The sequence below is a fragment of the Simochromis diagramma genome, unplaced genomic scaffold (assembly GCF_900408965.1).
Source record: "Simochromis diagramma unplaced genomic scaffold, fSimDia1.1 OVJJ01000656.1, whole genome shotgun sequence".
Taxonomy (NCBI): Eukaryota; Metazoa; Chordata; class Actinopteri; order Cichliformes; family Cichlidae; genus Simochromis; species Simochromis diagramma.
In genome coordinates this window covers 577,751-639,988 of record NW_024387038.1, presented here as the reverse complement: position 1 = coordinate 639,988, position 62,238 = coordinate 577,751, and the positions used below count along the sequence as shown (strand labels likewise).

General features: G+C 41.9%; 5 protein-coding genes across 8 annotated transcripts in view; 4 read left to right on the top strand and 1 right to left on the bottom strand.

The window, feature by feature from the left end:
• The first annotated feature begins 3,334 nt into the window (after window positions 1-3,334).
• LOC120741024 lies at window positions 3,335-7,062 on the top strand. Of its 2 annotated transcripts, XM_040043620.1 has the most exons (5): window positions 3,335-4,045; window positions 4,148-4,283; window positions 4,429-4,620; window positions 4,716-4,985; window positions 5,651-7,062. In XM_040043620.1, the coding sequence occupies exons 1-5, from the start codon at window positions 4,043-4,045 to the stop codon at window positions 6,691-6,693; spliced, it is 1,644 nt and encodes a 547-aa protein (XP_039899554.1). In that variant the 5' UTR covers window positions 3,335-4,042; the 3' UTR covers window positions 6,694-7,062. The 2 variants fall into 2 exon arrangements, with proteins under 2 accessions (XP_039899554.1, XP_039899553.1); XM_040043619.1 differs by having other exon boundaries at window positions 3,335-4,283.
• Window positions 7,063-22,097: 15,035 nt separating this feature from the next.
• per1b (period circadian clock 1b) lies at window positions 22,098-42,788 on the top strand. 3 transcript variants are annotated; one of them, XM_040043418.1, is made up of 20 exons: window positions 22,099-22,296; window positions 30,698-31,637; window positions 32,589-32,842; window positions 32,972-33,093; window positions 33,656-33,857; window positions 33,943-34,137; window positions 34,805-34,883; window positions 35,104-35,210; window positions 35,762-35,915; window positions 36,134-36,404; window positions 37,085-37,193; window positions 37,384-37,543; window positions 37,624-37,739; window positions 37,870-38,016; window positions 38,526-38,918; window positions 39,122-39,951; window positions 40,044-40,230; window positions 40,551-40,764; window positions 40,980-41,130; window positions 41,229-42,788. In XM_040043418.1, exons 2-20 carry the CDS (start codon window positions 31,225-31,227, stop codon window positions 41,499-41,501), a joined length of 4,377 nt encoding a protein of 1,458 aa, XP_039899352.1. In that variant the 5' UTR covers window positions 22,099-22,296; window positions 30,698-31,224; the 3' UTR covers window positions 41,502-42,788. The 3 variants fall into 3 exon arrangements, with proteins under 3 accessions (XP_039899354.1, XP_039899352.1, XP_039899353.1); XM_040043419.1 differs by lacking the exon at window positions 22,099-22,296 and adding an exon at window positions 24,758-26,904; XM_040043420.1 differs by lacking the exon at window positions 37,870-38,016 and having other exon boundaries at window positions 22,098-22,296.
• A 1,481-nt stretch (window positions 42,789-44,269) lies between these two features.
• Window positions 44,270-54,843, top strand: pcolceb (procollagen C-endopeptidase enhancer b). The gene is made up of 9 exons (XM_040043428.1): window positions 44,270-44,413; window positions 45,570-45,678; window positions 47,205-47,463; window positions 47,641-47,765; window positions 50,420-50,556; window positions 50,718-51,550; window positions 51,661-51,741; window positions 52,218-52,388; window positions 52,874-54,843. Exons 1-9 carry the CDS (start codon window positions 44,325-44,327, stop codon window positions 53,002-53,004), a joined length of 1,935 nt encoding a protein of 644 aa, XP_039899362.1. The 5' UTR covers window positions 44,270-44,324; the 3' UTR covers window positions 53,005-54,843.
• Window positions 54,844-57,322: 2,479 nt separating this feature from the next.
• LOC120740918 (transmembrane protein 272-like) lies at window positions 57,323-61,108 on the bottom strand. The gene is made up of 5 exons (XM_040043456.1): window positions 60,992-61,108; window positions 59,472-59,531; window positions 59,334-59,384; window positions 59,041-59,205; window positions 57,323-57,606 (listed from the first exon to the last, which is right to left on the bottom strand). Exons 2-5 carry the CDS (start codon window positions 59,524-59,526, stop codon window positions 57,398-57,400), a joined length of 480 nt encoding a protein of 159 aa, XP_039899390.1. The 5' UTR covers window positions 59,527-59,531; window positions 60,992-61,108; the 3' UTR covers window positions 57,323-57,397.
• A 30-nt stretch (window positions 61,109-61,138) lies between these two features.
• LOC120740927 (cornifelin homolog B-like) overlaps window positions 61,139-62,238 on the top strand; it is a 5,103-nt gene continuing 4,003 nt past the window's right edge. Inside the window, exon 1 of the mRNA XM_040043468.1 lies at window positions 61,139-61,162. The gene's annotated coding sequence lies outside the window, so the exon portion shown is untranslated. The remainder of the gene's footprint in view (window positions 61,163-62,238) is intronic.

The window sequence follows — 62,238 nt, the reverse complement described above, 5'->3', positions numbered from 1 at the left end:
AAAAAAATTTCATTTGACAAAATGTGACAGATGTGTGGCCCCTGGCTCAGCTGCAGAGGAGGGGTGGCCGTGAGTTTAAGAGGCGGTGCCAGGCAGGTGAGAGAACAGGTGGTGGTGATGGCACTGAGAAGCTCTCTACTGCTTTTAGTGAAGCTGGAGTGGAGAGGATGGGAGGTTTTTCCTTCAGAACGCCGGAAGAAAGCTAAAGTCAGAAGTGTGTTCCAACCCAAAAAGCATTGCAATAAAGCAAAACGCTCAGTACACTGTGTGTGTGTGTGTGTTTTATTTTTTTGGAGAGTGACTACTTTTTATTTTAATTTTAATTTAAACATACTTATTTTTGTTCAATTATCAGTCATACACTTACTATCACTTACTATAATAAGTCTCCATCAACTATCTATACCAGAGCACTTTTAATTAACATTTACACACACTCCACCAATAAATGTATGCATGTAGAAAAAGTTGCTATCTTTTTCTAACTCCTGCGGTTACTAGATAAATGGGGAATATTCTGATGACTTATTTTTATGATGGTAATTTTAGGTTCAACATGATTTATTTTTTGAAGTTAACTGTGAGTGCCAGTTAGCTAAAACAGCTGAAGGCTGTTACATAAACTGACAGAATCTTTCAACAACTGTACAGGTAGAAAGGAATAGTTTAAGACTCTAATAAAAGTCCCGATCTCTTAATTTATGTTTTACTTCCACCTTTAGATTTCAGTGGAGAAAGAGCCCAAGTTGTAGATTTATTTTTACTGTTGAGTACAAACGCTAACGTTAGCCTCTGAAAACAGTTGGAAAAGTAAAGCCTGCTAGTTTAACCTTACCGTTTAACTACTCAGCACATTTATAATTGCGTACATATTGAAACAGATAGGAAGGATTAGTTAGTATTTGCAGACATTAGCTGAGTCCCAATTCATAGGCCTTCTAAGACTGCCAATAACACGAATGCCAAAAGTGAGGGGTACATGGGACGGTCTAGCCTTCAGATTTGCATCACCTGCTGTTCCCAACTGTAATAATCAAAATAATGATTTACACATAAAATCTTTTTTTAAAGAACCAGAACAGCAACATTCATAATGATGACAAGAATAAAACAATTTCTGTTATTTTCCACTTTTTCCTTCAACAGGCCGGACCACTGTACTGCAGGATTAAACTGAGTGTCCCAGTCCTGGACAGATTTTTTAATAATGAGGACACTAGACCTGATTTTCGCCTGAGCAGGGAGTCTCTAAAAGTGTTGCTGAATCTGATTAACCAGGATGGGACACATGGTTGGGGTGCCACAATTGAGGTCTTGTTTTTCTTTTCTGACTGACATGTGGAGCGTCCTACAGAGTTGTTTCCAGAGTGTTTGCAATAGCTCATTACACTGTTCACTGCATCATCCACAGGGTCATAGACGGGGGTGGTATGCTGTTCGTCATCGGGTCATCCGCCTCCCTCGGACACCTGAAGAACTAGATGTCGTGTCTCAGTGGTGGAAAGAGTATAGAAATCCATCAAGCACATACATGAACTCATGTGCTTTGAATGTGTTCCTCTGAGTTGCAGGTCAAGAGCCTGTTTTGAGTTCAAGAACTCAAACTAGCGTTATTGTACAAGATTGGGACACACTGGTCCAGAATGTAAATTGGGTATCGGTGACAATGAGTCAATGCACTCTGTTCATCTGTGTTGTTCCCCACATGACAGTAACAGCTAGTGACGGGTAGATGACGCCTCGTGGAGTTTGTGGCACATTCCCCATGCTGTGTCGACACTGTGTTGGTGTGCCGCTCAAGAGCGACATCTGCAGGATTTCAAAAACCACTGCAGGCAACCTGGATAAAGAGCATGAGGAGAGACTGAACTAAGTTCATTCATTCTGATGTCTGGACACCAAATGAGTGATGAATGCTTCACATTACCAGGTTGTGATGAAGTGCTATATTGTGTCTATATTCCAGTGAATTTGATCTTAACAAAAAATATATAATTGACTAACATAGCAATTTACAAAAAAAAAACATCTTTGCAAGGAAGTTAAAGTGAAAAACGTGAAATATAAGTTCTCGTGACAGTGGGAGTGCTTGTGTACATGTATGTGAGGGCAGGGTTTATGTATATTAGGGATGAGCGGTTTGAATGAGTTAAAATTAAGTTTATTTGTGTGATATACTAAAATGAATAATCAATTAATAATAAACTAAATAATAATATTCCGTCCTGAAGATTCCTTCAGGGAGGAATTGGAACATAATTCACTCCAAAGACAAGTGAGCAAAAATGGAAACAGGAAAGGGAAAACACTGACCTAATTTGGCATTATGAGATCAAAATGTTTACAGATTGGTGAAAATGTCCTTTTTCTTGGCGGTTCTATTGTACAGTGCCAAAAATGTAAACACACAAACAGCACCAAAGACAGTCTCCCCCTTCCCCTGAGCACGAATGCAAATGGGTTGAAAGTTCCCCTTTCCAATAAACATAATTTGGTACCTCGCAACTGTACACATCAGTCAGTGATCTACCTAAAAATTTTATTCCACACAGACACTTCAGTTTTGTTTAACCGATCACTAAAAAAGCCCAACCCCGATCCAATGAGCATAAACGATCCCTTCTAATGTTCATTCTCAAATAGAACTGCACATGACTGTACACAAGGTGGCGCACTTTACCCATAATGAATGAACACTGAAAAAGGTACTTAAACTAAAAAGCAGAATAAACAGAACCGATGTAGTTATTACTTCATTTACAGATTCTTTTATTTAAAAAAATACAATCAGAATTTCTTAACAAGAAATAAAACACAATGCAGATTTGCTCTGTGTGATAACATGGCGTTTTGTCAATTGCACATTTCTGACACATATTTACATGCAAATTTAAAGCACTGACTCCAAATACATGATACAGTAAGAGAGCAGCTGGTTGCAGCACTTGGAAAACTGACTATTTGACCGTATCTTGAATTTAAACAACCAATTACAATCCACGTTTAATTAATTAGTAATGAACTGCAGTGCCTCCCAAGGGGCAGGGTCTGGGTATACAGTAGGTTTGTGAAAGCAGCAGAAAAGTCATTTTTAGTAACCTGACTTCCATTTCTGGTACATTATGGCGTAAGATGAACTCTGAAGATGTTAGATTATACGTACACATGCACAATTTGAAACAGAAGTATTAGACCACCAACACGTTACACCTCCAGGAGCTTTTTATGACATCCTGTCCATTTCCAGCTGTAAGGGAGGCGAGATACTTCTAGCTGGGGTTATGTCTGGGATATGTCTCTGCTTATGTTCAAAACTTTCTGCACATTCAGGACATGTGAGTCAAATCTGTGGCTTGAAATAAGTATCTTTGGGAACATTTACATTTGTTTTGAATAAATAAAGTTTTAGTTTTGGTGGGCTCCGTCAGATTTTTAATTGGCCTCCGCATTATTCACTTTGGCAATGGCTTTCTTAAATCCACAGATTTCAGTACTTCCGCCGTTCACTTTAATACTTCCGGTTACTCAAAGCGAGAGCTAGCGTTCACTTGTTGCTAACAACACATTCGGTTACTTTGTGCTGTAATTAGCGACTTTACCTATTCGAGGATGATCTCGTGTTCAAGGTGTGCTGTTATCGGCTGCCACAGTAATTCAAGAAAACTGAAAAACGCGTTAGAAATATTTTGCTTAGAGCATCAACAACTTCGAAAGGCCTGTCCGTGCCCAGCGCCATACCCACTGCACGCTATGCCTCGGAAGGAGGGTCGGAAACTAGCGTGGCTGGAAGCTTTAGACTCAAACACCCTCCGAAGAGAATCGAGAACACATCCGGGTATGACGTATCACGAGTACACGTGAACGCAAGTACGCCAAGTACGTACAAGACAGCCCCTATGTTTGCTCCCTTCATTTTATAGGGCTTTGAGCGTGACGTCGCGGGAGGGGGCGTGGATAGGAGTTTTGGTTGAGGCGCCATTTGTGTAGGCCAAACAAAGTGCTAACAATTGAGAGAAGCTAAAGCACACGAATAACATCAGCCATGGTTCGTACTTGCTGTGTGGTCTTCTGTAATGTTCGATCGCATGACCGACAAGGAAATAAGCTTGAAAATGGGCTTTCTTTTCATTCTTTCCCCGCCTGGAAGCAAAATGAGGGAGCTCATGTATCGGATGTTACCAAAAGAAGGCGTCTAGCATGGATAGCAGCTGTGGGACGAGCGGATATCCAATTCTCTGCCATCCCCAGATATCTGCTGGTGTGTTCCAGACATTTTCATTCGGGTAAGTTCTAAATAAGTACTCTTTATAGCCTAATGGTTTTATTTTCGATGCGCTCCGAGGTCATAGCAAATTAGAACAACGAATGACTATTTTCGCAGAACGACGTTCTATTTATAGAGTTGCTAATTATTTGGCATTATTGCAGGCAAACCAGCCTATGAAATGGATGAAACTAATCCTGACTGGGTTCCAACGCTACGCATGGGGCACTCTGAAATCCCTGCTTCAAGCTTGGACCGGCACCGTCAGCGAATGCAACGAAAACAACAAACCGCAGCAGTCGGAGGAAAATACAAACCCCCCACTTCAAAGCTAGAGAAAATTCTCTCACTGTCCGGTAATCAGCATATAGCTTTTTTACGATTCATGCACTTTTTATTGGACTTCTGGTGAACATTTACCTCATATGTTTGCACTCATTGTGTCTCACAGGCTTTGGTAATGAAGCAGCAGAGTCTGAGGGTAAGGCCGCACAAGAGCTGCCAGAGATGGACACGACAGAAGACCAACACCATAATCACCACGTGATGGAGGCTGTGGGCAAGAGTTGTGTTGGACAAGTGGAGGCAGAGGTAGTAGCAGCAACTCAGCATTGCCTGGGCCATGATCGGCCCCCACCTAAGAAAAGAAGAAAGCTCACTCAGACCACTGTGAGTCAGACAGCTTCCAGCAACACAAACAAAGACACAGAATCTTTACCTGGTGAGTGTAAATGTGGTGTGTCCACGTTTCACATTTTAATCATGCAATTCTAATTCTCCTAAATAATAGGCTATGGTGAATGGCGTTAGTTGGCACTAGCTGGTTATAGTAACAAGTGTGTTAGGCTGGATGTTAGCAGGTTATTAGCAGCTAATTCTTAATTTTAAAGAAAGTTTAGGCCCATGGTTAGTAATTAAGACCAGCCGCATGCTGACAAAACTATGTCTTCATTTATTTGTCCCATAGACATTACCCCCAATGGCTGTGAAAGTCTCAGGTTTGGGTTTATAAAGAACATGCTAATGAGTTATTAGAGGCAGTTATTTTATCATGTATTTAAAGCAACTGCAACTGTATGAAAACCAAGTAAAATAATTTAAATGCAGCCTTTGCAAACCAAAGTTTGTGATTTTTTTATTTTTTTATTTTTTTTTTCATTTAAAAATGAAAACTAAAATCTAATCACAGTCACAATTTAATAAAATTCTGACACATTTTCAGGGGACTTATAAACGTCAACATAAAATGTTTCTGATTTTCCGTGTGTGTGAGATTGTAGAATGAGAAATTCCCCTCAAAAATATAATACGTGCGACTCGACAGTTTCTCTTATTGCTTACAGTTTTTTTTGAGTGCACATCTGATCGTATTTTTGTGTTATTCAGACTGCGCAGTGGCACCTTCAGTCATCTTAGACCAGGCCAGCATCTCCAAACAACCCCCTGAGCCACATGTGCACTCAGTCCACACACAGTGGGAGGATCCTTCACAACAAGATCACCAATACTGCAACAGGTCTCCCAGAAAAGAAGTGCAGGATAAGATGACTCAGTGTGATGAAGTTGCATATTTCATTCTTCAAAATGATGCAGACGCTTTGCTGTACACTGGAATACCCTTGGAAACATTTAACACTCTTGTGTCGACACTGGAAGGATGTGATGACAATGAATTTACAATGCCTGTGCGAGATCAAGTCCTCATGACTCTTATGAAATTGAAGAGTAACCGTGTAATAGGTGACCTAAGCCGCCAGTTTCGTATATCACAGAGCATGGCCAGCAAGATCATCTCACACTGGTTGGACAAACTGGAGGAGGTTTTCCGGCCATTAATTCCATGGCTGCCAAAAGAAACTATTAAAGCAACTATGCCTGCAGCCTTCAAGAAGACCTTTCCAAATACTACATGCATTGTAGACTGCAGTGAGACCCTTTTGCAGAAACCCAGAAATCTGGACTCAAGAAGGCGATCGTACAGCCATTACTACTCACGCAACACGGTCAAATATTTGGTTGCTGTTGCACCATCTGGTCTAATCATGTTTGTGTCTGCAGCATATGGCAGTCAATGTAGTGAGAAATTTATCACAATGGACTCTGGAATGTTAACATACCTTAAACCTGGTGATGAAGTCATGACAGGTGGAGATTTAACATTAAAAGACTTGCTCTTTGAGAGAGAAGTTGGATTAGTAATACCCTCTTTCACAAAAAAACGTGGACAGCTAACTAAGGAACAGGTAACAGACACGCGCCGGATTGCAAATGTAAGAATCCACGTTGAACGAGCAATCAGACGTTTGAAAGTCTACAATATACTCTCACAAATTGTTCCCATAAGCATGGCTCCTAAAATAGACAAGATTCTGAGGATATGTGCTGCTCTAGTCAACTTACGAGAGGATCTCATCCGTGATACAGAATAACTGTGCATGTTGTAAACGAGCGTAAACTCAGGGATATCAAGATCGTTACCCAATGTAATTTTATTTTAAGGTAGAAATTTGATGTACATATTTGGAGGGAGTAAATGATTCCAGGTCTCTGTTTTTTTTTTTCATCTTCTGTTCTACACGATGTAAATATTTTTGTAGAAGAAAGGTTACGTGATTTTAAAAAGTGCACATATAGTGCAATCAACTGAACAATTAGTGCTTTTTTTTATTCAACCACAATGTGCTCTTCAAGTGGAAACAAATGTTTTTCTCAAAGCTACAATAATTAGTTGTGCATTCTTGACATTTTGTTATTGTCTTGGAAAATTACAGAAATACAGAACTATTTTCAACAGTAAATGTTGTCAGTTTGGTATTTATATCCCACCATATGTTAAAATGTAGTTGTTGTTGCCACTGAATGACAAAATGAAAGACCCAGTTTTGCGACCTACTGAACGACCCATTGACCCAATCACTGAACTGAATTTGGTGGTGAAAAATGTTTCTTATGTTAATTTAAGAGCAGTTAAAACTGACGGGGAGCGACCAGTGGAACAGAGGCGGTGGTTTACAACAACGGTTGTCTGCCATCTAGAATCAAGTTTTGAGATCCCTTCCCAGATGCCTTGGCGCCCACTCACATCCTGGGCCATTTGACCCGATAAGTCCAATGATAGGGTGGGGCTCGGTTTCACAATGGGTTCACCCGAAACCATGGCTGATTGTGACCCACGCTCGTTTTCATACCTTGGCTCATGTGATTAGGTTGAGGATCATTAGGGGGTCCGTTGTCCCTCTCAGGGGGAAACTCCCACAGGCTTTAATCTGGGACTCTTCACCATTTGACCCTAGAACTGAAGAAGCTTCTCAGATGAGGTGAAACGTCTTCAAACCACCTAAAGGCATCCAGATGCTTTTCTTTCCAATGTCTCCTTTCATTCACAAGACAGACCAAACTCTGCCATCATGTTAGTGTTTAACCCGTTTATAGTTGTCACACGAGCAAATGTGCATTAAAGCTTGCCTATTATTTTTGAAATATCTCTCATTTAACTGAAACCTGCTGCATAATCCTCTACAAGTTGAGATAAGAAACATGAGAAGTAAAACCCTCTTAAGGGCTTTACTTGTTCCTTTACAGATGCCTCATTATGTTGCACTGTAAATGAAACATGCTCACTAGCACACAAAGCATTGTACGCTGCACTTCCATGTAATAGCCTCTGCAGCTGCAGATCTCCATCTACCAGTTTGATATCGCTGCACTTCTGAGTAAGCTGCTCAGTGAGCGAAGGATGGGTCGGCACTGGACATTTTATTTCTATCAGCTCCTCTTAGTCAATGACCCCGTCAGGACTAGCAGAGCGCAATGGCTCCTGGATGCTGATAACACTACCCATGTGAGGAATGTTCATGCCCTGTTCTTTCAGCTGATGACAATTAGCAATCTAACTTCATTTTCTTTACCATGGTTGCTCTTCAGAAATTTGAATGATAGAACGCCCTGAATAGATTACAGATTAGTTCATAACTGTGTGCTTGGTGAGGCTGAAAAAAAATGCTTATCAACTTTACTGCTGCAGTGGTTTCATTGGTGTTTTGCCAACACTGTCAATAAAGTCTTGTGTGTGTAAGGTGATATTATGTGTTAGGGAGAGTTTGTGTCACTGCAGTCTGGGAGTTCACATTGTACTGTTGCTCTACCCTGTGATGTCTGAAGTTTATCTGGCTTAGACGTTTGGGTTCAAGGTTCTTTGCTGTCCCTGTATTCCACCTTTCTCACTGTCAATCCTCGAGATTTAACATAATGAGGAAATGTACACTAACAGAAGTACTACAGTGTCTGTTTATTTCAGTGTTGGACAAAGGGCCAGTGTCCTGCATGATTTAGATATGACCCTGGGTCAACACACCTGAATCATAGCTAAACCACTGAAATAAAAACACTGGCAAAGTCACTCATATTTTTCAAATTTCATTGATGCAGAAAAAAACATCCACATTCTGTAATTTTTGGCTCATAAGATGTCAGTGCAATCTGAATGGAATGGTCAAGCGTGTTGTCAGTCAGTGAACGAGAGCTGCTGAGTTCATGTGTGAAAAGCTTGATTCACACGTGTACGTTGACCCAAACATACTGAGGATGATGACTGCTACTTTCTTAACGTTAGGGAACTGCTGTGTATTGACATCAGTCCAAAACTTTGCAGGTCCGTTAGTGCGAAGATCCTGTGCCATGGCTAAGGATGACTGCATGTCAACAACTTCAAGTATGAACTTCCCCTCGTCAGTGGAAGGGACCACTTCCTTTGCTCTGATGGACAAGTCGCCTTCTGTTGAAACACTAAATGGGTCTCTGGCAAAACTCATCACCTCTGTGGGTAAAGCAAGTCCATCTAGTCGACCAGAAAAGTTCTCTTTCAACTAGGGCTGCCACAAACGATTATTTTGATAGTCGACTAGTCACCGATTATTTTTGCGATTAGTCGACTAATCAGATCGTGCATCCTTTGGATGTAAAACGTACAGCTTATTGCACCAGCATGCGTCTGCTCTTTTAGAACTATCATTAGCTTACAGCTATAAGTGTTTAAGGTATGTGAAACTAAAAATAAAGACAAGATGATAGTTTATTAGACTTTTAATGAAATTTCTAGTTTGAAGCAAACCGAAAACAAATATAACAAAATAGCATTTTGTGCTCAGTCCTCACAACTATATTGAACTTTGGGACTATATAGTCAGTATAGCAATCTACACGAGATTATTGTTCATAGCCAGGAAAGTTAGCTTTTCTACATGTTCTGCAGAAAGGCTTGCTCTCTTTTGAGAGTAGATGTTCCCTGCTGTGGGGAAGATCCGCTCCGATGGGGTGGAGGTTGCAGGAATGCACAGAAAAGATTTAGCTAGCTTTGATAGTGTGGGGAAACGTCCCTCATTTTCGCTCCACCATTTAAGAGGATCATCCTTTTTAGAAACTGTGGCTTTTTTAAAGTACAGCTGAACTTCACTTCTAACAACTTGGACATCTTGGTCCTCCTTAGATGCTTCTTCCTCATTGTCACCCTGACTGTCTGTGTCAGACTCAAGGAGGTTGTCCAGAGCAGTCTTTTCAATTCTACCTGAACCACTGACTATCTGCACTTTTGGATGTTCATGTGTTTGCTTTTTTGACAGCAAGCACTTCAACAGTCCCCTGCACTCTGATGACATCTTCAGGAGCCAAAAACTTCAACTTTCTGTATCTGGGGTCCAAGCCAGCTGCGAGAATAACAGGGTTTTCTTTGTCTGCTGAGAAAGTGCATATACTCCCCCATCTCTGTGTTATGCCTTTTTCTGCACTGGCAATGAAAGATTTTCCTGAGCTCGTCTCCAGGTGGCTTTGGTGTACAGCCCGTGTCAGCCCTTTGACCACCTGTGGAAGACCTGAAACAGTTGTGTACTGCTGTCCACTAAGGTAAACAGTAGCAGTCTCAAAAGGTGCCAAACCTTGTTTCAGTTCTTCAAGCAGCACCCACTGCTCTGGCTTCAAGTTGAAGTAGTGTTTCCCCCTTTGTGTTACCTCGGGATCTGAAAGAGTGGCAGTGAGAGGCCAGCGCTGTTCGAGGAGTCTCTCTATCATGTGGAATGTACTATTCCATCTTGTACTGACATCTTGGATCAGTGTATTTTCTTCACATTCATTTGCTCCCGTTCATTTTTAGTCTTGTACTAGCCAGCTCGCTTCTCTTAAAGTGCTCCACTAGCTGCCTAGCAGCACCTAGTGCTCTGCTGATGGTGGTTTCTTTGAGAGCAGTATTGACTATGAGCTGGAGTGTGTGTCCAGCACAGCAGATAGAGGCCCATCCATGTTTTTCTTCAAGCAGTCGCATTGCTGCCACCATATTGGAACCACTGTCATGTACTACTGCTTTTATTTTGGCAGGCAAGATGTCAAACTTTGTTAGCACCTCTTCCATCCATGTCACTATCTTGGCACCAGTATGCCTCTCCTCAAGAGGCATGGTATCAAGGATGAAGCTCTTCATCTTCCAATCTTCACTCAGGAAATGGCAAGACACACCAAGGTAGGCCTCTGTTGCAAGACTGGTCCAGATATCAGCAGTCAGGGTGAAAAAACCTTTGACACCACCAAGGGTCTGCTTTACCTAAAGATATGAGATGATTTGGAACAATAGTAAGCATTAGGGAAATATATTACAGTATATTTTTTCATTATTAATAATGCTTGTCAGTTTATGCATCAAGATTTAAATTTACCAATTGAATAATTCAGTTACATCAAATACAGTTACGTATGTTAAACAATAAACATATCAGTAAAAAACAAAAAAACAACAACTTTCCATTACATGCTTTAACCAAGATTAATTTATTGGTTGCTCAGTCAGCAAGCTCTTAATATTATTTCATCATGAAATGTATTAAATTCTAATACAAATTGCTATTTTGTGTTTGTGGTGTGAGAGAGTGGAGAGAAAGAGAGACCAACCTTCTCAAAGGTAGCATCATATTTCTTTTCCATCAATTTGGTGAAGTGGGATCGGCCTGGTAGGTAGTTATCATGGTAATCTGGGTTGAACTGCTTGATCATCTCTTTGAAACCTTGATCATCAACCATAGACAGGGGTCTCATGTCCGTCACCAACATGTTCAAGATTGATTCAGTCAGGAAATCTGTTTGCCGAGGTGTACATGTTGTTGGCTTAGTGACAAAGTCGTCCACTGAAGACGAATGTATTTTTTTTTAGCAGTCCTGTAACGTAACGTTAACAGCTATTAATATAAGCAATAATAAGTAGTGCTCTCAGCGTTAATCTCATCAATACGATGTTAACGCGGCAAATCCTAGTTAGCTCGGTAATGCTGTGCGAGGGCTGCACGGGGCTCACTAACGGGGATTTGCCGCAATAATGCAATTATGGCGTTAACATCATATTAACGAGATTAACGCTGACAGCACAAATAATTAGCTTGCTGTTTACGATAATGTTAGCAGCTAACTAGCCAATTAGCTTACCAAGACGACTGTACCACTTCGTCGTCGGATGCCACGACGTGCTTCCTTTTTAGATGCTCGTGCATCGCCGTCGTACTGCCATGGAAGGCAAGTTCCATTTTGCAGATTTTGCACTGGACCTTCTTTTCTTTTGTTTTGTCAAAATGCTCCCAGACTTTCGAGTTCTGTTGCTGAGTAGCCATGATAACGAAGACTGCTTCTTCTTCGTCTTTGGCGTTTAATGGTATCCTTGTAGATGCATTTCCGCAATCTTCTGTTTCAGTCCGTTATTACACTCTTAAATCCTACTAGGATTTTACGGCATTTAAACGACGCGTCGACTACTAAATTAGGCGTCGACGATTTTGATAGTCGACGTAATCGTGACTAGTTGACTAATCGTGGCAGCCCTACTTTCAACCTCGCAATGAAATCAGTCATCACATCCGTGATTTGTGTCGGTGATGAGATGCATTTGCGGAGTGTTGGAAAATGCAGCAACCGGCCTGCGCTCAAGTCAGTTTAGAAAAGGTTCAACTTGACTTGGAATGCACGCATCTGTTCCACAAGTTCAGTGACAGTTTTGCCTCTGTTTCGTAGTCCCACACTGAGGTCATTCATGTGTTTGAATATGTCAGTCAGAAAGCAGACATTGGCCATGAAGCTGTTGTCCATTATGCGATTCAAGTATGTTTCTGCTTTTTTTTTTTGCCTGCTGTTGCAGAGGAAAGCTGTGATCGCCTCTTTGAGATCACAGAAACGCTCGAGTGCCCTGCCTTTGGACAGCCACCTGACATCATTGTGCAGTAGCAGCTCATGGTGCACACCAGACATTTCTGAGAGCAGCATGCGAAATAAGCGGTGCTGGAGGCTTGATGCTGAGCGAATAAAATTAATTGTAGCCATCACGGTGTCCATTGTCGTTTTGAGCTCTGCGCTTAGTTTCGTGCACAACACAGTCTGATGAACAATGCAGTGTAAGGTTCTCATCTGAGGTGCAACAGCCAACCACTTACTTTTCCTGCCATGGATGGAGCCCCATCCGTCACAAGCATACAGACACGCTTCAAATATCCAGACCAAAGCTGAAATCTTCTCAAACATTATTTCGCCAGTTGTGTGTCCCTCTAGTTGCAGTAAGCCGAGCAGTTCCTCTTGGAAGCATTTGCCATCAAAAAAACGGACATATATGCACAACTGTGCATTATCAGTTCTGTCTGTGGACTCATCTACTGCTATAGACATTACATCAGTTTTCTCCAGGTCATCTAAGGCTACGTTCACACGGCAGGTCTTAAAGCTCAATTCCGATTTTTTGATCAAATCCGATTTTTTTGTCTGCTTGTTCACACTACAAATAAAATGCGACAGCAAACGTGCTCTAGTGTGAACCCTCAAAGCGGCCCGCATGCGCAAAAGAAGACGTCACACACAACGCACTCTGTTTAGACCCAGAGCAAACAGTATTGTTTGACTGCTGGCCCTTAATATAAAGACTTCGGACTTTACGTTTCCCAATTTTTGCTTTAAGTTATTTTGTTATTTACATAACAATGTAAATAACCTAATAATTATCCTTATTCCTGTTTTAGAGAGGAGCAGTGCTTCAAAGGATAGTTGCAGATTTCTGTCAGAATCTGCAGATTATACAGTACAAATAAAATGTTCACGTTTCTCCAACGTTGTCTTCCCAACAGTTTCACTGACATCTACACTGGATGGCCAGGAAGCGTTCGCGATGTCTTCTCCGGCGCTTCTCCTGGAGCTGATAATTGGCGTCTGTCTTGTGTCAGTGACGTAAAAGATGGGTTTAATGCGACATGACCGTTCAAACAGCAGTCGCTTTCTGAAACATCGGATATGTATCGGATTCAGTACCACATACGAAAGTGACCCAGATCGGATTTGAAAATATCGGATTTGTGCCGTTCACACTGTCATACCATGATCGGATATGGGTCGCATAGGGTCAAAAAAATCGGATTTGATGCGCTTTCGCCTGCAGTGTGAACGTAGCCTAACAGCATTTCAAACACATATGAAGCCAGAACTTCAATCCTACGAATATTTGAACTGTCTGACAGGGGCACGTTTTCAATAGCAGATGTCACACTCACTTTAATTTTTTCGTCGTTTATCACCTCATCCACCACGGCCAGCATGCACTCTTTCAGAATCTGTGTAATGTCTTTTCTTCTTTGCCAGGATCCAGCAAACACGAAGGGAAGCTGCTGCAGCTCTCTCTTGGGCTGTACATGACCTCACCATGGTAGTACAGCTCCGGTTGTAAGATGCAATTAAACTCCGTACTTTTGCAGCTCTCTCCTGAGATCCCTCTGGAAAGTTTTTGCAGAAAGTCTGGTGTTTGTCATTGTGGTGTCTTTGTAAATTGTAATCTTTAAGTACCGCAACACATTCACTGCAAATTAAACACATTGGTTTGGCATTTGGATTTTGCGGTAAAATGAATAAGTACTTGTCAGTCCAGGCAGGGTTAAACCGACGGTTTTCATTGTCAATTTAACGCTTGTGGATTGAAAACGACATGCTGTTGTCGCATCATACATTACGATGATAGCTTGATATGTTTACAACACGGTGCACTGAGGGTGTAATATTGCTAGGCTACTAGGAGTGTTGCATTCATAGTCCACACTATGCTGTATTTTCTATATATATTTTTTTGTTTTCTCTGTGTTTCTGCTAGGACCATGGGCAGGGCCACTCGGAGGTTGCTTCTGGGCTGCATGTGGCCCGCAGGCCACCATTTGAAGAGGCTTGGTGTATATGGACAATAGCAAACACTGAAATACATTTTTTGCATGCAGCAATGAATTTTGTTCACTCAAATTTAGCTTTTCTTTGCTCAAAATAAATTTCTCCTTAAAATGCAACACTTGCACCTGCAAATGTTTTTTTTACGTGGGCTCACATTTTTTTTCATGTGCGTTCGTAATAGTGGCACAAAAATAACGCCACACTACTGAACTGTCCTCACTGCTTTTAAAACATCTCTGTGTATCCACCAACCATGTGTTGCCATTGATGCTGAGTAAAATAAACTGCAGTGAGAGAAACCTTTATCGACAGTGAAGGTGTAACCCCGCAATTGTCAACAATAGCGCAAGTGGAAGTAAAAAGCCATTTTCTGCTATGAATCAGGGGTAATGGTGCGAACTCAGGAATACTGTGGATAAGAAAAGACAAATCTTTATTACTTCCATGCGTGGAAAATTTCTTCTTCACGGCAGAAAGTACAAGTTAAAGAGCAGTAAAAGTTAAGAAAAACATAATAGAATAAGATAAAATAGAATAACAGACTTTACAACATGAATAAAATACTGTATAAAATAAAATTAAACAGTAACTGTTATAGCAGGAAAAAAAACCGCACTTGGTATTGGACCTAATATTGCATACAAGGGAGACTGGGCGAAGGCTATCATGGTGTATTTAATGTTTGTGTGTGTTGCACATGTGTGCTCATCTGCAGAGACCATGTTGTAGAATCTGACAGCAGTTGGAAGGAAAAAGGGAGAGAGAGAGATGACACTGTGGAATCAGAACAAAAAAATACACAATTGTTCCAAGAGAAGGAGGACCAGGAGGCAATACAACAACAGATGCACTGCAAGCTTCAAGACATTGAAGCTATACACCAAGAGGTGCATTGCAAACTCCACGCCACAGAGAAAAAATAGTGAAAGGCTTGAGAGTAATGTTGAAAGAAGCGACAAAATACACAAACACTGAAAGACAAAGAACAGCAGGAGGCAACATGCCAGCTGATGAAGTACAAAATTCAAGAAATGGAAGCTATAAATCAAGACATCCAATGCAAGCTCCAACACATGGAAAAGAAAAATCAAGGCTTTCACACAATGTTTGATGCAGCTCGTCAAAAAAAATTCACAAATGCTGAAAGAGAAGGAAAAGCAAGAGGCAACACAACAAGATGAAGACATGCAGAAAAAAATATGAACAGTGTGATGTTTGATGAAGCACTCAGAAGAAACAGAGATGTTGAAAGAGAAAGAACAACTGGAAGAGACACAGAGAGAGATGCAGGATCTTCTCCACGACTTTGACAAGAAAAGTTATGACTTTGAGGTATTTTATAATGAAGGAGAAAAACATTGGATTTGAGCAGGAGAAACAACTGGAGACAAAATGCACAGAAATTGAGTGCAGTACCCAAGAAATGGTGACCTAAAATACACATTTGCAAGGACTCTATGATAAAGTCAGTACACAAATACTGAGATGTGGGAGGAGAAACAATGTCAGGAGAAAAAACATAAAGACATGCTTGAAGAAATGCAGAAGAGACGTCAGAAATTACAAGCCATGCATGAGAAATTACAACTAAAAAATGACAACATCAAAGAAAGCACAGGATAAGAATTATAAAGAACTGGAAGAAAAACAAAGAACTTCAAGAAAAGGACCAAGAGAAGCAAGAAGCACTGAAAGAACTGGAGAAACGGTCCCACACACTGGAGCTGCAGCATAAAGAACTTTTCAGTGAGATGACCAACCTCAGTACAGAACAAAGATCTACAGGAACGGTGCCTGAAAAAGAAGAGAAAGTGCTTTGGGCTTTTCCGGAAGAAGACTCTGCTGCTTCGTCACTTCAGCCCCTGAGCCTAAAATCTCCTAACCCTAAAAGCTCTACCTGAGAAAGAACCCGGAAAACGGAGGTTTTCCGTTTTCATTTTAAAAAAGAATCCCGTCCACACGTAAACGCAAAAATGAAGCAAAAACGCTGCTAGGAACATGCCAAAGCAACAGGCGGCGATATATTCCTAACCGTGTAGAAATGTTGGCCAATCAGAAGTCTAGAAGCCTCAGTGGGAAATAGTAAACAAAGATGGGGCATAGAAGCAGAACCGAGACGTATGTGTGGAGGGACAGCGTGTGTATATGTAAGCATTTAAACACTGCAGAGAGTACATTGATGGATTGATTGATTGGTAATTTATTTCAACATGTGAACAATATACAAGTACATTTAGAAAAGAAAATAAGAGAGAGAAAAAATACTATACAAATTACATACAAAAAAACGTTCTGATTAATTTACACGTTGAAAGGGAGTGGGAAGAAGTAAACACTTATTTAATCCCACCCCTTTGCCATAAATTATCAGTTAATATTTAGTCAGCTTCCTTACTGATATAATTTGTAATAAAAATAGTGAACAGATTTCTGATATACTATATACTAGGGCTGCACGATTTTGCATAAAATGAGAATCACGATTTTTTGGCTTAGAATTGAGATCACGATTCTCTCACGATTTTCTTTTCCAGTATAAATATTTATTGCACTTATTAACTGCACATCAACTTCGTAACAGTTGAGACTGAACATAAAAATAATAAATAAACATAAAAACAACAAATGTCTCACGTTTTGTTGTTGCCGTAAAATGTTGTACTGCTTGAAATTCCATCTCCACCGTTGCTCGACACTGCGTTTATAGAGCAGGTAGTGCAACAATAGAAAAATAGTTGTGGGACGGCACTGTGTAGCGTTTGTCTAGGGTGTTGATCATTTTCCTAAATCCCTCGTTTTGCACAGTGTTGATGGGAGCCATATCTTTGGTCAGGTGATAAGTAATAGCCGCCGTAATTTCTTTGTGCCTGCGGGAGTTCGACGGGTATAGGGAAGCGCTGTATAAGGTTCCCGTTATTGATGTTTGGGTGGTTGACCAGGACGGATTTTCTCCTGTCACTTTCTCGTCATCCCTGACGTGTTCTCCGTTGTTTTTTCCCTGCTAATTTTAGCATCACACAGCACAGCTTCTGTATCACCTGGTATAAGGCTCCGCCCTTGTCATTTGTTGAGCAGGAAGAGTGAGCGCTTGTTTTCATGCAGATTACGTCCCGGATCAAAATGCGGTACAATCGTCGTCATCTTTTTTTTTTTTTTTTTTTTTTTTTAATCGTTGTCATTTGGAAATGAGATCGCACATAAGTATGAATCGAGATCGCGATTTTCTAACGATTAATCGTGCAGCCCTGCTATATACTATAATATCACATCATGAGTTTTTTTGTGTTTGTTTTTAAATAGAGACATTCACTTAATTTAAATGTTTTCCTTTTCTTTATAGTTCAAGAAGATCATATTTTTATAACTCTTTTTGAACAGTTTTATGTTTGGACATTGCTTTAATTCCATATTCAGACTGTTCCATAGTTTCACTCCATGAACTGAAACACAAAAGCCTTTTCTTGTGGTACGTACCTTCATTGTTTTGAAGTTACAAAAACCCCTTAAATTATAACTTCCTTCTTTCAAAAAAACCCCCAAAAAATCAAAAAAATTTGTGCTGTTTGGAATTTCACTAGATCGTCAATTTTCAATATTTCAGACTGCAAAAATAGTGAGTTTGTATGTTCCCTATAACCTGCATTGTGGATGATTCGATTTGCTGTTTTTTTTTAAGAGTAAAAAGTGAATGTAATGTGTGGTTTTATAGTTATTGCCCGAGACCTCTGCACAATAGCTTAAGTATGGTGAAACCAGTGAACAGTATCCAGTTGTTAAGTGATGATGTGACGAATCCTACTTCCGGGTCTAAAGTAGTCTGCGTTTAATATGGCTTTTGTGTTGTTAACATGTTTAATATTATGTATTTTCTTCTATTTAATCTCAAAAAGCTCCTAAAACAGTCAGTGATCACTGTTGGCCTCCCTTGGCTTTTATTACCACTAATCATTTATTTAAGCTCAGTTTTTAAAACCTTAGGATGTAACTACAGCCCAGCCCATGCAGCAGTATATGAATGACTAACCTCGTATTGTGGATGGATTATCTCAGTTGTTCTCCTGGCTGAAGTTTGGTCCTTTTACAGCATCCTGCCATGCGATTACATTTGTTCCTGACCACCGAGAACACTCACGTTAACTTTTATCAAGTGGAAAAAAAGTTAGCTTGTTTATATTATGCTAACATAGCTGTGTCACTAGCGGTCACGTAGCACATCATTATATACCAGCTAGCCAAACTTCAGTAACCCTACAAACATCACTGCTGTTTAGTTTTCCGTCTTCATTTATGTTGGAAGTGATAACAGAGCTGTATGTTTTAATTTGTTTCCAAAACCCCGCAGTCAGCACATGCTACATTGTATTTAGATAGAAGCTAGCGAGCTAACTTCCTGCTAACTTCTAACTCCGTTAAATGTCATAAATTCCGTTTTCATGGATGCCTGGATGTTAAACTCAATTGTTACACCTGGTAGAGCAGAACGCTGATCATTTTATTAAAGATGAAAGACTTTAGACAGTTTTTCAACTCTCAGTAATGCCATAGTGATGGTTTGATATATGGACCTGCAGCGGAGTTTAGGTCCAGACACGGCTAGTGACGTCAGACTTTATGACCGGATTAGTGTAAAAGTGTACCATGTTGACCAACAGAAATGATTTGGCAACACGTGGGATTTGGTTATGTAGGAAGGGGGGAAAGCTTTGGTAGTAACAGTTTTAATCTTTCTGTGTGATTTCACATCAGCTGTGTTAATTCAGCATGTCATTGAAAAAATAACTGTAAATTCAGACATGTGAGATTGTGCTGAAAAAAATGATACCAAACAAGGCAGGGACAACAAAAATTATAGGTGAAATACAAAGGTAAAATCTAAAATAGCCAAAATTTTGAAATAAAACACTCACACTGAGTTTATTTGTATTTTCTTTGCAGCACTATAAAGGCTTCAGAGAGTCTGGACACAGATCTGCAGCAACACATATTTTTCTTCTTTTATTTTTACGTACACCACCTCTTTGAGGTAACACCAGCCAAGAAAAAGGCTGGGCCAAAGGAATAAATAAAAGATTTCATCATTTGCTGAAAGAGACTGTCTCTGAGGTTATTTATTAATGACATTACTATTTTTAAGACTGTGTACACCCACAGACCACTTTATTAGGTATACCTGTCTATTGTTCATTATGTCTCAACAGCCAGTCACATGGCATCAACCTAATGTATTTAGCTATGTGTGTGTATATATTATAGTGTTCTGTGCAATATGTGTATATTACACAGAACACTTTTCTTAAAATAATGCATTACATTACTTAATTACACACAGGAGAAAGACATCTGTTATGTTTTCTTCATGTTACTATGTAAAATGATTTGAAACACACTGTCTCATAATTACCACATAACAACATAAACCTACAGGCTACAGCCTCACACACCAACACAAACCCCTATCCTAATGGATGTGCAGCCAACAAAGCAACTGCGTGATGTTATCCTGTCAACATGGACCAAATCTCAGAGGAATCTTTCCAGCAACTTGTTAAATCTGTGCCATGAAGCATCAAAACACTTCTGTAGGGACAAGGGGGTCTAGTATGACGGTAGCACAGTGTACCTGATAAAGTCCCTGGTAAGTGCTTATACTTCTAAAAAGTATGTTGATGTTACTGGTTCAGTGCTTCTTGGAGTTTTTCCTCATACATTATAATTGTTATGCATCGCTGCCCTCTGTAGGACACATTCCTAGTTGCATTTGGTTGTGATGAATCAGATTTATTTACAAATCTAAAGCGATGGAGGCCAGACTGAAACTCTTGCTGCTGCAGTGCAACGCTGACGGCCACAGTCTGGGAAATATAAAAACATTATAAATAAAACCTCAGTGGAATCAAATAAATCTGTTGCTGATATGTAACATACAGAAGAGCCTTCGTGAATGCATATTTAATATAGGTATACAGCACGCCGTTCTGCTGCTCTCTCCAACTGCACAGCTCCTCTGACGTTCCCAGCAAATGAGCTCACACAGGACATGTGCATGTTTCTTTCCACCAGAGGCAGCCAGGCAGAGAGGCCAACTAAACCAGTGACTGAGGAAGAAAAGTGGAGCATTTTGACAGCAGGATTGTGTGGGGGGTTGTTGATCTGTGCAATGCACAAAGGTGTAACTTGTATTAAAATACATTCTTTCAGTTGTATTAAAGATCCATTTTAAACTGTCTTACTGAGCTATGAAGATAAGGGTAGTAAATTAATATTTAGATACATTTTCCATAAGAAGATGGGATAAATATGATGTTAAAGCCTTAATACACTGTTTGTTGCTTGTTTACTAATAATCTGAGTGACACCACTAGATGAGGGGCTCTGTCTGATTTTTTGTAAATACTGTGTATTTGTTTTGTGATTGCATGGGGTGGGAGTGGTCACTGGTCAGCAGCAGGCTGTTCTGGTGACATGTAAAGTCTCACTTACACGCTTTATCGTGTGTTTTCCTTTGAATTCGTCTCTGATTTATGGGAGCTGCACACGGACCTGTGCCCTACATCTGCGCTGTTTACAGACATCGACACACCATCCCGCAGCCTCGTGCCGCTGGAGAGGGCATACGGAGCGAATGACGTCATCGTGCATGGAGCACGTTGAAGTGTACATGTCTGGGCCTTGCCGCAGCCGTAAATACGAAACAAAAGCGCACCATGAAAGGCGATTCGCGTTTCTCAGCGTTGGGTGCAAATAACTCGGGCAGTTAAACTTTTATTGCATCTTTTCTATATTTGCACAGGTAGAATTGTTGCTCAGCTCGGGCTGTCAGTGGTTTATAACTCATTTGCCAAGTCATTTGAATATTCGCCTGCAATCTGACAAAACAAACAAACATCAAAGCTGAATCTTTTTTTTTTTTAGCGACACTTTCATAAATAAATCTTTTTTTAGATGCTCCACTATAGCCTGGACTTTGTTTGATCTGCTGGTCAAAGTTCATTATGATTTAAATGGAAAGAAAAATAGATATGATGTTATTGATTGATACGGGATAAAAGTAACTTAGGTTCAGTTAGTTGTCTGTTTCCAGGATTAAGCGGTATTGACTGTAGGGCTGAACTCTTCACAGAAAAACCTACGGATAAAAAGTAGTTGTAAATAAGTAACTTTCATAGTATAACAAAAAATATATCTAAATATAATAATAATATAAAACTATTACTACACAGATGCCTACAGATGATGAGGAATAATTTCTGTTGGTAGCAGCAGTGAATAAACAATTACAAAAAATCACAAGCATAATATTTCTGGAACTACACAAAATTACTTATTAAAAACAGCTAATCTCTTAACCAGCTGCGTGCTGAAACTATAATTGCGCTGCTACGGCATCCATTACGGCCAACTGCACCAACTGTGGGCAGGGGCTACGCCCTCTCGTGTTCCAATGTGTTTTTTGAAAGGAACTCAGGACCAGTCACTCTGCAACGTGACCGCCAGGCCCCGTGCCGCTAACCACGCCCCTCATAACCAATCATATCGCGTCGAGGCGGGCTTTGGGCGGAGAAACCGTCAGCCTGTTGTCCAATCACAACGGCTATTTCAATATTAGTTACCAGACCATGTACTTGCACGTGTGTCCCTGCGTGTAAACTACAGTTGGGGGAAGAATAAAAAAAATGTCTGGAGATTCAGTACAGACCGCTAAGCGAAGGCTGTCGTTGCTACCTGGATTTATGCCGTCTCTTTCAAGAATTTTGAGTTCCCCACCGCGGGATATTGAAGCACTTGCGTTATTGTTATTTTGAAGCATATTTAAGGTAAGCTGGCGCCTTTGGCACTTTGTTTTACAAGTCTGTGAAGCGTTGTAGTTAGCATATGAGCTGTTTTTGTGATTACTGAGCGTCAGTGTACAAATTGGAGAGATTAATACATTTAACTGCCTCACATTATAGCTACTGTACATAACTTAATATCAACTACAGTCTGTTCGTCTCACAGATCATACGCGAGCTTTTTTTAACCTCCTCGGCTAACTTAATATGAACTAATGACTTCGCAGTGTAAATGTGGCCAACACTTTGAACTAATGTAACACAGCAGTAATCTACATCTACTACATCCCACCCAGTTTCCAAGACCTATTTTTCGTGAACTGTGTGAACCTAGCCCCTTTGGTTTGTGCGTGGTGGACTTGCATACACGAATATTGCACCGTGTGCTAAAAGGGGAGGAAATTTGCCCCCATGTGTTTACGATATGCTTGCTAGCGATAGTGCATTAATTGTTTTTCATATATATTGTGACTGATCATTTTCATGATTCCCAAAGTAATCCCCCTCCTTTTTTTTATTACTTTAAGGGAGGGGTTTGTGACGTGCGGTGGTCGTCTGGCAGACATGTTAGTTATATTAAGCATTACGTTTGGACTCTGATTGAGGTACTAAAGCAACATAGCAAATGTTTACTCTGTGTTTTAGCCAGACTAGTGTAAACTGCACGTCCAGCTAAAAGGGATTCTTCGAGGCCTCTCTCCTAATGTACACATACTGTTCTTGGTGCTGGCAGATTTTACTGAAAGCCAAACACAGTTTTTACAGCTCTGCTCTCATTTGATGTAGGACTATTTGACTTGTGCATTCACTGTAGACAATTGCATGCCACTGCTCCTGTGACTGAACAGTGGCGATCCACTCATGCCTGTGAATTGTATTTTGTCGCCCCCAGAGGCTGCATAACTTTATCACTGCATCATAATAATATAAGAAACCATCACATGGCGTTGGTGTTTTCACTCAACCAGTTTCAGTTGGCACCTGTGCCAAAATCTTGTGACATTTACGATGGTGTCCTGTTCCAGGCTTGTAATCCCCTCTGAGTGGCAGTTTTACAGTAAATCTTCCATAAACAGTGTGGCGCACACCAGATCGTTGTTACCACACCGCAGAGGCTTGAGGGTTAAACATGAGCCTGCACAAATGCAAGCCTGCAGCTTCTTTGCACTCTTACCCTCCTGAGTGACTGAGAGTGCAAAAAAGCTGCACAGAATCTACTCTGAGCCGCTCCCTTATTCACAAGGGGTTGCCATAGTGGGTAGATTTTTACATGGAATGCCCTTTATGACACAACCCTAAAAGGATTGGTGTCTCTTTCCAGGATCGAACCAGGAATCTTTTGCTTTTTAGGAAAACGTGTGAACTACTTATTATTCCAGAAGAAACTGTAGAGAAAGAAGACTCCAATATCAATGTCTTTCACCCAATAAGTGACCTATCAGAAAGTCTGAGAGCGGACCATGGATGGGCAGGAAACAATGACTCTCCTAGCTCATAAAGAAAAGTCAAACTTGATTTCTGGCAGCAGCGAGCTGTGCTAATGTTGCACAAGGTTGATAGAGGCAGAGACATGCAGAGGCAGAGACATGCAGTGGCAGCAGGGGTAATTTTCTTCGTGCTGCAATCATTTGATCACATATATGTGGGGTAATGACTCAACTCATGAGACAAGTAAACAATCTTTAGTTTCCCTCGCAGTGATACATCAAAGCACGAATGACTAATTTACCAGCGGTTTAGTCAGCAGAAACAGAGCACCACGTTCTTCCCGTTATGACTTCACAAAAAATAAAAATGTTTGAGATGAATCTTTAGTTCGATGTAAGTTATTTCTTTATTTGAACTATATACTTTTAAACTGGTCACGTATGTTTGGAAAGACAAAGAGGGTTTGGATATGAGCAGATAGAGGGACCGTGTTTGTCTTAGTTTTGGATAAGAGAAGAAAAAACAAAAAACATCAAGGTTACCAGACTGACCGCAAACTGCTGGGAAATGTCTCAGGTTTTCTTTTTAAATGTCTCTGTTTCTGATTTGGTTTTGAGGTTTTACACTCAAAGCTGCCATCGCCTCACAGGGTTTTTTTCACTCTTGTATTACATGTTCATTGTTAAAGTTTCCAGCTGAACTTGTTACAGAGGATGTTCACAACAGACACGTGGACAAGTCTGTGGATGTAGGGTTTTTTACCTGCTTCTTACAGGCTTTTATTTTACCCTCTTCAGGAGCTTATGTGCTGAGTTTTGTTGGCAGGCGGTCCAGAGTGTGTGCAGTCATGCATATATTCATGCAACCGGTGCTGTTATTAAATGATCAAGTTGCCACATGTTGATGTCTGAATGTAGTAATTTACACCACACACTTGATTTTTTTTAATGTTAGCCAGTGACACTAATGAAAAGCATTTTTGTTTTGGGGATTTAAGTGGACCTATTATGCTTTTCCTTATTTTCTGTCATATATAGGTTGTTACAATGGAGGATGCTCATATTAAACATGGCCAGAATTTAATGATGATGATGGATGTGGATGTAATCACTGTGAGCCAAAAGCTTGGGCTTCAGACCGTACTTAACACATGGATTGAGTCTGTTTTCTATTTTTGTTTTTTTACTCTTTGCTCTGTGTGATGTCAGACAGAGGGGATATCCTTTATATGGTCCTGTGTAGGAGTATGACAACCCCACCACCTGCTGTTAAAATCTTATGTTTTCCAGCAGGAAGAAAGTTCAGAGAATGAACTGACTTGACTGGATCAAGGCCAGGAATATGAGTGAAAATTATTTTGTGATGTGTATCATGCAAAAAAGACAATAATAGAGTCCAAGAATTTAAAAAAAATCAATAGCATTTGTACCTTAAGGATCACCTTTCTGCATAGAAACACTGGGAACCTGCAGTAACACCATCAGCAAGAAGGATTTAAGGCAGGCTGGATTTGTTTCTGGAAAACCTCATGACTCTCTTTTTGGGTTGTTATAAAATTTATTTTCAAAAGCGTCTTAGCTCATAAATAGAAATATTTCCAGCTGAATCCAGGCCGCAGATCACTGCATGGAAGATTTACTGAAATCCATGAACAAGTGTTTGGCAAACAGTTTTGTTAGATAAGGGGCCCAGATTTGATGTTAAGGCTGCAAAACTTAGACTTGTGACATTTTCTTTGTCTTTTTATGTACATTTTTGTGAAAGTTTGCTTGGAAAGGGTAATGGAGTCATAAAAAAGTACATGTTGATTCTGTGCAGTACTGCTCATTATGCAAAATAATAGAGCATAGACCCCCATACACAGTTTGACTTATTTGTAGGTCTAAGCAGAGATATCTCAGATCATACTTTGTGCCACTGTGCCATGAATCAACCCACAGGCTACTTCCTGTGTACACCAGTGTGCATGCAAAGTGTGCATAATTGGTTAATGTGATGGCTTTGGCCATTATTGCCCATCAGCTCTTCTGAAAACAGTGTTTTAAAATGAAAACCTGTTCATGCAGATGCAGTTTGGCTGGCTGTTGTTGTGTTTTTTTTTTTTTTTTTTATTTGGTTGGCACATATTATATTAGAGGCAAAGATACTAGTAGTACAGGTGTGGGCCGGCATAAGAAGAACACGAGCCTTCTTTGTGGTTGGGTAGTACTAGCCAAAACAACAAGTGCTAATTGAGCTTCCTGCCATTTGTTGACAATAGACTGACAGTATCTTGGAGAATGATGAAGCTTGCAATGTAAGCAAGACCCAGTGAGAAAGTAGCCAGATGTTGTGCATGTAATGCCAAGATGAAAAAGAAAATAAGCAGAAGGAAAATCAAACTAGTTTACAGAATATTTATCAGGCTTTATTTCCATTTGTTCAGCTGTTGCTGAACCACTTTATTGCACATTTATAACCTTCCAACTAGGTTATTGCAACATAGGTTTGCACAGCTTGAATTTTAAAGTCCCCTGCAGGCTTTGCAGCTTGGAAATGCAGTCCGAATATACCTTTCGATTATAGGCTTAACCTGAAAGGTTTTTTATTTTTTTATTATTTGATGTTGTTGCTGTTGTTTAAATCAGCTAATGGTGAAATAAGTTTATTAAATAAACATACTTCAAGAGGTACAGCAAATGTAAATAAACATAATGAAAGCCCATATTTCTGTATTATTAGTGTAATGAAGTTATTATATTATAATGCGATCGTGTGGCAGTGATGTGAAGGGGTGTGCCCGTCTCTCTCGTGTTTCCCCATGCCTCACAGATGTACACCATGTACGTTTATTACTGTCGCTCATAACCGCTGGTCTAGAATCGGCTCGCGCGTGTGCTCGCATCGCTGCATATTTAATAGGCAAACCTATGTGGGCGGAGCTGAGACCAGTGTCTGGCAGGCAGTCTGGGAGCCCGGACTCCCTACGCTGCAGCCCAGCCTCTGAGTAGCGCGCTCTGCGATTGGTCGAGCGAGCTGACCAATCAGCGGTCGGCGAGACCTGCGGAAAACACCGCCGTGTACACGTGCCGCATGTACACAGAAAAGCCAAGAGAAGCGGGGATGCTGAGCCAGCGCTGTCACACTGCACTGTGCTGAGATGTGGAGCAGTGGGCGCTCATGCCGGTGAGGGGAAATTGAACTAACACACTTGTTTAACGCGCTCGCTGGGTTTGCAGTGATGGAGCTGTTAGCTTGAGCCCAGAGGAGTAGTTCACACATGTCCGTGCACGGAGCGTCGCCACACCTTCCTGCAGCCTCCATCTGTGCTTTACAGCAGGGAAGTATTTCATGTTACTGCCAGCTTGCGTCAGGTGGCTGTTGTTTGGTAGATGCGCTGGTCTGTGTCTTCTGATATTGTCACAGTGCATAGCTTGGAGTGTCATATAGTTTGGTTAATATACAGCATCAGAGGTTCTCATGCACGTTAGAGCTGCTGGCTTAATTTGAGGAGTTTTATAGAGTCTTTAGGATATGAATTTTCTCTCCATAGTCTACTGTTGGAAAACAGTAATGCAGTTACAAGAACAAGTGCTGATATTTTTTTTTCTTTGTTTAGTTAAAATGACAGAAAAATTGTAAACATTTTCTAATGAAGCTGACAGTTTCAGATTGTTAGTTTGGTGCAGGCAGGCATCCAAATGAGCAAATATTCACATTTGAGGAGGAGCAAGCATTGAGCTGTGTGCATTTCTTTTCCCTTCAATCCGGTTTGTTGTAGATAATTATTGTTTCAGTTTGAACTTCAGCCTGCACCATACCCTACCTGCAGTGCACTTCATGAATGCAACAAAGAAGCCTCCTCTGGTGTTCAGTTTCAGGCTCAACACATTGTTGTCAACTGTTTGCTTTTACAGCCCCAGGTGTTAAACATTTGCAGGTTTCATTAGAGATGTGATTGGATGTTTTAGGCAGCTCATCTTGTTCAGATGGCCAAAGTGTGAGATTGTTGTGCTGATGCTTCAAATAAGAATTTGGACAGCATCTGATGCTTTTATTTCTTTATTCATTCTCCATATGAATAAATAAATCTTTGTCATAAAAGCTACAGACAGGTTTATGGTTTGTTTGACATGTCAGTGTGTCTTTAGTGTTGAGCCTTACAGTTACAGTGTTTGAATCAGATCACTTGCTTCATTACCATCACAGTGAACAGATTTATGGCCAACTGTTGGAGCAGAGCCCAGCCAGTGTCAAGTGGAGAAGTGCTGTTTTACTGGCAGGAAAGCTGCAACGCTCCTTTCATTGGCTGATCTATATTTGTCACCATAGTGAGCGTGTGGTGTATTTATCCCGTGCAGACACGAGTTCTTTGCATTTTTGTTTACAGTTTATCATCAGCAGTTATTTTCTGCCCGAGCACTTTGCCTGAAGGATTGTGAACACGGCCGTGCTGTCTGTTAGGTGACATCTCAGAAGTATTTTTGTTGGTCCAAACATCAAAGGTGATCAATGTGCAGTGATTTAAGACAGAGAAAAGCAACTGAGAAATTCAAATTAGGGTGTGTCTGACATTTTTTCCTACTTTCTCTTCAGCATGTGTCCTGTTCAGAGCAGTCCCAGTAGGATTAATGCTGTACTTTAAGGTCTGGTTATGTAACGCTGTGTGAATGAAGATAAATGCAAACTGTTGAATACCAACACTTCTGCATTTCCAGATCCTGGACATTCTTGTGTCTTTTTATCTGTCATGCCACTTGACAGGTACTAGGTCAGGACATGCTAGTTCACCTAAATTGGACAGGAAATTACGCAGAAACAAGTGCTGCTGTGATTATTATCACACTTTTCGAGCTTTACCTGTCATTCAAAGCAATTGTTCATCTGATATAATGTGGTGACTGCCGGTCTTCACACTAGGTGTGCACCAGTATATCAGCCGAACATTGTTACTGGCCTGTCAGCAAATGCAGCTTTTGATTCATAAAAATCTGGGACGACGTAGTTTCTGCTTTGCGCTGTGGTTAACTAATATGTTTACATATAGAAATAAAGCAGATTTAAAAAAAAAAAAAAAAAAAAAAAAAAAAAAAGGGGAAAAAAAGAAGTATATCTGCATATCATTTGCATTTGACAGAAATCTAAATTAAATTAATCTCATCCCAGCTCCTATGACCCGGCTCTGGATGTCTTAGAGACTCGGGTCTCACAGGGGTAGGCGAGGGATTTTTGCCTCTGTGTCACGTAGACAGAGACAGAATGATTCATTTAACCTTTCTGCTAAATGTGTACAACACAGGGCAGTCGTGAGCAGCGCAAATCAGATAGAGAAAATAAGAAGAAACCGAAGACATGTTTTTTTTCCAAGTAACGTGTTAGTCCTGTAGTCAGCACGCCTTGTTACATATTCTTTCCCACAGCACGACAGACATATCTTGCATAATCAGAGCTTGGTCCTACAGCGTGTATTTCCTGTGAATAATTCGAAAAAGGTGGGCGGCATACTGGCTCAGTGGTTTTTTGCAGCGTTAGCTAGTGGTCATGGGTTCAAAAGCGATCTAGCATTGCGGTGTGGAGTTTACATGTTATTCTCGTGTCTGCGTGGGTTTTTGCTTTCCTCCCACAGTCCAAAGCCATGCATGCGCCCCAATCCTGACTCTCTATCAGCCTGTGTTTTTGCTCGGCATCTGATTGGCTGCGGAAACAGAGCTGAGGTTTAAAGCTGAGCTTTAAAGAGTCCACCGAGTGGACTGGAATGGGGCAGGCAGGTACTGTAATAGCCTGAGCACAGTTCTTCACCACCACCTTTGCGTGCGTCTCTGCCATCACCCGTGGAAGCATGCATGGATGCCAGCCTGCCTCACACCCACTCACTCCCTGCTTGCATATTTCTTCATCATAATTGGTCCCTTCCCTCCGCCCAGTCTGGCCATAACACATACAGGTTGTCATGTGCAAGTGTGCATCATCCATCTGACCAAACATAATGCTGATTAGCATTTCATGCCCAGAAAGGAGGGAGCTTAGGCGCAGCGCATGAATTTGTTAATCTCCTCTCCCCAACCACTGTTTGTTGCGTTTTAAGTTATTTATGAGTTACCCTCGTCACAGGCCCTCCTGCCTTGTTATCGCCTCATGTCCCCTCAGCTGTAAAGGGCCGTTGCGTCAGCACAGGTATATCTGAGCATATTTAAAGCCGTCCTGAACAAATGCAGCATCAGAGCATCACTGCACACCTGTCGGAGGCAGGTAAAGAGGGTTGTGGGGCAGCCAGGTGTATAAAGTTGAGAGGATTGGCGACTGAATACGAGGCTGTGTCGTCTTCTAGTTGCGTCTGCCGGTCTTAAAGGATTAAGGGGTATCACCTCTGCTCAAGGAATAAATAGCACTAGACTCTCACTTGCGTAGGTGGGCCGTATATATATACTTTGAGTTACCTTTCCCGATTATTCTTAGCGCTCTCTGATGTGAGCTTTGTTCTCTCCTCCCAGCCAGTGTTTGTTTTGACTGTCCCAGGGGTAAAAAGAGACTGAGCTTTGACGAGCGACCAGTGTCCTATGTCACACTTTGGCACCAGCACAAGTTCACCTGATCTATATTCAGATCTATGCGTACGCACTTGCAACATACAAATAGAAACAGGAGATTACTGTTATTCCGTGGGCAGGATGAGGAGATTGTTTTTGTTTCCCAGATAATCTGAGTAAAAGGAGAACAGCTGGGCCCTAAACAAGAGCACACTCTTCTATCGTGACACGCAGCCCGCATCGCTCGGCAGGGAGAATATTTCACGCCGTATTTGATTCGTCTTCTGAGGTTGACATGATGATAAACTGATGATAAGCTTTTTAAAGCCGCAGTCCTGGAGAGATGCTTGAGAGAGACCATGACAACCAAGTGTTTTATAATCCTAATATTGCTGTCCTTTCTCCCCCCTCTCCCTCTCTCTGTCCAACTCGCTCTTTTTCTTTCATTTCAGGTGGCCTTTAGCGCCTAGAGCACCACATCTCTAAAGAAGCGAGAAAACCAGACACTGAGTGAAAGGAATGTTTTTTGCTCTCACCGAGAGCTGTTTTTCTCACTCTCCCTCACAATCTCTCATCCCATCTGTTGGAGCATTTATGCCAAGGCTGTTTCATAACCACAAATTCATGTCTTGTCTGCAGCGCTTTGAGTGACACTTTTTTTTCCCCGAGATAATTACTGTTCTGTTTGTTTAGAAAGGCAGCTTTGTAGCAGCCTGCACCTTTTTTTTTTCTTCCTGAAAATTCTCAAAGAGGGGTCTACAGCGCACCCCCCCCCACCCCCCCCACCCACACACACACACACCCAAAAAACCAAACCAAACAATGATATGCTCTCTGTTTGATTTGTTAAACTAACAGGTAACAACTATGATTCACATGTGCATACATAGTAGTCCCACTTAAAGCAAAGTTCAGTTTTTTTTGTTTCGCCTTGGCTGACCCCCTCAATCAAGCTGTACCAGCCTCATCCTACTCTAGTATGAGTTATGACAACTCTAAATCAATGCCTAGCAGCAGCAATCGGGGGCGATTGGCAGGGGCCAACGGGAAAGACCCCGAAGCGGATTCACAGGGGTTAAATGTGCACGAAATCTGCAGCAGTGGTCAGCTTGGTGCCAGTGTCACCCACAAGGACCAGGAGAGCGGAGGGGGAGGAGGCTCATCCCCCAGCGACGGATCTCGGTCTGGAGGTTCGTCCAGAGATCAGAGGTGTCCGACTTCAGACGATATGGATGGAATCTCAAGCGGAAACGACTCCGGGGAGAGGGAGAGCGAGGGCGGGATGGAGAGGGAGAGCAGGTCTCACGGACATCAGTCCGCACGCAGCTCCCACAGCTCTTCAAATGGCAAGGACTCTGGCATGATACTGGAGACTACAGAGAGCAACAAGAGGTAAGAGAAGTCACCCACAGCTCATTTTTTGTGTGTGTGTGTTCAGGGTGAAATCAGTATGATCTTAGTCAGATTACAATGAATGAAATGAGTGGCTGCACCAAGGCCAGGCCTAAAGAGTCTAAGAGTAAAAGCTGGAAATGAGTAGAGAAAGATTAAGATGGTAGATAGCTGGATGCTTTCATTATAAGACAGATGTCAGCATTAGTAATGCTGACGATTACTACTCTGGTTTAACTGAGCGTGTACGGTGGCTGGCGAGGACCAACGTTGTGTGGCATGCAGAAAGGATGTTTCAGCTTTTATTGCACCTGTTTTCAATGTAAGTGCTTTAAAATCAGAAATGTAATTGTATTATTCATGTTTGCCATAAAAGTGCCACAACATTAAAACTGCCTGCCTAATATTGCTCAGGTGCCCCTTTCGAATAATGGCATGGACACAGGACCCCCGAGGGTGTCCTGTGGCGTCGGCTTGTGGCAGAGTGTGGGTTGCAGAGTCGAGCCTCGGAGGATCGAGCTTGTTCCGGGGCATCCCACTGTTGCCTTATTGGACTGCTGTCTGGGGAGTTTGGAGGCTGGGTGCACACTTTGGGCTCTTTGTTACGGTAGTCGAACTGGCTGTGAGCAGTTTTTGCGGTGTTGCAGGGCGCATTGTCCTGCCGGGAGAGGCGGCTGCCGTTGGGAGTGTCGTTGCCATGGGGGGGTGCGCCCTGGAATAGGTGAAGTTGTCGAGAAACCTCTTCTCTGCTTATACCCATTTTCATCTGAAAAGCTTCTTCTAGCTGTCAGAGTGGACACCAGTAGCCGAAACTACCTATTTAAAATAGTTTCTTTGGATTTTTTTTACATTTATTGACACTTATGTCTGCCTGGTCGGCAGCAGCAGTGTTCACGCACTCACCTCTCACTTTCTGAATAATCATTGTCTGAAACTGTCCTCCTTACCCAGCTCCAACTCCCAGAGCCTGTCACCTCCCAGCGGGTCCCTGGTCTACAGCCTGCCGTCGTCCAGCTCGGAGCACGACCCCCCCTCCACCTCCGGATGCAGCAGCAACCAGTCAGCCAGGGTCCAGACGCAGAAGGAGCTCATGAAGGCCATCAAAGAGCTCAAGCTCCGACTGCCAGCTGAGCGCAAGGCCAAGGGCCACTTCAGCACTCTGAATGCACTCAAATACGCTCTGCAGTGTGTCAAACAAGTCCGAGGTGAGGGTCTTTTTTGTTTTTTGTTTTTTTTTCTCTCTCTCTAAGAAGGTGGCTGTTCTTATGTGGGAGGCAAAACACAGATGATGAATTTTAGGCCCATCTTAACTGAGAAATGTTTAATGTTTCCAGCTAACAAGGATTACTATCACCAGTGGAGTGTGGAGGAGTGTCACGGCTGCAGTCTGGACTTGTCCACCTTCACGATTGAGGAGCTGGATAATATCACCTCAGAGTACACCCTCAAAAACACTGTGAGTTTAAATACTTATCCACTTCTTCCTGCATCTTAAAACTACTCTTAAAGGCTTTTAAAGGAGTGGGGCTAGTACACTATTACTGTTGTTAATGAGCCATGGGCTTTATTGTTTTATGACTTTCGGTACCTCAGAGTTTAACACGTAACTCAGAGGAAAGGAGGGTTGCCTCCTGGTTACTGTCAGAGCATTTGATAAATCTACGCTATCCAGAAACTGAAGAAGCATCTGAATGTCCTTCAAGGCACACTACTGAGATTTAGAGGTTCAGTCGACCCTCAATGAAACTACTACACAGGCGGTTTGGGGTACTGGGGCAGATGTTTAGATTTGTGCTGATGTTTGAGGACAACCAGTACATACAGGCATGAAATTTCACATGATTAGTAGCCCAGAGCTAAATGAATTTGAAGATGGGTGTGGCCTTCAGCTTTGTGCTTGTGTTCAAAAATATCCATTTTCACAGTTTTTTCCTGAAACAGGAATTGAAATGCGCCCCAATGAAAGATCCCAGATTGTTGGAGAAGATGGCTCATTAAATTCCTTCTGTTTTCTCCAGGACACATTCTCCATGGCAGTATCATTCTTGTCAGGGAAGGTTGTGTACATATCGCCCCAGGGCTCATCCGTGCTGCGTTGTAAGCCTGAGTGTCTCCAAGGAACCATGTTCTCTGACCTTTTGGCTCCGCAAGATGTCAGCACCTTCTACAGCAGCACGGCACCCTGCCGTCTGCCCCCATGGGCCTCCTGCATCGGCTCTGGTGAGCACACGCCGACTGAAAGCGAGAGCAAGTTTAGCTATGTTTCCTTATGTTTCCTGTGCTGACTGACTCCGGTCTCCTCCAGCATCTCCTCCAGTTGACTGCACCCAGGAGAAGTCCATGTTCTGTCGGCTCAGTGCTGACCGGCCGCAGGGCGGCGAGATGCGCTACTACCCATTTCGCCTCACGCCCTACCAGCTCACCATCAGAGACTCGGATGCTGCTGAGCCACAGCCCTGCTGCCTGCTGATCGCAGAGAGGGTCCACTCTGGATATGAAGGTATTTGATACGATCCCCTGTTGTCTGTAATAAACAAGTGTTTGTGTATATATGAGTTAAAATTACACCATCATCAATTTGACACTGAGAGTCACACAAGCTAAAGAGATGTAACATAGCATTTTAATTATATCGACACTTTTTACACTGTTCTTTCCTTACTGTTTGGACTGATTATGTGAGGTGATGTATGAATATCAGGCTGATTCTTGTAACCAGGCAGGCTCCACCTGTTTGAGTAGAGTAGCAGAACACAGGGCAGCTTTTGGTATCAGAGTCGCTTCAGGTCTGACATGTGACAGGTTACTAGTTTGGTTTCAGAGTGCGTGTTTGTTTTGGTGAGACAGGATGAGTGGGCGGTGCGTTGGTGTTAACTCTGTGGCAGGATGTTTCAGTGGAAAACAAAGCAAGCGAGCCTGGGGTTATCAGAAAAGAGCGAGAGAGTCTAGTTTGTGTAGTTGCACTCTAACAGGTGCAAAGTCGGCTTCCACTATAGCTCTGGAGGAAATATAAATGAAAGAGACTGGAATACCATATTCCTTTGAATATGGATAATGTAGACAGTTGATACTGCATGACTGTCAGAACAGTGTCAGACACAGAAAGTCTGTTTCACCCTCCAAACATGCTCCTCATCTGTTCTGTTTGTGTCCTCTGTGCCCGTCAGCTCCTCGCATCCCACCCGACAAGAGGATCTTCACCACCAGTCACACTCCCAGCTGCCTCTTCCAGGAAGTTGATGAAAGGTCAGTTATCTTTGCTCTGACCCCATGCTTACTGCTGTGTCGCCTTCTGGTAATTGGTGTTTTAAGCTTAAGGCGTGCGATCGACTCATCGTTTCACTGTGGATTTGGAGACGGTTGTTAAAAATAAACAGCTATAACATGTTTTGCGATTTCACTTCTCTGAATGTTAAGGTGTGTGTAAAATGCTAAATCTCAGTGTGGAAATGTGATGTGTTTGCAGGGCAGTGCCACTGTTGGGTTACCTCCCTCAGGACTTGGTCGGGACACCGATCCTGCTCTGCATCCACCCTGAGGACAGGCCCATTATGGTGGCTATACATGAGAAGAGTAAGCCTATTTAAGCCTTTCTTCAAAATGTAATCACGACCAAATTCACACAGGGCTAATGTAAAAACCACACTTTAGCTCGAATAACAGGCTTGTTAGCAGAAGACTAATTAATTGGGAACCTGTGCAGTAGGAGAGAAACGTGGACGTTAATCTGCTGATGTAACGACAGCTGCTGTTAAAATGTATAAAACCTAAGCAACCAGGTTCTCTGCGCACTGTGAGTGTCAGAGCTGCAGGTGGTGTGCACATAGACACACAAAGGCAGCTACAGGGGACAGGGTGACGCCTACATTAATCCAGCAGAGGCAATAATGATCATTTATTATGTGATCTTTCTCTCTTCTTTTACTTGTGGAAAAAATAAGGGTCCTCATTTTGACGTTTTAGTTTTGTGGCTGTTGCCGCCTGTATCCGGGGAGGTTTTTGGTAGGAGCTTATGTCACACAGAAGCGTAAGGGCTGAGTAAACCGTTCATGGCTTTCATATGTTTTATTTTGTTTTTTCACAACTCAGGAAACTCACATGTGTGCTTTGTCATCTCTCTTCAGTCTTTCAGTTTGCTGGGCAGCCGGTCGACTACTCGCCCCTGCGGATGTGCGCCCGCAGCGGGGAGTACGTCACCATGGACACCAGCTGGTCTTCCTTTGTTAACCCCTGGAGTAGAAAGGTGGCGTTCATCGTGGGGCGGCACAAAGTCAGAACGTAAGCGTTTTCTGTCTCACTTCACCAAAAGTTTTTTGTAATTGTTCAAACTTTGTGCGTCGGTCATCTGTCCTTAAAGCTCATTAGACGCACGTTTAATACTGCCTTTAGTGACTAAACAAGGATCTAAATCTTAAAAAGTGGCACTTTAAGAAGACCTAAAAAAACCACAGATAAAGAGTTTGTTTCTATTATAAACAAACTCTCCTTGTCTCCAGGAGCCCGCTGAATGAAGACGTGTTCACCGCGCCGCAGGACTGTGAGAATCGGGTCACCACGCCCGACATCGTCCACCTGAGCGAGCAGATCCACAGACTCCTGGTGCAGCCGGTGCACAGCAGCAGCTCTCAGGGCTACAGCTCTCTTGGGTCCAGCGGCTCACGGGGCTCCCACCGCTCCAACCAACAGCACCTCAGTGCCTCGGCCGCCTCGTCCAGCGACAGCAACAGTCCCGTTGTAGATGAGGCCGCAGGTGCATTCCACAAACCTGTGAGTCTGAGAAAGAAGTGCTTTTGTGTTGTTGGTTTTTTAGTTATATAACCACAGTACAACCAGTTTTGCAATCAGTTGAGTTTAATCCTCTGATTGCAAAGAGGCACATCATAGACACACGAGAAGAGCCAGAGTATAAAATTCATTCATTCTAGCTTGTTACCTGATCCAGTCTGTCTGGCAGGTTTTTTTGGATAAAGGTTGCCTTGTGATTGAAAGTGGCTGCCGAGAGGTTGGTCACTGCAGCTGCTGAAACTTCAGTTGTCACCAGGCAACCACCAGTGTTTTGTTTCCTAGCTGCAAGGGGGTTGCTGTCCTTTTACTGTAGTGTGGCTAAATGATAAAATATCTGGATTCAGACATTAGATGACTAAAGGGGCTGCATAGAGTGTTAGACTAATAAGGATTCTTTTTAACTATGAATCATGTAAGGCTACTCAAACCAAAAAAGAAATCAATCTGAAAATGCGCACAACATGTCCCGCTTTGTGAAATGCTTTCTCACAAGATTGTTTATCACCTTGTTTTTGATACAGCCGCATTTTCCTGGGTACTGTTGCATCACATTTAGACTGTAGTGTTACGCACGAACAATATGACAGGTTGGCAGAAGATTCAGTGCAGTGTCATTCTCTCGTTGGTTAGCTGTGATGTTTCTGGTCTTCGTTTTTCTCTAGATGACGTTTCAGCAGATTTGCAAAGACGTCCATATGGTGAAAACAAACGGGCAGCAGGTTTTCATCGAGTCTCGTAACCGCCCACTGCCGAGGAAAAACACCAGCACGGGTAAGAGGCTGGAGTTGTATTTGAACTCAGAATGTCACGGGAGAGTAAATAGAGTTTGGTTTTTTTTAATAGTTTTAGTATTCCAGGAAAGAAAAAGGCATAAAAGAAAGTTTTTAATAATAACAATAATGTCCAAAAGCCTTCACAGAGGACGATTTTAATTTCTTGATCCTGTTTGTATCTGATCCAGACGCTGCGGCCGTCAGAGCGATCAACAGCGATCCAGTCAGGAGTTTGATAGCAGACATGACAAACCCATCCAAAAGTTTGGTCCCTGCACCGCTTGTACCCAAGGAACCATCTACGAGCTACTCCTACCAGCAGATCAACTGTCTGGACAGCATCATTAGGTTTGTGCACAAACCTGAAATCGTTTCTGTGTCGACATTTGCCCTTTGACCTCCCACTCACCCAGCGATTTCTCACACAGGTACTTGGAGAGCTGTAACATTCCCAATACAGTCAAAAGGAAGTGTGGTTCCTACTCCTGCACTGCCTCCTCAGCATCTGATGACGACAAACAGGAGCCCAACGGCAACAGCAAAGGTATTTCACTATGATCTGGAATTGATTAAGTTGTTAGGCAGGTAATGATGCAGCTAACTAGGTAGAAGACAACAAACCTGGTTGATGTTGTGTCTGTGCGACTAAATTTCTGACCGTATTGTCTCTCCAGGTGGTTCAGTTAACCTCGTAGGTGAACCACCTCCTCTGCCTCCTCTGACCATGGCCACAAAGGCAGAAAGTGTAGCCTCAGTTACGTCTCAGTGTAGCTTCAGCAGCACCATCGTCCATGTTGGAGACAAGAAGCCTCCCGAGTCAGGTGGGCCTCGTTAACACTCACGCTCTCCTTCCTGGAAGTTGCAGGATGAGTTCCTTGCACACCCTGAATGGAGTTCTTTTTTTTGTTTTTCATGTTTAACAGTGGCGTTCAAGTTGTGCTTTTTATGTGTTTGTTTTGCAATTAAACTCGCTTTTGTTGCAGGCATACTACCTGGAACATTTCTGGTTTGATGTGATGTGTTTCATTCTTCTCCTGTGCACACTGTTTTACATATTCTAATTGTTTTTTTTTCCAGTGATTGTTAAACTTTAATGACACAGCAGCTCTAGCAAACACGAGGCTTCAGCTAACAAACTCGTGTTTATCTGCAGCTGTAGATTGTATAAGATATATACGTGTATGTATGTATACCTGAATATTTGGTCCTACCTGCCTAATGACAGCACTGAATTGTGTCAGTTAATTGCAAAAAGAGTGATCTTTATTTCTTCTTTATATCGTTACACCCCGCCTTCTTGTCCTCTTCTCCTCTTCTTCTCTTCTCACAGACATCGTCATGGAGGAAGCTCCTACAACTCCCACACCGGCTGCACAGACTCCTCTCGACACCACCCCGACTCCTCCCGCAAGCAGCTTAGAGCTTCCCGCTAACATCGCGCCTCCTCCACCTCCTCCTCCACCTCCGCCACCACCTCCTCCTCTCCCTCAAGCCAGCCAGCCTGATAGGGACAGCCGGAGAAGCGGAAGTGTAGGAGGCGGAGCAGCGGGAGGTGGAGGTAGCAGGCTGGGTCTTACCAAGGAGGTGCTGTCCGCCCACACTCAGCAGGAGGAGCAGGCCTTCCTCGACCGCTTCAAGGACCTCAGCAAGCTGCGCGTTGTCGATCAGACGGTGTCTTCAACTGTGCGCTGCCACGCCGCAGCTGTCAACCCCCTGTCACGAGGTAGGTGCACACTGTCACAGTCTTAGAAATGGTTTTGTATTGAATAGCTGTTTTGCAAAGTGAAGAAGTATATTTTAAGTTCATCTTTGGGAACCTGTATCACCTTCGATACACTAACGTCTGTGAAACTGTTGGTGTGAAAGCTTCAGAATATTTTATGTGAAGCACCAAACTGATTGTAGGGCGTCTTCTATCTTTTGCAGGAGTGCGTTGTTCCCGTGACTACCCAGCTGCAGGAGGTAGCAGTGGTCACAGACGCGGCCGTGGCGGTAAGAGACTCAAGCACCAGGAGTCTTCTGACCAGCACAGCTCTCTGGGCCTGAGCGGGGGTCGTCAGGACCCCAGAAGCAGCACTGCTCCCATGCCCCTCAACATGCCTCTCGGCCCTCCAACAACCTCATCCTCCTGGCCTTCTGTAGGCTCCCAGGCTAGCATGCCACCCGCTGCTTTTCCCCCTGGTATGCTTCCAATCTACCCCGTCTACCCACCTCTTACGCAGCCCTTACCCGTCCCAGATCCATCACGTTTCCCCCCCACCCAGATGGTTCCTCCCATGATGGCCTTCGTTCTGCCCAACTACATGTTCCCGCAGATGGGAGTGCCCATGTGTCAGCCAGGCTCCACCCCTGGACCATTTTACAATCCCAACTTCGGTTACCAAGGGGCCCCTGCAGCCGCTGTCCCCGCAGCCGCTGTCCCTGCAGCCGCTGTTCCCACAGCCGCTGTCCCCACTGCTGTTTCCAACCCCATGCCCACACCAGGCACATGTGCCCTGTCTCGCAGCAGCACGCCACAGTCTTACACTCAGACGCCAGCTGATCGCGAAGGCGCGGAGTCACCCCTCTTCCAATCCCGATGCTCCTCCCCTCTCAACTTGCTTCAGCTGGAAGAGTCGCCGAGCAACCGGTTAGAGGTCGCCACGGCACTAGCAGCATCTCAGCAGGCATCGCCTTCGGTGCAGGGTGGGGCAGCCAGGGGGCAAAGTTCCACCAATCAGAGGAGCTCAGATGACACCTCCAAGGAAAATGAGAATGTAAGTGTTCAGGATAGGATGTCTGACCTAAAAATGTAGCAATTGCTCACAAAAGACTTAAAAAAAATTAACATTAATGTTTTCCCCATTAGGGTGAAGCTAATGAGTCCAACAACGATGCCATGTCCACCTCCAGCGACCTGCTGGACTTGCTGCTCCAAGAAGACTCGCGCTCAGGCACCGGATCAGCTGCCTCTGGTTCGGGGTCTTCGGGAACAAGATCCTCGGGTTCGGGCTCCGGTTCCAACGGCTGCAGCTCCTCTGGCACCAGCGGCACCAGTCAGTAGATTTAAATCATTAGTGCCATTTAAAAAAAAACATCTTGTTCTCGGCTGTTGATGAAATTCTTTTTAGTTTAATGGTTTCTATCAGGGACGCAGAGTTCTGGGGCACTGTGACATTTAATTTAGTTGATCGTGATATGACTGTTATTAGTAAAGTTAGATGATACCAGATGAAACAAATCAGATGAACTCTAAAAGTTGCAGTAAAAAAAAAAATGTTTTGATTGAGATTGTCTCTAATCAACACTGTGATGGTCTTTAATTCTCAAGTACAGACTGAAAACTCTTCTAAACTTTTTGTTTTTTTCCATCTAGTCAGCAGCCAGGGCAGCCACACCAGCAAGTACTTCGGCAGCATCGACTCGTCGGAGAATGACCATTCCCGCAAACAGCCAGCAGGGGGCAGCAGCAGCGCGGGAGGAGACGGTGGAGAGGAGCAGTTCATCAAGTGTGTGCTGCAGGACCCCATCTGGCTGCTGATGGCCAACACAGACGACAAGGTCATGATGACCTATCAGCTGCCTGTCAGGTACAGCACTGGGCAAAATGACATACACGACTTTGATTCACTCATTCAGCTCTCAGATGACAAACTGGTTTAGAAAAAGTGAGGATTGTTTTGTTTCTCAACACGTGAAGTATAAGTGGGACCGATCTAGTCATACTGTAGAGAAATACAAGCAGCTGTTAGTCCAGAAAGGCAGCAGCTTAATACTTGTCCACTTTATTTGTCTTCGTCAACAGGGACTTGGAGACGGTTCTGCGAGAGGATCGTGAGTCCTTGAGGAACATGCAGAAACACCAGCCACGCTTCACAGAGGAGCAGAAGAGGGAGCTGAGCCAGGTCCATCCCTGGATCCGCACCGGACGCCTGCCGCGAGCCATCAACATCTCCGTGAGTACAACAGATCCACCCTGTACCATGTCAACGTGCGATGTACGATCTGTTTTGTGGCAGAAAATACAGGAAGTCGCTTCTCTCTGCGTTTTCAGGGCTGTACCGGCTGCAAGTCTCCCCCCGCTGTGCCCCCCGCCGCCCCATTCGACGTGGAGATCCACGACATGGAGCTGTGCAGCGTGCTCAAGGCCGAGGAGGAGAGCGCCGGCGAGGTGATGAAAAGCCTCACAGAGGCGGCTCACCCTGAGGACGAAGAAGAGGAAGGAGTTGAAGATAAAGGAACAGAAAAACAGGACAGCAGCCAAGACATGGCGGCAGAGGAGGAGGGAGCGAGGTCAGACACTGTGGAACGAAAAAGTGAGACTTAGGCACTGGAGTCTGACGGGACTCACCTCGCACATGGCCCAAAGTGAAAAGCACTAGCGCCAATCATGAGCTTCATCATGAGACAATATGCGCCATCCAGGACTTCCTGTGCTCAAAGCATCATTACAGCGGCTGTAATCCAATGAGCTTGCGCTGGGATGCTGAGGTGCAAACTGATGCACACGACTGCCGTTTATTGTCGGACAGCAGGTCAGGCAGTACACGTTGATTCTTTGAGTCTGATTTTGATGTCAGCGGTCCAGGCACCCACTGGAACTGATAATTAAATGCCTTGGACACCACCGGACACGCACACTCAGTTTTAGAGAGTGAATTTGTCCTGTTTTCTTTCTTTTTGTCTATTTTTTATTTTCTTTTAATTGTCCTTGTAGTTCATGGTATATTTATTTAAGTTGTAAAATAATCAAAGGAGACTAAGGTTAATGTGTTGCAAAGAAAAAAGTACTCCTTTACATAAAGATGGATGTGCTTCACTCGTGTTTTCATCTCTCCTGTCCAGAGTTCAGCCTGTGACAAAAGAAGGGACTCTGACTTTTCTGAATGTTTCTGGGATCCTGTTCTGGTCTCAATCCTCACTTTTTCTTCTTCTTCTTTTCTTCTTTTGTATGAATTGTGACCCCAAATAATTAAACTACTTTCACCTGATAGAGAAAATGTACAGTGAGAACCAAGTAATTTTGTAAGCATTGTGTATATTTTTATAATTTGATGCACTGCAGATGGAGAACACCCAAAAGAGGGTGTGTACTGTAAAAAAAAAACAACAAAAAATGTGTTTAAAAAGCTATTTGTTATACGATAGATCGCACTTTTTGGAAATGGAGACAGTGTTTGTGACTCGGCAGTCGAGTTGCTTTACTTGTGGACGAGCGTGGCAATCAGCGGGAGTCTGACCCACACCTTTTAAAAGGCTTCTCATCTGCCAGGCATTAGTTTGAGCACGACAACAGTGAACAAACACTACAGACAGCGTTTCTCAAATTATCAACCCCCCTACGGACCCTGCAGCGCTTCTGTGTTGCTCGTGGTGGTGAGAAGATTTGGAAAAAGGTGGATGTAACTCTTAAAAAGTCCTCCGAAGGGTTCGAAGAGTGTTTTACTATCTTCTCTATTCCACTCTGTCCCTTTTCCCTGTCTCTTCTCTGTGGCACTGTTCTGGTCATGTGATATCCTTTGCTTCATGGCGTCAGTGGTGTCTGCGACAGTTTAATATTTTTGAAGTTCTTTGTACAAAAAAAGACAATAAAATGACTTTAAATGGGTTTAAATGCGAAGTCAGATTTTTCTTCTTTTCCACCTCATGATTACATCTCTTTGCAGTCTATTTTTGTTGTCAGTTGGCGTGGATACACAGAAGCGTCCAGAGCGAGCTGGAAGCAGAGAGCGGATCGGGGCAGCTGCTTTCTTACCCGACCGCAGTCTCCTGCTGTTCTGCTGTGGTTTCTACCCAAAGTGGTCACCGCAGCTTAAAAAAGACAAAAGGCACGTCCTCGTTCAGACAGGCTCAAAGTGGTGAAGCTGACTTCGGTGCATATTATGATTATAACAATGGCAGCAATGATTGTAATGTGTGTGGGTCTGCTGGCAAACCGGCTGGTATTAATAACACAGCTGAAGATGCTCCATCTTTTATTATACAACAATAAAAATGAGTCTTACTGTTGTAATAAAACATTTTACTGTAGAGTTCAGCATAATTCACGTTTTTCATAATTGCTTTTACGAGCCCTGTATGATTTTTATTCTGGTTCCTGCAGTTTTTTTAAGCTTTCCTGTGCTTACACTGGATCGTTTTGTGAGGCGAGGTTAATTCTGTGGAAAGAATTTAATCTTTTTAATGAACCGTCACCTAAATTGTGCTTGTGTGCCCATGAGCTTTAAAAACAGCAGTCAGGATCCACCCTGGCAGCTGTGAGATTGCAGCAGTACAGAAGTAAATGCTAAATTTGCATGCTAATGTGTGAGCCCAAAGAGGGACTACCATTATATTGAGATTCAAACACTGCAATACATCCTACATACTACATCTATTACTTGCATGTTCACCTTTCCACCTGTCTCCCTCTCATTCACACACATGTAATCTGCCTTGCTTCTCCAGTGCACACCTCCATCTCTCCAGGCTGTCCTCCACCTGCTTTCCACTCTGGCTACAGATCACAGAGTCATCTGCAAACATCACGGTCCTTTGCTAGTCCGCATTTCACGAGCTTGTACAACCAACTTTTCATTTCTTTATCAGTCTGTCACATGGTTATGGAGGAATTTTGGGAATCCTTTACAGCCCATTGAGGTTTATTCACAGTTGTTTTAACGTCCCACCGCAGCATTTCGGTCGAGCTGAATTCTTGACTAAAAGTCCAACATGTAAACCTGATGGTTCCAGATGAAGACGGCAAACAAAAGCACGGCTTGTAGCCGGCAGCGCTGTGAAGTGGTCATTATACATGCTGCAACACAGGCCCTCTGTAAGCACACGCCTACAGAAACTTACCTTCTGCATATACTTCATTAGTCTACCTGTTAATGAGCAACACAAGCACACTGTACAGATCCACTCTGGCTGTGAATCAGTGTAAACAACACTTTTTACTGCTAGTCACCTGCATTAACCAACTTCATTCACCCACCCTTGCCTTTCTTCGCCTTCCCTCCGTAACACCCCACCATCCAACCATCACTTCCCCTCCTCTCCCTGCCTCCCCTCCCCTTCCCAAAACCTTACCCCTCTCCACGCCTCTGCGCTGCTTCTCCCTCCTTTCCCTTCTGCACTCTCGTCTTTCCCAATCCGGGAGGACAGCAGGATGGAGGACAGGGTGTGGACCCCCATGTGCCTTCTTGTCATTTTGTCCTTGGGATGGACTGATGCTCAGACTAATGACACTAACGCAAGGTAAGGTGTGCGCAGCAAAGTTATTCTGTATGTATGAGCTGTCAATGTGCCCTTTGTGAACCAATTTTCTTTTCAGTATGTGCACATGTGGCAAGCAATTTTCAAGCCCACATCAGTCTGGATTAACTACTGTGCATGTGTGAGACCGTTTCCTCTCCTGGTCGCAGTATTGTGATTACCGAAAGCTCGGTAGAAATAGAAGGGTGTAGCGTTAGAAAGATGTGGTCGGCATCCCATAAACACACAGACAGGCAGGCGGACACATAATGACAGCGTGCTGTAATTTATTGTGATTAAATCTGGGTAGATTTACCAGCAGCAGTGCTCTCGTGTCATATAGTTTGTTTTTCTTGTTGCAGCTGAGAAGTAAATCTTCCTGAAATTCTTTGTTTGTGCAGAGTTCCACACAAACAAGGTGTAAATTGAACATGAGAGACAAACAAATGCCTGTGGCCTGCTAAGCTCCAGAGGGTCAGAAGGGAGGGGACTCCAAAACTGGAATATTTTGGCCAAGTGTGGCCTTAGAGTACCACAATAGACACACCATGCATGCCTGGAGAACTTGAGAGACAGGGAAACAGCTCTGTAATGTAAGGGATTGTAAATTTTGCCTCACTGGCTGCTACGGAGTAAAATTTAAACCTAATTTCCAGCTGCAGAGTTTCTGGAGGAAAACCAGATGCCAGATCAGCCAACATCTAAATTAACGAGTCTGGGCCTGGCCCGCACGGCAAAATTAAAAGTTGAAGCTGGCGCTGCTTTGATGTGTGTTTATCCGAGTGCGAAAGAGTGGGTGTGTGTGCCACCAAACCGTGTGTGATTGGGCTGCTGTGCGGCGGTTTTTGCAAAGCGAACGCGTACAGTTTTCTTGCGGTGCAGTCAGAGTGTGGCGATAACACATATACTGTGTATTAACAGTCCTGGCTTGGTTTGGCCAACTTCTATGAAAAAAAAAACATACCATGAGAGTTTACTGGGAACTTTCCCAGCCATGGAGAACAGAGAAAGACTGTGTTTTTCACATCTAAACGTGTGTGTGTGTGCAGGTTTTTGCCTCAATGCTCTGCAGTATAGCTGCATAAGCAAAAGCAGCATTTCCTGAAGCCCACGGCGCATGAAGTGAAGGGCAGGATTTCTTTTTCTCTTTCTCTTTCAGGCCAGTCTTCCACTGTGGAGGCCACCTGGTCATAGACTCCGGCATCGTGGCCAGTGAAGGTTTTCCCAGCTTGTACAAACCCAACAGCAAATGCACCTGGTACATCACTGTGAGTCACTGAAAGTAGCTGTGATGTTTCAGTCTGGGACACGGGGATAGCGAAACAGTGGTAGCACCTATGTAGATGACTAAATGTTTTGAACTGAAGCCAAATCATTGTAGTGCCAAAAGGATGTGATTGCTGTGTGGCACTAGAAAACTAAAGAAAATGTGATTTAGAAAAAAATAGAAAAACATTTAATGAAACCAAGGTCAGGTTGACTACAGTGCTCTCAGATCAGTATACAATCTGTGCTGCCTCCTGAGCCACAGCCGCCCCAAAAATGATCAAACCAACAACAACAGGCTCATATTAAGTTGCCTTCACTATAAACCAGCTTGGCCCAAACTGGACCGTACCATCTCCTCATAGCTACAGGGGGAGCCAGACTGTTAGAAAGTGCTTCAACAGCACAGAAACAAGAAGCAAAACATTAATTTACAGTTCCTCTGTGAGTCCTGACAACTATTGGTTCATCCACATGTAAATAAACATGTTTCAAGAACTCCATTCCATTTACTGCAATTCAATTCAGTTTTATTTAAATGGCTCCAAGGCTCAAGGAGCTTTCTGTAGTAAAGTAAAGACAGTAGCACGGAGAAAACCCCAACGATCAGACGACCCCCTATGACAGCAGTGTTGATTTCCAGGCCTTGGGGTCTGTGTCCTGTAGGTTTTAGATGTGTCCTTGATCCAACACAGCTGATTTAAATGACTAAATTACCTCCTCAACATGTCTTGAAGTTATCCAGATGTCTGGTAATGAACTAATCATTTGATTCAGGTGTGTTGACCCTGGGTGTTATCTAAAACCTGCAGTTCGACACCCCTGCCCTATGAGCAAGCATTTGGCAACAGTGGGAAGGAAAAACTCCCTTTAAACAGGAAAAAAAAAACCTCCGGCAGGACAAGGCTCAAGGAGGAGCAGCCATCTGCTGTGACTGGTTGGGGGTGAGGGGAGGAAACAGGAAATAGTGAAATGGGACTTTTTGGGGAGCAGAAAAAAAAAAACACTGCAGTGTTTCCTTTTGTGTTGATAATTCAAGTAACACCTATGCTATTCCTTTTTTTTTGTCATTTTAACTGTGAAATATATTATTTATTTTTATTTAATCGGCAGGTCCCTCGAGGGTAACATCTACTTTTCAGATTTGGCCAACAAGCCACATTATTACAATGTTACAAAATTCAGATATAACATCAAACCACATGAAACAAAATAAAACAAGTCAGAGTCAAAATAATACAAATACGAGGTCGGGGTTGTGAATAACAGTTGCATAGATGATCATTTTCAATGAAAGGACATTTTCAAATCTGGTTATTTTATTTTGGTAATCTATTTCTCTGATCTATTCCTTCAAAAACACATCTGCAGTTTTTACTCATTATTGATATGCTTCACTTTCAGCATTTTCTTGTTGTTTTCAGAGTAACACAAGCAGTATCAATGTTGAAGAAATAATCTGCCTTACATAACAAAAAACCAGGTTGTTCCTGTGTGTGGGTCATACTGAGTCTGTTGTCCCCTCCAGGTCCCCGAGGATCATGTGGTCATGCTGTCTTTCCGCCTCTTTGACTTAGAGGCTGACCCCATCTGCCGCTATGACTACCTGGACGTCTACAACGGTCACTCTCGCCTAGTGCAGAAATTAGGTCGATTCTGCGGGACCTTCAGGCCCGGTGCCCTCATCTCCACCTCCAACACCATGATGCTGGAGATGGTGACGGATGAAGCCACTGGTGGAAGAGGATTTCTGGCTTCTTTCAATGCAGGGAAGCCACATATGGAAGGTGAGGACAAGTAATCCTGCAAATATTTTACTGGGGCTCCAGCACACAGTTTTGTCTTTTTCCTGCAAACACAGGGCAGCCCCATGCTTTTATTGTATCACCTGGCTTTTGTCTCACCTTAACATATTGTAGCACACTCTTATTTTTAACTCCATCTTCTTTTTCATATTTCCACAGAGAACCAGTTCTGTGGAGGACGACTGACCAAATCACAGGGCTCCGTAAAGACGCCCAACTGGCCCAACTCCAATTACCCAGCAGGCATCAGCTGCTCGTGGCACATCTCCGTAGAGCCGAGCAATGTAAGCTGATCACACTACACTTCATAAGCTGAGAGGTTAATAGAATCTGTTATTATTATTAGATCCTATGATAAGAAGATAAAGACCTGAGATTTATTAAGAAGTGAATTCTATTTATAATTTATAGCATATCAGTGCCTTAATATTAGTTTATCTGTCAAATTATTGTGACACGTTTAAGTGAATATTTTCATAAGTAGGAGTTCAAAAACAAGAACTGATTTGCCATTATTCTTCAATTTAAAATTAGATAGCAGTAATTGAATGTGTCACCAGTTTTCTAAGTAAATATATTTTTAAAGGTGCTATTGACACAAAGAAATTAAACCGCAGATATCCAAATATTAAGTTATGTGTAATAATGAGAAATGACACAGAAAAAAATATCAAAAACGCTTACTGAAATGTATTTAATGCTTCATACAAAAGCCTGTGATGACACCTTCAAGACGCCTCCTTTATGGAGAAACTATAGTCACATGCATTGCTCAGGGACGATTTTGGCTCATTTTTCCACACCAACAGTCTTCAAATCCTGAAGACACCTTTATGAACTCTGAGCATCAGAGCTTTCCATAGATTTTCAGTTAGATTCAGGTCAGGTGGTTGGCTGGGTCATTCTACCAGCTTTATTTTAATCTGTGAAACCAGCTGAGTTTCCTTGGATGTGTTGGGCTCATCGTCTTGCTGAAATGTCAAACCCTCGTGTCGTCTTCATCATCCTGTTAGATTTTTATCAGGTATGTGAAGGGTGCCCGCGCCATATGCTGAAAAACAGCCCTACATCAGGACGTTGCCACCTCCAAACTTCACTGGAACCTTCAGTAGTTTAGAAATTCTTCTGTAACCAATGCCATTCGGTATGTTTTGCATAATAAGGCTGCGACGGTCTTAAGAAAGCTCATTGATTTTACCCTTCATTAGATGTTTCTTGTTGACACCTTGGTAATGAGACACCTTTTTATTGGGACTGAACCACCTGATATTAATTTGCAATAAGTGGAAGGATTGCTTTCTGATTACTGAAGATTTCAGCTGGTGTCTTTACTTTTTGTACCTCCTTTTCTTCATGCGTTCAATACTTTTTCTCTTTGTCATTATTACACATAACTTAATTCATGGACTATGGTTTGATTTCTTTGCATGTGTGGATTTGATAGGTTGTTACCGACATCGGGTCAATTTCATGTCAATAGCACCTTTAGAATAATATTTACTTAGAAAACTGCTGATGTGTTCAATACGTATTTTACCCGCTGTACATATATCTAGAATGAAGCATCAACATGTTGAAAAAAAAAAAGTCAGATATCTACTGTTCCCCACATGGCCCACATATCTCTTTTGGTTATGTCACCCTAATTAACATATTAATTTGAATTCTGACATTTTCTACAGCCATGCCTAAAAGTGGCATTCTTCACATTCATTTCACATGCATTTGAAAAGACTGTAAAATATGTTGATTTTTGTGGCTATTCTGAACTTGTAAGTTAAATACCACAAATTAGGCCGTCTACAGATAGTTATTGACAAGAACACAAATTAGAAAACGAAGTGACATAAGTGGAAAGTAACATCCAGCGGAAATAAGGACACATGTAGGACTGGTTCACTAGCTAGGCTAGCTAGCATAAATTTTCCCGGTGGAAAAATTTGACAGCATGATGTTGCACTGAGGAACAAATGCCAAGGAATATACGCTGTACATAGCCTTCCAACTAGCGTAAAAAAAGAGAGTAATTAATCCACCTTATAGGGTTTATTTTCCAAGGGTTAAAATGTTGTACCTGGGAGCTAAAAGCACCTAATTGTTAGCAAACACCAAACATGTATTACCTACTCACGCAGGAAAGTGCCCAGTCAAATAGTTTAGATTGAATGATTTATAAATACTCTAGTTTCTCAGTGGGTGCTTCAGTCAGTTTAATAATAAAATCCAAAGGTGTTTTCTGTATCTTCAACACTTTAAAATACTTTTATAGTTAACTCCATAAAAACAAATAATAAAGCCAATATTTCCAATCAAAGAACAAATAGATTCTTGTGGATCTAATCTACATAACCAGTGAAGCTGACAATGCACCAGGAATGCAATAACCTCAAAACAAAAAAATTTGCACATGATTGTTAACAAGAACTGGGCTTAAATCTTTGTGAAATATACAATTAGAAAATATGCACGGGCGCTGAGGTATCATTTTAATTTGTATTTCTATAATTTACGTGCACCAAATATTAGTCAAAATCAAATTTCAATTGACTGCATGTGCAGTTGAGTATGTTAAATGCCTTGTGTTGGAAATAAATGGCAGTAAAGGGGCCCATCACAAGGAAATGTACTTTCCTTGTAGGATACTTAATGCAGTTATCGTGTGTGAGTGTGACAGCGGCCTTGTGCCGAAGTTAAAATGAAAGACCTCTTTGAGTCCCTGCAGGCGTGATCATGTGTGCCAAGAGATTGAACTAAAAGAAGGAGGGAAGGAAGCAAGGGCAAGAGAGGGAGTAAATGCACCTCTGTGTTTCAGAACTCCACCACCACCTCCTGATGGCTGCACTGTACACGGCTCATGAAAATTAGTCAGAAGTAAACATGTGCTAGCGCCATGCCCTGCCAAGACTTTCATAGCTTTCTGTTTCCACCTATTTTCCAGGTGATTGAGGTACAGTTTGAGAAACTGGATCTGGAGCCTGACATGTATTGTCGTTATGACTATGTGGCCTTATTTAATGGGGGAGAAACGGATGACTCGAGGAGGATAGGGAAATTCTGCGGAGACAAGCCACCAGGGTGAGATACTGTTCAGCTATAAGCTACTTTGAATTAAGCTAAATACATGTATACATACCTTACAGCAGAGCTTTGCTGACGTGTTTATACTGTCACGTCCCGTTTCTTCCACGTGTCTGTCGCTTTATCCTTTCTTTCTACTTTCCCTGTTCCTTTCATAGCACTATAGTGACAAATGGGAACGAGCTGCTTCTCCAGTTTGTGTCTGACCTCAGCGTGACCTCAGATGGATTCATGGCCCACTACTCCAGCGTGCCTCGTGGGTCCCGCACACCCACTGCAGGAGGAGACTTTATCCACAGACCTCAGATAACCTCCACGACAAAAATACCCACCAAACCAACCCCCAAACCAGTTCCCAAACTCAGACCAAGCCCCAAGCCCAAACCCACTCCCAAACCAGTTCCCAAACTCAGACCAAGCCCCAAGCCCAAAACCACCCCCAAACCAGTTCCCAAACTCAGACCAAGCCCCAAGCCCAAACCCACCCCCAAACCAGTTCCCAAACTCAGACCAAGCCCCAAGCCCAAACCCACCCCCAAACCAGTTCCCAAACTCAGACCAAGCCCCAAGCCCAAACCCACCCCCAAACCACCCAAAAGGCAACCAGGAAGGCCACCGCTAGTAAAGAAACCTCCACTAAACAGACCCACTACTACTAACATCAAACCCACATCTAAACCTAAGCCTACACCTAAGCCTAAACCTAAACCTGAAATTAAACCAACACTAAAGCCTAAACCTAAACCTGGAGTTAAACCTACACCAAAGCCCAAACCTACACCTAAACCCAAGGTCATTAAACCAACTCTTAAACCAAGAGTCAAGGTTAAACCCACACCTAAGCCCAGTATAAAACCCAAAGTGAAACCAGTGAAGCCAACCACTAAGGCAGGAGTTAAACCAACAGTCAAACCTAAGATGAAACCCACAGCATCATCTCAACCAGGAGTAACCAAAGCAGTGACCAAGAAACCCGATGTGAGCAAGAAACGTAAGTACAATAAAATGAGTGTTGAATTTTTAACCTGCTTTTTACCCCCATGTATGTATTTGTGTTTACTTGTACTAGAAAGTGTTTGTTGCCGCATGTTTTTCCTACAGCTTTACCACTGAACCCACTGTGTACACAACCCTGTAAGCGGACTGGAACCCTCCAAACCAGCTTCTGCCCTCATGACTTTGGTGAGCTACAAAACAAGCTGCAGTCTGGGCTTTGCAGAACTCCTCTCCATCTATTTCCACACCTTTACACCTACAAAATGTCACTTGGTTCTACACATTTTCTCCCCATTGAAACATGCCTTTTTTGTGATTCTAGCCCACTCTACAACTAAGTGCTTTCTAACATTCAGACACATTTACACTCAGACGAATGCATCTGAGAGCAACTTATGGTTAGTGTCTTTCCCAGTCTTTGGCATGAAGACTGGGGCACCCAGAGGTCAAACCACCAATCTTCAAATTAGTAGCGACCACTTTAGGGTGGCTTTTTAGCAATGGATATTTCACTCATAAGCAGATTCCTCAGATAATCACTCAGAAAGTCTTAAATGTTTGACCAAAGTTAAAAGAAGTCTAAACACCTTGCAATGATAACTTTTAAAAAATCTTAAATTGTTTCCCTTAGTGACCACATCTTTCTTTTTTCTTTATTTTAGTGATTACGGGTAAGATTACATTTATAGATCCTGGTCCAAGGGGCTCAGCAACCATCGAGGTGTCACTGATCAAGGCGTATAAGACAGGAAGCCTCACCGTCACCAAATCAGGACCCGCCAAAACAGTCACACTGACTTCTACCTGCAAGAAATGCCCAGGGCTAATCAAAGGTAAATAATGAGACAGTTTTCTTGCTCTCCATCTTACAGAAATATTGCCACATAATACAGTTAGAGCAGGTTGTCAAACGTCTGTAAATACTGTGTACAAACTGGAATTTCTTAATGATGGCTTTCTATGTTTAGGGTACTACCAGTGCTAAAATCCAGTTCAAAGTCAAACTGTATGCAGATGATATGATTTTGTATTTAACCAATAAAAGTCAGCGATTAAAGGCAATAATGTAGATAATAAAACCATATAGAGGTGTCATATTGCAGCATATATCATTGGTGCCTCTGGGATTATTGTAAATAAATAACCACTACATAAAGAATAGGAGTAAAACAGAGTTCTGGATTGGTATAATGTTATTTAACAGGAATTGTTCATTTTCAGTGTTGTTCCTTTAAATGTTTCCCTTTAAAAATCACAAGCTGCTCTGATGTAAATGATAACAACTTGCTCTGGTATTTCTTCATTGTCTCCTGTCCAGGCCGTAACTACGTGTTGATGGGAAAAGTGGACACAGAGGGCAATGGCCATTTGAGCCCCTCCAGCTTCACCCTCCTCTTTAAGCCCGTTCATTCAAAAGCACTGGATGTCCTTTCTCGCAAATCATGCTGACATCGTGGCCTAAACCACCAATCAAACTGACGGCCTTGGCTCTTTAGAAAATGTAACATTGCATAAAGAGTGAAAGTATTATAAACAATATCCTGCAGAATTTTTTTCATATTACAATATGGTTGTGAGAAGGAGTTACATTTTAAACATACGATATTAACATATTACTTTTGTATTTTCTATGTAAATTATAAAGTTTCTGTGTTAAAAAATACATAATAAACACAGTTTGGGGGTAATTTTAGTCTCGACTATCCATTACTTTCCCTGGTACACTGAAGTGCTGTACAACATAAAGATCTTAGAGACCATAAAACAAATATGACATTTATCACCAGCAGCAACATGACACATGATTGTGAGGGACTGTTGTCCTACATGATGACCTCCTGGAAAGCTTGCAGTGGCCTTCATATATCAACCACGCTGTCACAGATGCCACTTTAGTGCGAAGGCAGCAAATTGAACAAAGTGCTGGTCTTCAGTGATTTTGGTCCATATTAACATCACACAGTTGCTGCAGCTTTTTCAGTTGCTCATTCATGATGAAATATTTTGTTCTATCACATCCTGAAGCTGTTTTATAGTAATGAGATCTGGTGATTGTGGAGGCCATTTGAATACAACAAACTCATTGTCATGTTCAAGAAACCGGTTTGAGATGATCCCATGAACTTTGCAAAACATGGTTTGTCATCCTGCTGAAAACAGTCATCAGAAGATGGGACCACTGTGACCATAAAGGGACATGATCAGCAACAACACTCAGGTAGGCTGTGGCTTTTAAATGATGCTCATTAGTATTAAGTGACCCAAATTGTGCCAATATCCCCCACATCATTAAACCACAACCACTAACATTAACTGTTAATATAAGGCAGGGTGTATCAGTGCTTTCATCTTGTTTATGTCAAATTTTGAACATATCTTCCAAATGTTGCAGCAGAAATCGCGACACATTAGACCATTCGACAATTCAATTTTGTAGCCTCAATTTTTGCTTCTACTGCTTCAAGGTTTGACATGTCGTGTGTTCAGAGATGCTCTTCTACATAGCGTGGTTGTTAACAAGCGGTTGTTTGAATTACTTCTGCCTTCCTATCAGCTCAAAGGAAGGCATTCTCCTGGCATAAACGAGTCATTTTCACCTAGAAAACTGCTGCTCACAGGATATTTTCTGTTCATCTGACCATAGAGATGTGTGAAAATCTCAGTAGATGAGCATTTAAAAAAAAAGAAGGAAAAAAAAGACTCAGACCAGTTGTCACGTTAATGGGTCTGTTGACCCAGCGTTTTAAGTTTTAGTTTATTTATGTTGATGTTGATGTTTAAGTTTTTTAGGTTAGCTAAGTTCTTTTGTTTATCAGATTCCCTTTGTGTTTTTCTACCCCTAAATTTAAGTTTCCCTCACCCTTTATGTGTTTCATGCTGCGTGTCTTATGTTGTCAAGTTCGTATTGCCATGTCTGCGTCTCATGTTTCCTGTTTTATTTTGAAGGTCTGTGTCCTGTGTCAGTGTAGTCGGCTTTGCTTCCTTCGTCTCGTAATGTCAGCTTAGTGTTAGCAGTTTCCCCATGTGTTTCCACTTTCCCTAATCACCCTTGTGTGTATTTAGTCTGTGTGTTTCTTTTTGTTCATTGTCAGGTCGTCTGTTGTCCTTTCTGCTATGTTTCCAGGGTCCAGGTAGCTTTGTGTCCATGTCGGGTTTCATGTTTTGATTTTTTTTAAGTTTATCTTTAGTTTCCACAGTTTAGATTATCATTTAGCTTCATCTTCATCAGTTTTGTTTTGTAATATTTTACCTGCCTTAATAAACAGCTCGCTTTATGTTAACATTCAAGTTTTATTCCACGTCCATTCGTGTCTGCATTTTGGATCCTCTTCGTCACTCATTACACTCTGCCTGTGCCAGACTGTGACACCAGCCCATTTAGCAGTAAAAAGCATTCAAAGTCCCTTAAATTACCTTTCTTCTCCATTCTGATGCCAGATTTGAAATTCTGTAGATCAGCTTGACCACAACAACACGCTGAAATGCACCGAGTGGCTGAAGTGATCGAACGATTGCATATTTGTATTAATGAAAAGTTGAACATGTCTACCTAATAAACTGGTGATCAAAGTAGGAAAACCTGAGATACAGTGCCATCCATAATGTTTAGGACACCATTTTTGTAGTTTTGCCTCTGTACACCACCATAGTGGACTGTAAATCAAACAATCAATATTTGATGGAAGTACAGATTTTTAGCTTTAAGGGGTTTCACAAAAACTTTGTATGATTTAGTTTAAGAATTACAACCATTTCACATCCCCGATCTTCAGAGATTGTCACAGTGTTTTTTTTTTAATTGGGCTTCCACACTAATTGTCTTACTGTGTAATATATTTTGTTATTAAGATTGGATTATGAGGTATTTCAGGGTATATTTTTTGTCAACATCTTTGAAAAACAATTGCACAACTCATTTTTGTACTTTTTGCTTCTCTATTCTCATATTTGCAAAAAGAGGATGAAGTGCTGGCATTTTCTGAGATAAAGTACGCACGTCTAAAAAAACTGAAAGCATTTTAGGCGATTCAGGAGTGGAAGTGAAAAAGCTACAGTTATGATGGACAGCCTCCTTAAGCTTCCCGTCATGATATATACAGAAAACATTTACATTAAACAAGTTTATTCAGCTTCTGCACCTTCTCTGGTAACTTTCCCTGGGCACATGTGAAACAGCCTGAACTTTATAAAACAAAAAGCCTGTTTTTGTTTTCCTCTCATTTTTAACGACTCTTCTCTGAGGTGTTTTTGTGTTTGTTTTAGCCGCATGAGATTTTTGAGTTTTTTCAAAATGCAAAATTCCTGTTTTCAGTTCTCAGTCTGACGTGGTTGTGCTGATCCATGTTTCAGTGTAAAAATGTACTGGACAAAAAATAAAAAAATACAGTAGGCTTTTTTTCCACAATATTATTTTCTCATTATGAAACAAAACAAACCCACCATGGATTGGAAACTTCTAAATGAACACCGTTTCAGAGGGATTTCTTTAGAATACAATACTGTGCAAAAACTTAGAGCAACCCCTGATTTCTTTATATTTTGGAAATAGGTGGAGTGATTTTTAACTGTACAATCATATGATGGAAATGCAGTATATAAAGAAAAAAAGTGTTTCTACAATTACTAACAAGCTTGGAAGTCCATGTTTGCTGTGACTGCGTTTAATCCTTAATCACAAATATGACAAACTTTCTTGTCATTTCTGTAAGAAATCTTCAGGAATAGTTCTCCAGACATCTTGAAGGACATTCAAAGCTCTTCTTTGGATGTTTCTGCCTTCTGTTCTCTGTCAAACTGATCTCACACTGCTTCAATAATGTTGAGATGTGTGCAGATGCACTCACACCTGCCTGCTGCCACTCCTGAGCCGCCGCTGCACTGGTGGCACTGATCCCACAGCTGACGATCCTGGTGCTTGCTGGACTTTCTTGGGTGACCTGAAGCCTTTTTCACAACAATTAAACCTGTTTCCTAAAAGTTCTTGATGATCCGACAAAAGGTTAATTTAGGTGAAATCTCAGTAGCAGCAACCTCCTTGCCTGTCAAGCCCTTTTTATGCAATGCAATGATGGCCGCATAAGAAGAATGATTTCAAGCATCCCCTTTTAAACACATCCAGTGTGCTGTTCCAACTCAATCAGCATGACATAATGATCTCCAGCCTTGTGCTCATCAACCTTCTTTCCTGTGCTACCGAGAAGATTATTGAAGCGGTCTACTTTTATGCCAGCGATGAAATGCAGTGGAAGTGGGTTTTTTGGGATTAAGTTCATTTTCATGGCAGAGATGAATTTTGCAATTCAGCTAATCACTCTTCATAATATTCAAGAGTATATGCAAATTGCCATCATAAAAACTGAAGCAGCATTTGGCCACGACTCTACTGCTCAAGACCACTTTAAAAAAAAAAAACTCTGGTTGCTTGGAAGCAAAATATGAAGAAATGATGGGTGGCTAAAGACTTTTGCACATGAACATTCAGAAAGTAAACAAGCATTTTGATACACGACCAATTTACCCTCTGACTAAACGGCTCTATCCAATAAATATTCTGTTTTGAGCTATTTTAAATATTCTTGTTCATTATTTTGCCTAACATTATATATATATTATTAAAAACATCCAGTCAAATGTTTAGATAACAGAAATCTGCCGTGAAAATGATAAAAAAAAGATTAAACATTTTCCACTAAACTTTGTATTTTACCTGTAAATTGTGACATTTCTCTGAAAAGAAAAAAAGTGTGTTGTGTTATTAAAAGCTCTAAACATATATAAGACACATATCAAAGCCAAATTCCAACATGTTCAAAGCTTCATTTTTTATTTATTCATTTTCTTTTCATCCCCGCAGCAGTCTCCGAGTGTTATCATCATCAGCCTCTTGTCGTTTGCGACAGCAATAGGACAAGAGGAGCACACCTAACAGGATGTAGGTCAGGTTGGTGCTCCAAAATGCAAACAGGTAGAGCGTCTTGTTGCAGTATGGATCGGCTTTTGTTGTGTTTTTATTGTAGTTCGGTTCATAAATGGAGTAGATCATCACATTACCTGGAGAAATAAACAAAAGAGACTCAGAGGTGCTTGCTCACTAAGAAAATAGTGCTGTAATGCATTAATTCTCATGCCACGAGAAAATCAATCTGTTCCACAACATTAACAGCTTCTCAAATGTGCTAACTCATTATTTTTTGCTTTGGTGTTTAAAGCTGCACAAATTCATTTCTGGCCACTCTTTATTTCTCTGTTGTGAATGATCTATTTTAACTTTTAAATCAGTGAACCAGTTATTAAATGTAAGTCAACGGATCTGTGCAGAGCTGAATTTTTCACGTACTTGAAATAAAATAAGGAAATAGCTCCTCTTTAAATTTCTTTTGAATAAGCATGTCTTACACTTCCAGTAAACAAAGGGAAACAATAATATGAGACTCAACAATTATTTTTATTCTTTGTCAGAGACACGAGTCTGAAACCTCTATGTCACGTATCCATTCATGCAATCAATATGAGTACTACTGTACTATCATGGGGACATTCAGGACTTTCTGTTGATACCACATTTGTGCGGGTTGTGCTAACAGAGCACATGGACTTTGCAGCTTCCACATTTCATGGCCACAGCTGTCATGATTCTATTGCAGAAACTGTCTTTATCAGTTCAGTTTCAACTGTACTGAAATTACCTTCAATTTTTTTTTTTTTTTAAATTTACATAGCACGAAACATGAAAACAACACAGCCGCCACAAACATGTGGTCCTCTGATTACATCTCACAGAAAACAGACAACCAGGTTTTAGGAAATAAAAATTCAGAGCACACAAACCAGAGGGAGGCGCTCATTTCTGAAGGTATCATTAAAACTGAAACCATTCTTCAGCATATATGTGGTCACAGCATTGCTACCTCAGGCTACCTAAGATATGAATTTACTGGTTTAAGCAGATTCTTGAAGATTAGGCTGTCTAGAAAGCCTGAACTCTTTTAAACAGAATCCAACAAGGCTGCCTCGGTCTGTAAGACCACGGAAAGATCATTGATTTTACAGGCTGGTGTGCTGCAGTATATCGTTACGTTACAGCCTTCTGTGATCAAACAAGACCTGATGCATCACACGTCTAAAGATGATAAGGAACAAATAAATAATAATTAAAAAAATGATGGAACATGTTTCTTTCAAACAATACTTACATTACCTTCAAAAATCAAAATATCAAAATATGTTTTTCTGGCTCTCAGGAGGTTAATCTTATTTTCCCCACATGCACTGATAGATGGTTCCTTAACAATCGTATTATTAGCTCTAGTTTTTTTTATTTTAGATTTGCAACATCAGCTACTCTTTTGCTCTTTTGTTTTGCTACTTGGTTGGGAAATTAACAAAAAAAAAAAAATCTGCTTTGCTTGTGCAGGCTGTCTGTAATATTTCTAAAATCAGCTGACTTTTGCTGTTAAGAAACTGGATTCAGCTCTCAAAGCTCACCTGTGATGAACCAGCAAACATAGAAGATGATGGCCACAGAGCACAGAACGATGTTGCAACAGTTGTAGCACCAGCTCAGTGCCAACAAGATGGGTATGAGTATGAAAAAACACATATAGACGGGGATGAAGGGCTGCCTCGGACAGTCGGTGCTGTACACCAATCCTACAGGGCACAAGAATAAAGATAAAGATGAGTGTCTTTATTAAACACCTTTGATTATTTGATTTTTCAAACTTTGTTTCCAGCATATAAATTAAATTCAAACATCAGTAGATTCATCTCTCACTTACCAACTATCCCTTGAGCAATGAATATGATATCGAAAATCACCAAGGTACAATCTGAAGGAAGGCAGTGATACTTTTAGTCATAAATGACACCATGCAGCAGCTGCAGATGTGCAAAAATGTTTCAAATTACTCTCTTACTTAATATTACTGCCCAAGGCCGGCAGATGTGTTGTGACCTGTTGCTGTCTGGCATTATGCCTGGAAAGAAATCAAACATACGAAGACACAAAGAGAGCCACATGATATTCCTCCGCCAGTCGTCTCTATTTCTCAGTTACGTAGCAAAAGAAAAGATTTGTTGAAGAAGGACCAGCTCACCAAAGAAAAGTTTCATTTAAAACTTATTTATCACTGCAAGATCTAAACGCGTGTCAGTATAGTCAGGGAATGAAACTTAAATGTATTATGTGAAAGAATTAAAGTGAGATTTTTTTGCAGGCCTACCTGTTTTTGTGTCTCACCGGACTCCTTTGGAAACATGACAAGGACTGTTGTTAAAACTTGGTGACATTTAATGTGGCTATGTGGGCAAGAGCGTATTGTCTAACTTCCTTTTACAGCGTTTTCACGTTAGTGTATGCCTCTTTGTGTTCCCTTTCCATTATTGTTATATAAATTTCACAGATTTTAGAGTTATTGGGTTTTTTGGTGTATGGGTTTCCATAAGCTTCACGTTGGATAGAAGAGCTCACAGAAACATTCGCTTACATTATCACAAAGCTTCTGATAATTATTCCTTATTTATAGTTTTCCTTTTGCTGTGCGTTTCTCAGCAGAAATGAAATCTGTTTGCTGTCCCAAATCGCACTTTCTGTTTTCAGTTCCCAGGCTGATGTTCTGTGTTTTTTAAAAATATTGGTTTAGTATGTGAAATAAAAATATTTTTCCCCGATGCAACAATTAACAGGAAGTGAAAAAGATGCAGTAAGCTATTAAACTGGACATCTTTTTAAATCATCTATTTTGAAATGTAAAAAACAAACAAAGCCAAAACACCACAGATATTGAAAAATTAACACACTAGAACAGGGGTGGGCAACTCCAGTGTCCCTGCAGGTTTTAGATGTGTCCTTGAACCAACACAGCTGATTTAAATGGCTAAATTAGCTCCTGCAGTTCTCCAGAGGCCTGGTAATGAACTAATCATGTGATTCCGGTGTATTGACCCAAGGTGAGATCTAAAACCTGCAGGACACCGGCCCTCAGGGCCTGGAAATGCCCACCCCTGCACTAGAACATGGAGTGTATGTAAATAGCCTTAATAGTAGTCTAAACTAATATATATATATATAAAAAGATGGCAAACAGTAGTTTGTAAAATAATTCACAGTTGAATATTTTATTGAACAATTAATTATTAAATCAGAATATGGTCATCTGTGTCAGGGTTTGACTGAACAGAGTCAAACGCAGGACTCAGAAGTGCAAGTTTAGTTAGTTTACTTACAGTGAGGGGAACATTGTGCTATTATAAGTCTTTCAGCAGTTCTTAGGCAGCAATTTTGTTTTTCCTGATCTTTAGCATTTTCCAAAAAAAAGACTCTCCTCTCTCCACCATGCAAAACACTCTCTCACAGGGGCTCACAGGGTGGGCCGTCTTAAACAGAGGAAAGGATACATTGGAAATCTTTGTCATGATAACAGGGAATGAGACTTACAGACAAGCGAGGAGGATACTACTGCAGTCAGACCACACTCAAGTGAAGACTGAAGGTCAGGTCCCAGCTTAAATAGTAGTCTGCTGATTGCCAGATGATTCACAGGTGCTTGATTGCTTCAGGTGCCTCAGGGAGAGGGTGGACATCCCAGGAGGATCCTGGCCCTGCAAGGTAAGTGAACACATACACAGTAACCCCGCCTTAACAGGAGCCTCCCGGGGACCCTCCGGGTTCATGTGGATGACTATGATAGAAGTCCCAGAGCATGGTCTTATCCAGAACTACCGACTGAGGGATCCAGGAATGCTCTACTGGACATACACCTCTCAGTGCACCAGATACTGAAGAGCCCTCCCACGATGTCTGACATCCATGATGCGTCTCACCGAGTAGGATATGGGATATGGGACAAAAAGGCTTGGGCCACGGTTGGGGAATTGGTGATGCTAAAGGGCTTGACCAAGTACTCGAAGTGGCCCTGATGGGTGTTAAATCTTTCCACTGTCCCCCCCTCTCGTATCAGAACCAGGTGATAGGCGTTACGGAGATCCAGTTTTGTGAACACGGCTGCTACTTGTAGTAGCTCGAAAACAAAATTGTGAAAAGGCAAAGGGACTGGAGGACCATGGCTGTGTCCAAATTCAGGGGTTGTATCCTTCGAAGGCTGCAATTTCAGGCCGATTAAGTCACAGCAAAATGGCTAGGAGTTTCCAAATTCTCTATTTCAGTCATCCACCAAGGACATAGCTGCTGCTGTTTTCGTTGCTAGACAACAGGACCCTTCAATTAAACAGTCGCACGTCCGGTCTTCACGGCCTTCGAAGGACTCGGTCTTACATTGTGTACTTAAATAGAAGTACAAATACTACTGTTAAAAAAAATACTCCAGTAGAAGTTGAAGTACTGTAAAGAGTAGCTCTTTGGAGGATGTTTCTATTTTTTGGTGAAAAGCTAACTGAACTTTGTGCTTTATCAACATAATGATGAATAATATCAGTAGATAGGAATAAAAACTTTAGTCTATTTTTTTTATTCTAATTTTCTCAGCTTGAATCTGATGAAGGGGAGGAAGGAAAATTAAAAATATATTTGTATTTTCTGTTGCCTCCAGTTTAGAGGACTTTGCCTCTGAACAGAAAAATGTGTACAGTCAGGGGTTTGGTGGATTTAGCAGGTGGGGGAAAACTGGTTTTAATCGATCAGTGTGGGGGAAAAAAAAATCCTAACTCACATTAATTTGCACTGAG

Coding starts and splice junctions, on each gene's coding strand:
- LOC120741024 (XM_040043619.1), top strand. CDS start 4,043: ATGGTTCGTACTTGCTGTGTGGTCTTCTGTAATGTTCGATCGCATGAC. Junction 4,621..4,715: donor GAAAATTCTCTCACTGTCCG/GTAATCAGCATA, acceptor TGTGTCTCACAG/GCTTTGGTAATGAAGCAGCA. Junction 4,986..5,650: donor AGACACAGAATCTTTACCTG/GTGAGTGTAAAT, acceptor TGTGTTATTCAG/ACTGCGCAGTGGCACCTTCA.
- per1b (XM_040043418.1), top strand. CDS start 31,225: ATGAGTTATGACAACTCTAAATCAATGCCTAGCAGCAGCAATCGGGGG. Junction 31,638..32,588: donor ACTACAGAGAGCAACAAGAG/GTAAGAGAAGTC, acceptor CTCCTTACCCAG/CTCCAACTCCCAGAGCCTGT. Junction 35,211..35,761: donor GGTGGCTATACATGAGAAGA/GTAAGCCTATTT, acceptor ATCTCTCTTCAG/TCTTTCAGTTTGCTGGGCAG.
- pcolceb (XM_040043428.1), top strand. CDS start 44,325: ATGGAGGACAGGGTGTGGACCCCCATGTGCCTTCTTGTCATTTTGTCC. Junction 47,464..47,640: donor AGGGAAGCCACATATGGAAG/GTGAGGACAAGT, acceptor ATATTTCCACAG/AGAACCAGTTCTGTGGAGGA. Junction 50,557..50,717: donor TGCGGAGACAAGCCACCAGG/GTGAGATACTGT, acceptor TTCCTTTCATAG/CACTATAGTGACAAATGGGA.
- LOC120740918 (XM_040043456.1), bottom strand. CDS start 59,526: ATGCCAGACAGCAACAGGTCACAACACATCTGCCGGCCTTGGGCAGTA. Junction 59,385..59,471: donor GCCTTGGGCAGTAATATTAA/GTAAGAGAGTAA, acceptor GCCTTCCTTCAG/ATTGTACCTTGGTGATTTTC. Junction 57,607..59,040: donor TGTTTGCTGGTTCATCACAG/GTGAGCTTTGAG, acceptor TTATTTCTCCAG/GTAATGTGATGATCTACTCC.